This window comes from Peromyscus eremicus, chromosome 20, assembly GCF_949786415.1.
Source record: "Peromyscus eremicus chromosome 20, PerEre_H2_v1, whole genome shotgun sequence".
NCBI classification, from domain to species: domain Eukaryota; kingdom Metazoa; phylum Chordata; class Mammalia; order Rodentia; family Cricetidae; genus Peromyscus; species Peromyscus eremicus.
In genome coordinates this window covers 6,665,813-6,737,901 of record NC_081436.1, presented here as the reverse complement: position 1 = coordinate 6,737,901, position 72,089 = coordinate 6,665,813, and the positions used below count along the sequence as shown (strand labels likewise).

The following is a 72,089-nucleotide window of genomic DNA, read 5'->3' as shown; positions in this document are numbered from 1 at the left end:
AAGAAAAAAAAAAGAGCCAAAAGAAAAACATAAAAACACTTACAGACGCTGACACACACACATTTGCATACACACACACATTTGCACACACAGAAAACCCATAAAACAAAACCAGAAACAATGATGTATAAGCAAAAGAAAAAAAAATATTCAGACAAAGCATACCTCATTCCATCTTCTTATCCTGAGGCGATGTCTATCCTTGATGTTGAGGTGTGTTTCTTGGATGCTGCAGGATGGAAGCTGATTTTGCATCATTCTGTTAGTCTGCGTCTTTTTATTGGGGAATTGAGACCACTGGTGTTGAGAGACATCCATGAGCAGTGTTTGCTGATTCCTGTTATTTTGTTGTTATGTTGTGAGTTTCCTCTATTCTTTTGATTTGCTGGTCTGGGGTTATTTATTTCCTGTGTATTTCTTGGGTATGATAAAGCACTTCGATTGAAGTTCTTCAGTGCTTTCTGTAGAGCTGGATTTGTAGATAGATACTGCTTAGATTTGGTTTTATTGTGGGATTTTTTTCTTTCTCCATCTATTGTGACTGAGAGTTTTTCTGGGTGTAATGGGCTGGGCTGGCATCTGTGGTCTCTAGAGTTTGTAGAGTTATCCACCCAGGCCCTTCTGGTTTTCATCGTCTCCACTGAGAAGTCAGGTGTTACTCTAACGGGTCTACCTGTAATTGTTACTTCGTTTTTTTTTCCCCTGAAGCTTTTAAAATCCTTTATTTGTTCTGTACATTTATTGTTTTGATTATTATTTGATGGGGGGGGAGCTTTCTTTCCTGGTCCAGTCTATTTGGTGTTCTGTCTGCTTCTTGTACTTTGATGTACAAAGTGCCTCCTTCTTTGGGTTAGAGAATTTTCTTTCTATGATTTTGTTGAAAATACTTTCTGTGCCTTTGACCTGGATTTCTTCTCCTTCCTCTATTCCTAAGTATTCATAGATCTGATCTTTTCATAGAGTCCCAGATTTCCTGCATGTTTTGTGTCTGAAGTCTTTTTTTTTTTTTAGTTTTAACGTTTTCTTTGACTGAGGTATCATTTCTTCTATCTTGTCATCCTCTTACATATTTTGTATTCTTCTGGTGAGGCTTTCCTCTGAGTTTTTTTGTTTGTTTGTTTTTGGGGTTTTTTTTTGTTGTTGTTGTTTGTTTTTTTGTTTTGTTTTGGTTTTGGTTTTGTTCCTAAATTTCTCACTCCCAGTTTTACCTCAGTTTGGGTTTCCTTTGTGATCCTATTTTTTGCTTTCATGTCTTGTTTCTTTCATTTCATTCCAGTATTTCTTTGTGTCTTCATAAATGGGTTTACTCCTATTCTTTCTAAGGACCTGGAGCATATTCATAATAGTTTTTTTTTAAAGTTCTTGTCTTGTGCTTCAGTTCTATTACGTTTCTCGGGTAGTAGGGTTGCTGGGTTCTGGTGGAGACATATTATCCTGGCTATTCTTGATTGTGTTTTTATGCTGGCGTCTAGGCATCTGAGTTTGGGATGACTGTAATTCTGGGTGTTGATAGTCTTATCTTTGCCAAGTAGGTGTTCTATTCTTTGGTTGCCCTCTCTGGATCTTGGGAGAATGTGATTGGTGTGGGTTGCCCGGTAGGGAGTGCTTCTGAATCCTTGCCAGGTGTGGGTATTGGGGAGCTGAGGTAGAACATGTTTCTGGGGGCTGACATGAAGGAATAGAGATGGGCTAGAAGGGGGAGGGGTCACTGGAAGGATCCACAGGAAGCAGGAAAGCTGGTTCTGTCAGGAGGATCTGCTGATTCCCCAGGGAGTGGAGTCAGAGAGGGAAGCCGGGCCCATGCAGGTGGTCTGCTACAGGGCTGGGGGATGAGACTGGGGAATTTGCAAAGGGAGACAGGAAAGAGAGTGAGGATACCTACCAGATTCCCAGGCCAGTGTGGCCAGTGGAGTCGCAGGTAGAGGGATGCCCTCTGATATTGGCAGCTGACACAAAGGGATGGGGTGAGGGAGGAAGGCTGGGCCTCAAAGGTCTGCAGTGTCCCCACGGAATAGTGGTGGCTTTGATACGATGTTAGACCGCCAGAGAGGCTTGATCTTATAGAACTGCATGAACACTGTGTCCCCCCCTTTTGTGAAAGCATGACATATAACAAGCACGTGAAATATACAGCGTATCATATGCAAAATGGTAACTATTGTGTGTGATTCAATGCCATTTGTTGTATAGACTCTATTTAATCCATACGTTTACAGTCTCACTCATACTGTATGGCCTATGTGGCTATCCTGTAAGAATTTTTCTGCAGGGCTGAAGTTAAAGGTGCTTACCACTCCTGCGGAGGACCCAGGTTCAGTTCTCAGCATCCGCACGGTAGCTTACAACCATTAGTAACTTTAGTTCCGGGGGATCTGATGACCTCTTCCAACCTTCTCAGATACCAAGCATGCAAGTAGTACACAGACATACACACAGACAAAACACATATACACTCTAAATAGATAGATAGATAGATAGATAGATAGATAGATGGATGGATGGATGGATGGATGGATGGATGGATAGATAGATAGATAGATAGATGGATAGATAGATAGATGGATAGATAGATAGATGGATAGATAGATGGATAGATAGATAACTTAAAGGGTGGTTCGAAGAGTTAAAACCAGACCCTGCCTTTACAAAGTTAGAGAAATAGATCCAATATTGCGTATGTTGTTTCTACCTCCTCTTAGGGTGAGTTGAAGATATTTTATTGGTTTGCTCCCGTGAAGGTGGCTGGAATCTTCTGTCTCAGTAGTCATGGATACGAACATGGAGGTGCCACTGTGTTAGAGTGGAAGCCAATCTGGTCACATGGGGATGGTTTACTGAGAGCTAGTGTGAGTAGCTGATGGAACAAGAAACCAAAACAGGAAACTGATCAGTGAGACCCTAAAACTTATGACATCTTCCGTGACAGCTTGAGAAAGTGAGTATGACACAGATGATAACTTAGGGTGTCACGGAGGCACCTGAACCCTTAGCTCAGCTCCTTGTCCAGTTATGGTGGCACCAATGTTGAGTGGTAAACTAGCAAGAGACCTGCAGGCATTTGGGCCAGATGAGCACTTTGGTAGTCCTGCTCCGGTCCTTTCCAATCCACTCTTAAGTGCTTAGGAATACTTGGATGATTACTCACCTCTTCTCTGTTCCTTAGGAAATAGAAGGAAATAGGAAATGCTATTTATTATTATTTTTTTTTCTGTCAGGTTTTCTCTGTATGGTAGATTATTTAAATGAACAAAATTTTTTCCTCTCTCTTTCTATCCTCATTCTTTAAATTTTTTTTTTATAAATTTATTTATTTATTTGTTTGTTTATTTTACATCCTGGCCTCAGTTTCCCCTCCTTCTTCTCCTCCCAGTCCTTCCCCTCCCCTCCATTTGTTCCCAACCCCCAATCCACTCCTCATTCATTTCTGTTTAGAAAAGGACAGGTCTCCTATGAGTATCAACAAAACATGGCATATCAAGTTACAGTAAGACTAAGCACCTCCCCATGTATTAAGGCTGGGCAAGGCAACCCAGTATGGGGAGTAGGGTCCCAAAAGTGTCAGAGACAGTCCCTGTTCCCACTGTTAGCATGCCTACAAGAGGACCAATCTACATAACTATAACGTATATGCAGAGTGCGTAGGTCAGTCCCATGCAGGCTCCCTGGTTGTTGATTCAATTTCTGTGAGCCCCTATGAGTCCAGATTAGTTGATTCTGTGAGTTTTCTTGTGGTGTCCTCAACCCCTCTGGCTCCTACAATCCTTTCTCCCTCTCTTCTTCAGTATTCCCTGAATTCTACCTAATGTTTGGCTGTGGGTCTGCATCTGTTTCCATCAGTTGCTGGAAGAAGCCTCTCTGATGACAATTGGGCTAGGCACTAATTTAATCACAGGAGATGGCCAGTTCAAGCTAAATATCCACTATTCCTAGGAGTCTTAGCTGGGGTTATCCTTGTAGATTCCTGGGAAATTCCCTTGTGCCAGGATTTTACCTGACCCTGAAATGCCCACTCCTTTATTCTTGTGTGTGTGTTTGTTTTTTGAGACAGGATTTCTCTGTGTAGCCCTGGCTGGCCTCGAACTCAGAGATCCACTCGCCTCTGCCTCCTCATTCTTACAATGTGACGTTGCAGATCCCCCCTTCAATGGGGGCTAGCCTGTATCCCTACACTCTGAATACGTGTTGGGTATGTAACTCACTTTGGCCAGAAGGACATTAGCAAACTGGATATAACAAGAAGCTTGAAAAGGATCTACATATTGGTGCTCACTTTCTTGCTGAGTTGGGAGCCCCAAGACACACCCTAGGAGAGCAACCCAAGTTAAGTTGTTGAAGCTGTCAGATGACTGGGGAGAGGTGGTGACCAGCCACTGAGTACTAGCCATTAGATGTGGATAGGGCCACGCAGAACCATGAAGTCACCATCAAAATCACTAGCTTACCGCAGAGCCCTGAAGAGTTCAGGAAGGATCAGATAAAACTTGCCCATGCCAAAACAATAATCCAACTGACTCATAGAACTGTAAACTGTCGTGAGGATTAAAATGCAGGTCCTCCCACTGTACTGCTCATCTATCACTGAGTAATAATCACCCCTCCCAAGTTTATGGCTTACAACAACCAGCACTGTTTCCCCCTTTTGGCTTATAGGAATCTAAGCACAGGGGTGCGTTAGGCTCAAGGTCCCGTAAGGCTGAAGTCAAGGTGGCTGACATTACAGTCATCTCCACACTTCGGGCAGACCTCAGGTCCCCACTGTCTGTCTGTCTGTTGGAGGTGTCATTTTTCTTGCCACATACCTCTCTCCAGAAGTGTCTTATAATGTGGTGGCATGCTTCCCAGAGCAAAAGCGACCAGGGGCATTCCTGTAGTCAGAAGTTGCCATCTTTTTATAACTGACTTAGAAGCGTCACCTCCTTGTTTCCCCGAAGCTGTTAAAAGTGGGTCAGGGAACCCAGCCCCTGAGCAGGGGACGGGGTGGGGGGAGCACACAGGACCATGGCAACGGAAGGCAGGGATCCATCTCCGAGGCTGACTACACACACCTAGAAAAACACTGGCTTTCTCTAGAGGTAGCAGGAAGTTCCCCCAAGACCAGCTTGTAATTCTGAGGTTTGTCATGTGCTGCTCAACACCAGCTCGTCAGGAAACCCTATCAAGGAAGAAAGCGGCAAGGAATAGTCTGAGAATTGTAATTCTTTTTCATCAAACCTGCCATGTTTAGCATACATGTAGCTTTAAAAGAGAATATGTAGGATGTAGAAATAGCTAGTACTGAGGTTAAAATGGGAGGAAAAAATCAAGACCTAATGTTTTTAAAAAATATATCTATTTATTTTTATGTGTATGAGTGTTTTGCCTGCATGGGTTTGCCAGGTTCCTGAGGAGGCCAGAAGAGGGCACCAGATCCCCTAGAACTGGGGTTACAGGTGATTATGAGCTGCTGTGTGGGTGCTGGGAATGAAAGTTAATCCTCTTCAAGAGCAGCCAGTGCTCCTACCCACTGAGCCATTCCACTGGCCCCGAGATCTAGTCTTCAATACTGTAGTAAAGAATCTCAAGTTATGTTCAAAGAACACAGGTAGCTTTTGTACATGCTTAAATGCTGCGACGACACAATCAGTGTGTGTGTGTGTGTGTGTGTGTGTGTGTGTGTTTGTGGCGGGGGGGGGGGGGGTGTTCCTTCAGGCATCACAGCCAACAGTGAAATGATCTGAGAAGAGGTGAGAATGGAAACTCACCTGACTTAGCCTGGATCAAACTTCGGGAATCTGATGCCAGGCGATTTTTTTTTTTTTTTTTTTTTTTTTTTTTTTTTTTTTTGCCAGCATACTTAAACACAGGACAATTTGGGAAAAAAAAAAAAAAAAGTCTCCTGGTGCACAAGGAGACATAATTACATCGAAACACAACTCAAAGTACATGTCATTTCCTCCAAGAAGACGGCTTCTAGAGCTAGGCTGGTCTCCACCATATAGATAGTGTCAAGGTCAATTGGGCTATGAGCCACCTCTGGTGCTGGTTGTGGGAGCTTGGGGGAGCCTCTGGCTATACAGATAATATAAGGGTCATTTAGACTTTAGGGAGCCCCTGGTGGCCATACAGATAATATAAGGATCGTTTAGATTCCCAGCCTCTGGTCCTGGTTGTGAGAGCTTGATATGGCCTAACAGATAACACAGATCTCAGGCTGTTAGTGACTTCCAATTCCCAGCCTTCTGTGTGGAAGAATAGGTTTTACGTCCTTTGAGAAGACAGTCCAGTGTGCTTAACATCACTGGTTTCCCTAGAGAGATGTGGGTAAGGACCTTCATGTTCCCAACACATCAGAGCCGTGGCTTAGGAGCATCATCAACATGGTGTATGTGTAGGGTGGATAGGATGGGGGAGAACAGATGGGAGAAGCTTATGCTGGAGTTACAGGTCACGGGCTTGTGTTGTGGCACTGCCTCTTGCTAAACCAGGTGACCTTAAAAGCAACTAGCAACTGTGCCCCAGTCTCTTTATCTAAAAAAACAAACAGAAAAAAAAAATAGTGAGTTTGAGCTGTATGATTCCCAAGACGCTTCGTAGAATCTTAGAAACAGAACTGTTTAACTCTCTGGGTTTCTATGAAATAAGATGAAAATATTTAAGAGTTTGGGCCATTGGAGGAGCAGAAGCAGCCTTGGTGGGTGTTAGTCAAGGGCAAACCCTCTGTCTATTCCACCATCTCGCAGTGCAGAAATCCCACCTGCAAAATAGTTGACAAGTGTCCTCCAGTCCCTGCTTCAGTATCTCCACTGATAGCCCAGTCTTTCGGATGGTAGCTTACATTCCATTCCTGGCCAGTTCTAATACTGTTTGCATTGACTTTTCTGTTAAGGTAGTTTTCTCCTTATCAAATCTGCATTCTCTAGAATTATACATGGATGGTCATTAAACACCAGCCTGGTTCCGTTATGCCAAACCTTCTGAAGGGCCACAGAGTGTGATTTTTGTGCCGTCACCATCTTGAGCATCCAGAGGGAAATGGCTGAGGTTTCTGTGAATCGTCAGAAACTTGTGTGGCAGTCTTGGCTCCTCTTTGTCGTCTACACTTCTTTTGGTTGTTGGAGTAGGAGCAGAGCTCACACACAATCTCGTTCAAGATCAGAATACGTGGTTCTCCACTGTGAAAGCCCCAAAGAAGAAGCTCATGGATGGAATGGTCCTGGAGGAATCTGTGCATTAGCAAGTTGGCTGGGATTCAAACAGCTTCTGACCATCAGCCGAAGAACAGGAAGTTGAAGGGTACAGGCCACCTCTCTCCATCTTTTGCTAAGAAACCACAGACTAGGACACTCAGCTGAATAATTTGGTCTGTTTCTCAGACCTGGAAGACCCATTTACCTTATTGTGGTTTGGGTATCTTCATCTAAAATGTTCTAGAATTTGCATAGCTTGGATTCTGGCATATTTGCATATCCACTATGAAACATTTTTAGGGATGCAACCAAACCAAACATGAAATTCATGTAGGTATCATATACCTTTACAGAGATAACTTTACAAAATTTAAAAATAATTCTGTGCATAAACAAAGTTCCCTGCTATGGAATTTTCCACTGAGGACACTGTGTCAATGTGCACACATTTTTGGAGCGTTCTGAATCTCAAGCGTTTGCTCAACCTGTGAAGGCAGGCTTAGTTTCCTGTGTTTGGGACATTCGTGACACGCCCTCTGGCCATGGCCCTTCATGATGAATAGTTCGGCAGACTAAATAGAGCCAGTTAGTGTTTATTAGGTGTTCACCGTGTACCAGGCACAGTTCTACTTGCTTCATAAAAGCTAAAACCTTTGAGCCTGCAGGGAGGGACTATGGCCACGGCTCTCTCTCAGCCCTCTCTGATAATGAGGCATCTCAGTGTAGACTCAACACCAGCATTACTTTATGGTGGAAATGGTTTGGACCCAAGAGACATGGCTCCAGATCCCAGGCTTACTGACCCATTCTGCCCCTTCAGACACCACATCCCTTTGGGGTGGCCCCAGCACACCCTTCTTCCTTGCCCATCTCTTTTCTTCCCTACCATAAATTTTGACTATTAGCTCTTTTCTGAGAAAAACGTTTTTCCCATCCATGTGCCTTCTTGAGCTCTCCCTGCCCAAAGCATCTACACCCACTGTCCGTCCATTCTCTGTCTCAGTATCCTCTACCTTTGGGGGCCAACCCAAAGCTATCGCCAAAGTCAGAGAAACTAATGTTTGCCAAGCCCATGTTGCCTGCCGGGGACTGCACCCAGGAAACTCACACTGAACGTTTGATGTACTCCTCAGCCTAACTCTTTGACATGGGATGGCAGATCGATCTGCCCATTTTTCCAGCTGAGAACCAGCTTCAGGCTGAGTGCCCTGCTCATCCAAAGGACACTTTGGTGCAGGTGCTCTGTCTGCAGCATGTGCACAGGTGTGCCACCTTATCTTCCAGCAGCAGCCGGAGTGTTCTTGTCCAAGACACGCCCACTTAGCACTTCAAGCATCCTTCGCGATACTTCACGGTACTTTGTATTGTAGGCATTTGTGTAATATATCTCCTTACTACTGCTTCTGATAGCAGGAATTAGGTCCTTCCCTAGGGCATCCTGTCTGGTCCTTTACACCTGCGTCAAATGATGACTATTTGTACGGTTAAATGAAGCTGAATCAAGGACCAGGGAGACAGCTTTTGTGAAGGAGACAGGCTCATTCTTGCCAACTCTGACACGTCCAAGTTCTTGAAAAAACGAGTTGTCAGTTTCTTTGACGCACTAAGCCTTTGGGGAAGGAAGAAATGAACGGAAACAAGCAGCTACGTGCCTTGAGCCCCAGAAAAGGAAGCTCCTGCTTCCAGACATGACAAGCCCATCAAGTATGTTGTGTTAACTCCAAGAGCATGCATCTAGCACAGTCTGCTACTGCACAGGCGTGTGCAAACAGGCTTGTAAGCAAAGAGACATCCTTACCTAAAGGTGCCAGAATGCATTAAAAAAAAAAATTAACTTGAATTTGACATGGTTCCTGCAGAAGAAAGTAATTTGCTTAGTAACTTTCTCTTATCGTATGCCATGTTTTCCTTGAATGTGTCTGTTAATTAGCCTGGTTTACACTGCACCTACTGGATAAGTACTTCGATAAAGAGCACATGGGGCATGGTAACACATGCCTAGTATCCCAGCATTCCAGACGCTCACACAGGAGGAACAGAAGTTCGAGGTCATCCTTGGCTATAGTGCAAGTTCAAGACCAGTCTGCGAGACATGAAATCCTGACTCTCCTTCCCCGCAAAAGGAACAGGATCCATTCCTTGCCCAGTCATCATCAGAGAGGCTTCCTCTTGCAGCAGATGGACACACGTATAGCCAGTCAGTGTGCAGGGAGTGAGAGACCTTGGAACACTCAGCCTATGCAGGAGGTCTCTATCAAATACCTCCCCGTCAGTACTCAGGGGATTGTGGGGAAGAGGAAGAAGAAAGAGTGTAAGAGCCAGGAGGGATGGAGGACACCAAAGAGTCACCTTCTTGACACACCAGGGCTGGTGCACGTATGATGACTATGATGACCAACACAAATGAGCTCTACGGCATCTTTGGAAGTTCTTTGCCTCATAAGGTTAAGTTAGTTGTTCGTTTTTGTTTTTAATCTTACAGGTCCTTTGCATATAGATTATGGCTTCTGGGCTTGGGGGTCTTCACGGCATTCCTGTGTGTGCAAAGTGTGTGTCTGTGTGCTTCTTGTGCTTTTTCTTCGGCTCTTTTTCTTGTTTGGCTGTTGTGTCATATTCCGACTGCTTTGTTTTTATTAATCTTACTGTATTTCATTATTCCTTAGAAGCTCGTTGGTTTTCCATGCAAGACATAAAGGGTTGTATCCAGATGGGAAGGGTCTGGGAGGATAGGGGGAGGGGAAACCATAATCAGAAGAGATTGTGTGAGAGAAATTTATTTTCGGGGCTGGAGAGATGGTTCAGTGGTTAAGAGCGTAGTTAAGAGCATTGACTGCTCTTCCAGAGGACCTGGGTTCAAGTCCAAGCACCCACATGGCAGCTCACAACTGTCTGTAATTCCAAGATCTGACACCCTCACACAGACATATGTGCAGCAAAACATCAGTGCAAATAAAATAAAAATAAATAAATTATATATAAAAAATTATTTTCAACAGAAAGAAGGAAGGAAGGAAGGAAGGAAGGAAGGAAGGAAGGAAGGAAGGAAGAAAGGCCTGGGCTCCATTCTATCATTGCTGGATCCAGAAAATGGAGGCAGAGCCAGGCAGATCTCTGTGAGTTCAAGGCCAGCCCGGTCTACAGAGCAAGATCCAGCACAGGCACCAAAACAACACAGAGAAACTCTGTCTCTAAAAACCAAGGGGGAAAAAAAAGAAGTAGGTGCTGCTGGACCTTGGTGGTGCACGCCTTAATCCCAGCACTGGGAGGCAGAGGCAGGCAGATCTTTGTGAGTTCAAGGCCAATCTGGTCTACAGAGCGAGTTCCAGGACAGGCTCTAAAACAACACAGAGAAATCCTCTCAGAAAAACAAAACAAACAAACAAAGTAGGTGCTTTCTTCACATGACTCTAGGTAGCAGTTATTCTGATGCTACCTGTTTTGAGTTATAAATGTTCTATTCAATAATGGTGGTTGGGTCTCCACCGTCCTCCATCCCGGCAAGTTTTGATAACCAGTCCGGCAAGGCAGCACGATGCAGATTCAGTAGCAGGAGCAGCAGCCTTCAGGCCATCTTGGTAGAGAGTTGGATGGTCTCGAGAACGGAGCACTCAGCAGCAGTGGAGGCTGAAGATGCAGCTGAGCTGAGCTTGCAGGAAAAGCCACTGAAGCGTGCTGGACAACGAACAGGTCCTCTGACACAAGGGAGCTTGTGTCTCGGGAACAGGCAGTACCACATCTGCTGCTGGTGTTGAGCTCCTCCTTCCCAGCCTCTGCCGTGATGCTGGCCAGGGAAGCCGTGCCCTGCCCCTCTCCACACCCACAGAGGCTAGCATGGTCCTAAGTGACCAGCTTCTCCCAGAGCCGATACACAAACACCTCCGTGACACTACGTTCTATGGAAACAGCTTTTTACCTCACTCCTTTCAACCTTCCAAATCACACCTGCACATGCCCATTTGGCCCAAGCTTTGTGACTATGTGAAGTACATGGAAAAGGGAACATAGTCTTCATCTGTTTCCCATCTATTTCCTGACTGCGCAAAGTCTGCCTGGGGCTCAGCAGCATGGGTGTCATTTGTAAGGGACTAGAGTCCAGCAAGGGTTATTATTATTATTATTATTATTATTATTATTTTGTGGCACATGGCTGAAATATGTTTAGTGTAAGGCAACATGGGTGAAAGAGGCAATGCTCAATCCACGTTGGTTATTATTTCATCGTTGCTAGCCAGCACTGCTCGTCAGTGGGTAAAAGCAGGCCCTGGGCAGCCATGGTCCACTCTCATCTTCTCGTGAGCTGGGGAAGGTCATCGGACATGCTCCCCAGGGTGCCGGTGCTGAGAGGGCTTGGCTTCCGATGGGTGGCTTCCTGCTCCCCCTCCTGAGCCACACTTTCCCTGAATGCCTCATTCTGCTCTGCAACTTTGTTTCTTTCTCTCAGCTCTCTGGTGGATGCCCCACCCCCAGCCCCAGCCCCTTCTTTTCCTTGGCTTTCTTTCCTGTCTTAAGAGTAGGAATTTCTAGAAACATTTGATGTTACTGTCTTTGACTTCACTATGAGTTAAATTTGCAAAGCATGCTAAGTATTTCCAGACACAATCTGAGCATTGTCTGAAGCTTCTCTTGTGTAGACTTCTTTCCAATTGACATACTTCAGCCACACTCTGGGCCCTTCTTGCCCTGTAGTGATTTTCTTTTAGCATTTCGGGGATTAAACTACCTTGGATGTTATCCAAGAAGGACTTATTTCTTCTCCATCTTGCCCCTGAGTGAAAAACACTGCAGGAGATCTTGGCTTTAGGACAGAGAGTCTAAATCCTATTATTGTAGTAGATAATGTATTACGAGAAAACCAATCCGTGTGGAGTATTGGGTCTAATTTCATGTAATTAAATGTAAACATTGTAAATAAAAACACTCCATTCTTCTAAAGGTTTCCTTTTGCACTGGCTTAAATATCTCGTTTTATACTTGCCTGAGCTTCTGCTTAACAAGAGTGGGTCTGGATTCACGAGAAAACACCAAGAATATATTGAAACTGAACTCACAACTATTCATCACCCATGCATTTTTACTTGTACGTTTTAAAACAGAGTATAAACACAAGGTGTTTTTTAGACCTTGAAGAGTGCCTTCTGGTTAATCTTTATTGTCAGCCTGATGGGATTTAGAGTCAATTAGGAAACTGGTGACATGTGTCTGTGGGGACATTTATAAGCAGGTGTAACTGAGAAGGAATAGGATTACCCTGAAAGTGAGTGGCACCTCCCATGGGACAGAATCAAAAGAGTAAGAAAAGGAAGGCAGCTAGAGGTTGGCATCCCCCACCCCCACCTCTGCTGCTTGACCCCCCCATGCTGTGAACCAATCTGCTTAACCATGCCTTCCCCACGACGACGACAGGCTGAACCTTCTGGAACCATGAGCCGAAATCAGTATTCCCTCTCTTGAGTTGTTTCTGTCGAGCAAGTTAGTTGTAGCTGTACGAAAGCAGCTAACACAGATAAGAGGAGAGCACAGGGCATGGTGGCCGAGATAAGTACCAGCAGCTCTGACCAGAGCCTGCCTGTTCATGCTCGGGGAAGCTCACCCACAAAGCTGTCCTTGGACATTTGGAGTGTGCAGGCCCAGGATTCTGAGCAGGAACCCCTGAATCTGATTTGTCTGTGGTCTTCATAGATATCAGCTACTGTCTTTTCCTGCACTTCAAGTAAGTTGGTTTAATAGGCTGTTTTGTGGTCTTTCTGTCTGTACAGGAATCACCATCTTTCCCTCTGCTGGGACTGGCCCATGTGATGGACGCAGTGTACAGAACTCTCAGACTCTGAGACCGCAATGTTATCTTTGCTCAGAATTCCAGTTACAGTCCATCACTGCAGAGAAGTTGAGGCAAAGCTTGATGATGCCAGCTAGTCACATTCACAGTTAAGAGTCGAGAGAGAAAGCCAAGTGCTGTGGCACACGCCTTTCATCCCAACACTCGGAGAGACAGAGCAGGTTGATCTCTGTGAGTTAGAGGCCAGCCTGGTCTACGTAGTGAGTTCTAGGACAGCTAGAGCTACATAGTGAAACCCTATCTCAAAAAAGCCAAACCAACCAATCATCACCCCCCACCTCCCCCACCCTTCCTACCCCCCCCCCAAAAAAAAAAACCCACAGAGAGAATGAAGGTAACATGCTTACTTCTCAGCTTTTCTTTACTCTTTCAGGCCAGGGCCCCAAACCAGGGGATGACGCTGCCCTTAATGGGAAGGTCTTCTTATCTCAATTAAAGTTTAAGTCAGTCCCCCACAGGCCAACCTGAACTACAACCCATCACTAAAAGTATCTTCCCTGGTGATTCTAGAGAGCGCCAAGTTGACATTAAAACTCATCATCACACTGGCTGTCAAATTTGTCTTCTAACTCTAGACATGGTTGAGTGAATGGGTCTACTAACAGGATACAGGTACAGCTGATGCACAAACTGGGCTGTACTAGAAAGTGGGGACGTATGGTCTGCTGCCCATAAGGCAACAAGCTGAGGCTCACGCAGGTACTAGATGGAGTCCATAAAGCAGCCAGCTGAGGCTCACACAGGTACTAGATGAAGTTCTGTTGGGTCCGACAATGGCTGAATCCTTGACCGACCACAGATCACTTATGGGCTTTCATCCCCATCACGGAAGCACTTAGGTACAGTGAGTGTGATAGATGCTTTTCCGTGAGGACATTGCAAACATCAGGATGTGGTAGGTGAGAATGTGCAATCACCTTCAGAGATCTGAGCCTCCTTCCCCATCCTGCCTCCAGATCATGCAATTGCTGAAAGTGAGGACTTTCAGGAGGTGATGGGCACCATGCTGACTACCTGATATACACGGACTCACAGTACTTTGAATATGGAGGTGAGAGGGTTGAGGCACAGACAAGTCAGGGAAGTTTTCTAAGCTCATAAAGGCAAGAGGTGTTTGAACCCGGGCAGCTTCTGTCTGTCCTCATGCTCAACCACGCTTCTCATCTAGACAATCTGATTTGCTCATTGGAACAATCGCTTTATGGGATTCTCTCTCTCTCCCCATCTCTCCCGCCCTCCCTCTCTGTCCCTCAATCCTTTTTCTTCCCTTCCCTCCTCCGGCTTCCCCTTTCCTTCTCTCTCCACTGCTCTCCCTTCCCAAGCGTTTACCCTTCCTAGCCAAGCCGTACCCTTCCCTACATTCTGAACATCACTCAGGATTTCCTTTCCCAGGAAGCTACCTCCGCCCAGAGTGGGTGACTCAGCACTTCTGCGCATGTGTGCAGCCTGGGTTGATGCGGTGATGTCCCTTATTACCGTTAAGTAATTATCTGCCTGTTTTATAGCTCCCAAGTTGATCTTAATCTCTTCCGAGGAAGCCTCTGTGTTCTCATTTATTTCAAATCCCTTCTTGGGTGTAATTGGGATCATGACTGACTTTGCCCACTCAAAGCATTCAATTATATGCTTGCTGAAGGATTGCAGAAGATCATGTGGTTATTCCCACTCAAGCTCAGAAGGCAGAAGTCCACAGAACTGCAGCGAAAGCATCTGCTCCATGTAAGAATTCTATAGGACAGAAATGACATTCCCAAACCAGAGAAAACTTCTAATTACCTAGAAAGAAGACAATTTCCTCTTAGCAGCACATTCAGAAATAAATTACTGGTAAGTATCTAAGTATTTTAGATATACTTAAAAGTTTAAAACACAATGCTTTGATGTCCTTGGGTTTGGAGGAGAAAAAAAGGATATGACAGACTAGGTCAAAGCAAAGTGCTGTTATGTGAAAAAGACATTACAAGAAAAGTTACAAAAAACAGGAAAGGCTTAAAGAAAATGTCCATAATATACAGACAATTACTGTCAGACATATTAAAATTTATGAATATATAAGAACCAAGTTGCTGCGGATGTAAAATGGCATAGCCACCATGGAAGGTGGGATGGAGACTGCTCAAAAAATGAAAATGGAATCTGCCATGTGACCCAGGAGACCCACTTCTAGGCATGTAGACAAGAGATGGAAAGGAGGTTCTTAGACATCTGATGCTGAGAACCACGGTAACTGGGGCATTATCCCCACGAGGTAGAGAAGGTCTGTTGTCCACTGAAGGAAGAATGGATAAGAAAAACACAATGTGCCCAGGCGGAATGTCATTCAGCCTTAAGAAGGAAGGAAATGTAAGCGCAGGCTAATTTCACACATAAATACACTATAATTACATGGTTCTACCCCCCAATTCCTGCCACGACCCTGACCACCCTCTCTCACATTGATCTCTCTTCTATATTTATTTTCATTTTTATATTCATATATCTGGATCTATCTATCTATCTATCTATCTATCTATCTATCTATCTATCTATCTATCTCATCTATCATCTATCAATATATATATTGCAAGTGTCGAAGGCTGATCACTTAAGAATGTAGAAGTCCCACCCCTGGGGGGAAAAGCTGCCTCTTTCTCCATCACTATCCATTGTTCATCTAGGGATGACCTTGTTAAATTTTCCTCCATCTGTGTTGGCATGTCACCTGTGGGTCTTGTGCAGGCAGCCATATTGTTGAGAATTCATGGGTGCAGCATCCCTGCCTTGTTAAATGACATTATCACCAAGCAGTCATCCTAATCCCCAGGATCTTACTGTCCTTCTGGCCCCTCTTCTAGGAAGTTTCCTGAGCCTTAGGTTTTGTTATAGTTGTCCCATTTGGAGCTGTGAGATACCCAGCCTCAAAAGAGACATCTCCTCCAGAGCCTCCGACCTCTCTAGCCAAGGGTTCTTGGCTAAGGTTTTAGTACCAGGTATTGAGTGGGTTTTAGGTTCAACCAGAGAGCTGTTGGTTACCGCCAAGATATGAGTGCCACTGTTGCGCCATGGGGGATAGCTTGCCAGGCCCATTTTAAATTGTGTGTCTGTGCACGTGCCAATAGAGATCAGAGGCATCAGATACCCTGGAGTTGTGAGCTGAAACAGCAAAATATGCTCTTAACCACTGAGGCATCTTTCCAGCCTCTTATTCCTGATTTTACAAGCTTCTCCTCAGTGGCCCTGCGTTCTGCCTTCAGAGATGCTGCCCTAAACTTGGCCCTGAGCTCTGATGAGCTGTTCACTGCTGTGTGGAACAGAAGTCACCTGTAATACATTCCCATGGTTTTATGGGTCAGAAGAGATTGGCTGTCTCTGATACCAAACAGGAGAGAGGCCACTAGAAATCATCTGGTCACCCATCAGAAGTGTGTATTGCAGCCACTGTAGCCTAGTGCTATGCTAGTGGCTGGGTGTGCCAATAATGAGCAAGACAGGCAGAGTGTGCCCTCACCAGCTTACAGCCTGGAGGGGTATGTGGATAAGGAATGAGCCAGCATGGTCTGTGTTAAGTAGAAAGAAAAAGAAACCACAAGGTGTTCTGGGAATATTAACAGTGGTATACTAATTGTGACCACCTGGCATTTATGTAGATGTTGAGATCTGAACTTGGGTCCTTATCCTTGAACAGTAAATATTTAACCCGTTAGGCCATCTTCCCAGCCCCTCTGATGACTTTGTCTAGTGGTTCTCTCAGCTTCTGAGAGGTGGTTGGAGAAGTCCTCAGTTATAATTGTGGAATTATTTGTATCTTTTCATGTCTATCAATTTTTGCTTGAAGGGTCTTCAGTTCTGTTGTTGGAGTGTGGTAGGACATGCTAGGATGTGTTAGGATGGCCCTAACACATCTCTCTCTGCCGAGGTGATCTTTTTATTATTATGCACATGATAGGGGCAAAATGATACTCCTTGACTCTTCTATCATCTAATTAATACAGACATTCCTTTCTCTATCATTGATTTTTATGTTTATCTCTTTTTTAATCTTTTTTCTTCCTATCTACCCAGGTCATTGAATTTGAAGTCAATTTCTTACAAACAGCACATAATTATTAGGTTGTAGATTTATGTGTTCTTCCAATCACTATTGATTGGAATATTTAGATCACACTTGTCAATAAAGTAGTTATTAATATGTCAATGCCTAAGTCTGCTATTTTATTATTCATTCTCTTTGGTTTATTTTTTCCCTTCTACTTTCTTGGATTCTAGTGAGTTATCTAAACGTATTTTTGTAATCCCCTAAATTTATTTATTTATTTACGTTGTTGACTATGTCTTTTGTTTGTTTGTTTGTTTGTTTGTTTTGTTTTGTTTTTTTTCGAGACAGAGTTTCTCCGTGTAGTTTTGGTGCCTGTCCTGGATCTCGCTCTGTAGACCAGGCTGGCCTCGAACTCACAGAGATACACCTGGCTCTGCCTCCCAAGTGCTGAGATTAAAGGCATATGCTACCTGGCCTGACTATGTCTTTGTATTGTTGTTTTAAAGTAATGGTTCTCTCTGTGTCACGTTTATATGTATTTTTATGTCTATGTATGTGATTTAATACAATCTACTGGTATCAATATCATCCAAATTGAATGTAATAGGGACCACCATTTCTATTTCAAACCATTACCTTCCCTATTAAAAATTTTGCTTTGGGACCAGATGATGATTCACTTTTAATAAAAATGTATTTATGGTCAGGTGTGCTCATGCACACCTTTAATCCCAGAACTGGGGAGGCAGAGGCAGGTGGATCTCTGTGAGTCTGAAGCCACCCTGGTCTACATGGTAAGGTCCAGGGCAGCTAGGGCCACATAGTGAGACCTTGTCTCAAAAAATGTATTTATGAAGTTCACAGAGAAAAAGATACTCTATTTTAATTACCTGTATTTCTTGTTCTTCCTTTGTTTCTTCTTTCCTGTGTTCCAGCATTTGTTTTTTTTTTATCATTGACTTTCTGATTGAAGAACTTGTTTTTTAAATTTTTTTTAACATTTTATTATTATCATAGTTAATGATTTCAGAAGGTTTATAACACACTCTTTTCATTTCTCTTTTTGGAGGAACATAGCTATTTTACTTTGCTGCCTGAGAGATACTTTTGCTGGGTATAAAAGTTGCAGTGCCAATTCTCTTTCTTTCCTTGAAGATGCTAGCGTACTTCTTTCTGATCTCCATAAGGAATCCTTAGACTTTTCTTTTTTTAACTAGTGTTCTCCTGTAGTTAGTGTGTTATTTTGTCTCAAAATATTTTCAAGATTTCCTTGACATTAGTTTTTGGAAGCTAGACTACTAATTTACCACCAATTTTGGGACATTTATGCTACTTGGGATTTACTCAGCATTTTGAATATGCAGATTTCAGCTTTGAGCTCCTTCTGCAAATCTAATAACAGAAATGTTGACTTGGTTTTTGTATTTTGTCCCACAGCAGCAACACAGCCTTATTGTGCTTTGGGGGATTTATCCTTTGTTTTCACCTTCTCTCTCCTCCTGCTGTTCAGATACTAATTCACTCGAGTTCATTGACATGATTTTCCTTTGTGTAGCTGGAGAGTTTCTCTCCAGCTCCTGCCAAACCCCAACAGTCCTGCAGCCCACTTATAAAATAAACACACAGACTCTTACATTATTTAAACTGTTTGGCCTAATGGCTCAGGCTTCTAGCTGTCTAGTTCTTACATCTTAAATTAACCCATTTCTATAAATCTATACCTTGCCACATGACTTGTGGCTTACCAATATCTTACATGTTGGTACTCATGGCGGTGGCTGGCAGCGTCTCCTGACTCAGCTTTCCTGTTCCCAGAATTCTCTTCTCTGCTTGTCCTGCCTATACTTCCTGCCTGGCTACTGGCCAATCAGCATTTTATTTATACAGAGCGATATCCACAGCACCTTTGTCTCCACCTACCACTGGTACATTCAACAAGATACACTTTCTGCTGCTGTATTTTTCAATGCTACATTTTATATTTGTCTGGTTCTTAAAAATCATTTTCCTTGTTGGAACATGTTAGTTTTTCAAAAAGAACTTATGGTTCACTGTTGAGTTTTTAGGGTGAGTGCCTTCAAAATCCTTGTCATCTGATTCATTTTTGTATTAGTATTAGATAGGTCTCCTTTTTTATTTAAATTGTAGTTTTACTGGTTCTTGATGTGAAAGGTGATTTTCAGTTATAGACTGGACAGTCTATGTCATGTGTCTATTTCAATCCTTCATTGGAGCACACAGTTTTTGACCTCTCTTGTGACATTAGTACTAATTGCAATTTAATTTTAAGAATCTTTGTTATATTATTTGCTTTGCTTGGTTTTCATGATTCTGTTCTGTCCATGGATTCTTGCTAATAATGCTTGGGACACAGAAATGCTTTCCACAAGCCAGGTTGTAGGTGTCTCTGCTGGTGAAGGGTGTCTCCAGCTTGAAGAAAGAAATACAAAGATTTTGCTTTCTGGGATCTCAGTGTGACAGGTTCCTTCATCAAGTAGACCCCAGATATCTTAATGTCTCTGAGTAGAGAGAGGAGTCCCAGGGACTAAGTTTCTGAGCAGTTCATAGTGGCCAAATCCCTTCTGTCCCAGAGGCTTAGTGGAAGAGGCTCCAGCCCATAGGAGCTAGTTTCTCTGGTTGCTTGTGGGAAAAGAGAGACATCTTCCCACACCAGGCTGCAATGTTCTTTGAATTTGGAATTAAAAAAAAAAATCTAAATACTGAAAAGAGGATTTTTACAACTTGAGACAGAAGTTTTAATTTAAAACTCCTGTATACATGTAAAGGAAAATATAACATAACATTGCTCATATGTAAAAGAAAAATATAACATATAACATAAAATAGAACATATATTTTATAACATAAAACATAACATTGTCCATATGTTATATGAAAATATAATTGTAACTATTAAAGTATTCTCATTTTTTATATGTAAACTATAAATCTTATGGGTCAATGTTTAATTTCTGCTTAAGAATCATAGATGTTTATATTTTTCACAGAATTATCTTTCTGCTATAAGTGCTTCTTGATGCAGAAGAAAGGCCACTGCTCTTACTGGGATGTCCCTTTACGCTCTTCTATATATTGGACTCACATTTGGAGAACTCTAGGAGTATAGGCAAGCACCTCTTCCTGAAAGGGCCTACAAGATGCCTCTGAGCTTCCAAGATGTACGAGGCACTTAGAATCATATATATCATGACATTAGTCAGCCTACATCCCATCCTCTGTTTAATCTTCCTTTAATAATTTTTTTTTTAAAAAGATGACTCGCCGGGCGGTGGTGGTGCACGCCTTTAATTCCAGCACTCGGGAGGCAGAGGCAGGTGGATCTCTGTGAGTTTGAGGCCAGCCTGGTCTCCAAAGTGAGTTCCAGGAAAGGCGCAAAGCTACACAGAGAAACCCTGTCTTGAAAAAACCAAAAAGAAAAAAAAAAAAAAAAAAGATGACTCAAATGTAAAGAAACAGACCAGAGAAATGTGTATCTACAAGACTCTTGACCAAAAGCACTTCTTTAGTTTAAGGCAGCATGAACTTGCCAATGGGAAGAGGGGATCTTGCTGTTCTCAGTGGCACTCAACAGGCCTACAGTTTCTTCTTTTTCTTAGCTCCCTCCCATTCCACTCTCCAGCCAGTGGCTAGGACCATCTTTCTAAAATACATCTTTCACCTCCTTTTATATACTTCAGAGATATCTGCACATATCAGGCACACAAGTAAACGCAAGCATTGTCCGTGGTATAGGCTGGCAGATGTGTGTGGTAGAAAGAATGACCTGCCCCTGCCCCTCCCCCCAAATGGTCATGTCTTAGTCCTTGCAGCTTAGGCAAGGGGACTTCATGGATGTGATTAGGGATCTTTACAAAGGGATATTATATATATTATCTGGATGGACCAACATTGCAGTCACAAGAATCCTTAAAGCGAATGAGAGAGAGAGAGAGAGAGAGAGAGAGAGAGAGAGAGGGATCTGAATTGGAAAACCATGCATTGTGAAGAAGTGAGGAGCCAAGGAATCAAGGTGGCTTCTAGAAGTTGGAAAAGGCAAGGGAATAGATTAGATCCAACCCTAGAACTCCAGAGAGAGGCAGAGCCAACCCCGCACCTAATTTTAGGACAGCTGACTTCTACAATAAAATAATGTTATTGATATCCTCTGACGTCTTTGAGATCGCACCTTACTGTGTAGCCCAGGGTGGCCTCAAATTGACAGTTCTCCTGCTTCTGCTTCCCAGTGCTTGATGACAGGCACGCGACCTCACACCTGGCTTTAAATTTTCTGTATGTGTTCACACCACTAAACGTGTGCTAATCTGTCACAACAGCAATAGTGTGTGTACATGTGTGAGATGAGGGCATCAGTGTGTTTTGTATCTTCAGAGGATGAGGCACTTGTACCTTCTGCCTATGCATAATGAATGTGCACCAGTTTGAGATGGGCGGTATTTAGACTTTCAATTTCGTTTCACATACAAATAATAACCCTCAGCCCTTCTTTATTGAGAAGAAAATAATCACAGCCGGGTCATTTGAAAAGTTCATTTATTATATACCAATATACAGTCTCTGTAATAAAAAAAAATCTTCCCAGTACATCAAACCACCTTACAAACGATATAAGAAAATAAAATTTGTATCTGTTTACAAATGGGTTCAATTTGCCAGAACAAGGTACTCCGCAAACCAGTCCTGCAGCTTGTGCAAACCCTAACCCTGAAGATGGCCACGCGAAAGAGCCGTGCTGTATGTAGTCTTTGGCGCTGTCATATTGCTCTTGAATAGTTATATAATTACAATGTGGATGCTTTCAAGTTAGTCATTCTCAATGTAAAATACTCAAAATATATACAGATTTTACAGTTTTCCAATATGTTTGGATTAACCTTTTATATTTACATTTAAATATGTTCGGACTAAACATATTTAATATTTGCAACATACCTTTTCCACTTCCTATCTTGGTTTATTTGTTGGGTGAGTGAAAATGGAAAGACATCTTAAAGATGCTATTGGTGATTTTTTTTTTATCTCTTTCCCAAATCATGATAACTTAAAAGTTATGATAGTTTCTAGTAATGCTCAATTTCTATTACAAAACACACACATATTTTATAGTATTATAACTACGGAAAATGATACATAAAACAAATATATATTTTTTAGGCACGCTGCAGAAAAACTGTTTTAGTATGACAGTATGATCATTATCTGTATGATACGTGTATTTCAAACTTGGTTTTACTGAAATGTAAAGTCTATAACAAATAATTGAAACAAAAATAGTAGTGAATGTCCCCAATTCTAGGCAGTGAATAGCAACTGAACTCTATCCCGTGAAAGCATCTACGGTCTGCCGGGCGGTGGTGGCTTACGCCTTTAATCCCAGCACTCAGGAGGCAGAGCCAGGCGGATCTCTGTGAGTTCAAGGCCAGCCTGGGCTACCAAGTGAGTTCCAGGAAAGGCACAAAGCTACACAGAGAAACCCTGTCTCAAAAAACAAAACAAAACAAAACAAAACAACAAAAAAACAAAAAAAAGAAAGAAAAAAAAAGAAAAAGAATGGTGGTCTGTGTTTTCATGTCATGTTAGGGCATTTGTTTCTAACCACTTAACATTATATTAATGACAGATGAATGTCAGCAAATTCCCATGAGAGCTAAGAGGAGCAGAGTCCTATTCTAGACATGCTAAACTCAAAGACCAATGCTAGTACCAGAAATTATTTACAAACGAGGAGTTCCTTTCTCTGCTAAGTTCCCATAGGTGATGATAGTGTTGTAAACAATGAAGAGCATTACTGAACTACGTACAACTTTGGTTTTAATTTTTATATGTCTCCAATGGACAGATACATACCCATGGATTTTTGAGACCACTAGCTTAATTCCCTGCCCCAACCCGATAATATAAATGTTTTGACTGTGAAGAAAGAAAACTACACATGTTAAAAAATAAAAATCCAATGTACCATATGTCAACATTCTGATAACTACAGAATGAGATTATATATACACAAATATGTAGCAAAATCACAGTTTCCTGCACTGAATGTTTATCAAATACAAATGTATCAAACAATACTGGGTAGTGTGTCTCCACATGAATTATGGTCTTCTGAAAATTATGCCTGAGAATGGAAGACAAGAGGGCAAGCCTTGTTCAAAGACAAAAGTGTGACAAAAATACCAGGAGCAACGTGGAAAAGCAGATGCTGTCTTACTAAGCAGTTTAGCTGAAAGCATTATTTTGTTGTTGTTATTTCTTGATAATTAAATACCCCCCCCAATTTAATGAGATGTTTTAACGTTTACCATAAAAAACCCATTGACACTAATTCAGTGTAATAAGCAGGTTGGGCAAACTACTCTTTTAGTATTGAAACTCTAGACTGGTATCCATCATTCACGGACCTCACAGGAACAGTTCCCAAGATACACACCTGCCTCAGTCAGGCAACAGACCCTTAGTGGTGGTGCAGGATGGGAGATGGCCCTAAGTGATCACAGCTTTGCACTAGGGCATTTTTGTTTGATGTTCTGTGAATACAATTATTTGTTATCTGGGGTGGTGAAGTGTGGGGAGTGAGCAATGGGGGGTGGGGGGTAGGGGGGCACGGTATTGTCTGCTGACCAAGACACGCAGCCACCTGGATTCTGCTTGCACAATTGTAGAACACACTTTGGGCGTCACACACTGCACTAGCAGGCCTGGGTTGAAATGTGTGCCACGGATCTTTAATGCATTCGCCATCCCGAACAAACCCATAATTTCCTCTTCCACGGGTGTCAGGCAATGGAACTAGAAACTGTCTTTAGAATCTTCTCATTATTTCCCCTGGATAACATCCCAATCAAGGCAACTAAAATGTCCTTTGGAGCATAATTTCAGCCATTTCCAATAGAAAAGCTTTTCCCCAGGACTAGTGATGCTTGGTATTTGGAGGGTTGTAAATCCAGTCGATTATAATGAGCGCCATGCTTCCCATCATGAAGATAATTCCAGTCACAAGGAAGACCAAAGCCTGCAATTCAGAGGGAGCACATTAGGGAGCAGAGACAGGGGACCACACAGTTTGCTTTAGGACAGTGTCACAGGGTGGTGATGTACCTTGTCTATTCTTAGTGACAAACGTCAAGTCGATTTAAGAGCCTTGTTGGGAAAGGAGGGAAAACATACTGAAAACAAATAGCATGAGGGCTGAGAAGAGAGTAACAGCTGATTGATTTGGTACAGGAAAATATGGGGACTACTAAAAACTAAGCAATAGACGGAGACTCATGACCTCTTGGGTGGAAAAAGCCTGACGTAGTGAGAGGAGCATGTATGATACAACTCACAAGTCACATGAATAAATGAAAGGCCAGTGTATGTTGGCCATTTCTGAAAAAAGACAGAAGTACAGGTATCTTCGTAAGGAGGAATATTGAGAACATCTATACTTCAGAATTTTAACTGGAAGGGTTCTTAAATATTCCACATAGACCAGTCTTCTAATTCTACCCATTGGAGAGCAGCAGGGGAAGGCCTAGGGGATGAGTTTACCCACTTTCTGTCTGGCCAAGATGAGTTTTTTCCTCAGGGTACACTGCTACAGACACCCAAGCCAGAGGGAACACACAGAGTGCAAATTTGGGGGGAAGATGACAGGAGGGCTTTTCTACCAGGCTGCCCTTACATCCCTGGGCACCCCAAGAGGTAAATGACTTCAAACTTGGATTTAGAAACATTCTTTCCAAGCCTTACTAGAAGACCCTTTTAACTGGTCACCAATACTTACTATGGGTAAAATATCTTTTGGGATGTATGTTTCTATAGTGTGTATTGTGGAAAGGAAATATGCACACCATAGTTTAATAAGACGATATTTTATACCTGAAAAGACTGATTGAAAAATGATTGATTCTATTTTTTACAGAGCATACGGGGTTTGGTAGGAGGGAAACGAAAGCCATCTTTGCCCACGTGAATCTAGCAAACGGGACTAAATTGCCGCCATTGCCCACACTGGAAGAGAGCCCAGTACCCTCCTGTAATGTCCCATCCTACCCAGCCTGGCACGAGATGCCAGTGTGCATGTAACATGCATGCCCGTGGGGGAAAGAGACCAGGGCAGCACTTGGCCACCTAGAAGAACTCAGCACAATATTGAGATATTCACTACTTGAAATCCTAGAATCCTCTGAATGTCAGACATCCTCTCCTCCCCAACTGTTGTCCTGCCCATGTTCAGCTCTGGGGTCTTATTTTGGGATCTTGTTTGTTTCATTTTTCCGAAACCGCATGTGTTTTCTGACTTCCTCTACAGTAGGGGACATTCTAAGTCTTACTTACCCCAACCTTTTGGGGGGACCTAAGAGGTTCCTTCTTGACAAGCTTGAGATAAAAAGCAGCTGGAAGGATGAAGATCAGCATGGTAGCCGACGAAGCCCCTGAGGAGAGGGATGCAGGGCAGGTTAGTGTCTCACAGTGGCTACCCAGAAAAGCAGGGATCTATAAATAAGCACATGCTTCAGGACAAACAAATATAATGCTATTTTGTTTTTCTCGGCACTAAAAGCAACTTTAAGTCATAGTTCATCTTGATTATGTATTCTAGAATGTGTCTCCATAAAGAAAATTAAAATATGCCTCACATGATAGCTATATAAGTATAACTATAATAAGCAGTACAATACAAGTTGGCAAAGACTTAGAAATATAACTACACACTCAGGGGGGTGAACTCAACACTCAAGCTTCCTGTCCACATCTGATTCTCTTACAAGTCATCGTAGCCTAGCCAGGCAGTGGTGGCGCACACCTTTAATCCCAGCAACTGGGAGGAAGAGGCAGGCAGATCTCTGTGAGTTCGAGGCCATCCTGGTCTACAGAGTGAGTTCCAGGACAGCCAGGGCTACACAGAAACACCTTGTCTCAAAAAGGAAAAAAAAAAAGTAAAAAGTCATTCTACCCTGAAAATCTAGAAAACCCTTTGTCTGGACTAAGAAATTAAATGTACCAACAGACCATGTGGTTAAAGGAAATGAGATGTTTTGGGCTATCAGCCTCCAGTTCCCCTGAAAACATCCTGAACACCCCAGCTGGCACTCACAGACTCAAGTGAGCTTATGGTAGTCAACCCTTACTTTTCCCTTGAAGACAGAGCTATGGCCTGTGCTCAAATCCTGTGTCCACCAAAAAGCATGTGATTTGATTTGAGGCTCAGCTTCTTTATCTCTTGAAAGGGCACTTGGACGAAATGGCTATAGGTGAATGCCAACGTCAGTTACGAGGCAGAGAACACACAGCCAGTGTGGTCACTGAGCCAAGCAGGGGCTCATGGGATTCTTATTATCCTGAGAGGGACACAGTGCTGTCTTCGTATTTGCCATTTAAGGAGGCATAAGTCCGAACTAATCAAACAAAGGCTTTTCTGAAACTTACCTATGAATCCAAAGATGTATTTGATGGTGGGCACAAGGATGACCAGGACGTTGTTGAGCGCAATGATTATTGCGGCAATCAGGAAATGCTTTACCCAGCTGAAGGGTCTTTGGGGGAACAGCAGTGTGATCACTGAGGTCCGAATCTGCAAGGAGGATGTTCAAAGACATGGTCACTTCTTTAACTTTTTTTTTGGAAACAATGTTTCTCTGTGTAGCCTTGGCTGTTCTAGAACTTATTCTGTAGATCAGGTTGGCCTGAAACTCACAGAGATCCACCTGCCTCTACCTCCCGAGTGCTAGGATTAAAGGCGTGTATCACCACCGCTGGAGTGCTTTTAATTTTTGCTATGATTGTAAGTATTCTAGTCTAAAACCTTTTGCTTTTATTTTAACCACTCCCAAACCCTGCGGCCAAAAAAAATATCTTGAGGCTTTTTTCTCACATTTTCACTGTGGAAACACACACGGAGTAGCATTTACCATAAGTTTATACAATTCAGCAGAATTCAGTCCCTTCGTGTTGTGTGCCAACGTCACACTGATCTGTGATGTCTGAGAGTGAGATCTTTCCTTGGTTGCATATCATGCGACCGCTTTCCTTGGATCTTAGAATTCTTTGTTCAAAAATAATCTTGGCCAGAAGAGACGAAATAGGGGCTCAGCCGGGCGGGGGTGGTGCACACCTTTAATCTCAGCACTTGGGAGGCAGAGGCAGGTGGATCTCTGTGAGTTCGAGGCCAGCCTGGTCTATAGAGTGAGTTCCAGGACAGCCAAGGCTACACAGAGAAACTCTGTCTTCAAAAACCAAAAACCAAACAACAATAACAAAAACAAAAACCCAGTTCCATACAGCTTGGAGGCAGGGAAGCCCTTGTGATAGCTAACCATGTCTTATGCTCATTAGACCCGCGTTGAACCTAGACACTGAGGACTTAACACAGACCGTGAAGCAGTTCCTGTAAAACCTGGCTTTTTCTTTATTTTCCATTTTATTTAAAAATTTTCCACTGGTATTTTGGGTGGGGGGGGAGTGATACTTTTTGTGTTTCCTGTTTTCTCGCGGGCCCCCCGCCCCCAACATTAATAGATTACAGATCCACAAAAGACAAACAGTGGGATTTAATAACCCCAACATTCCTCAGAGGTCCTGCTCAGTCATTTGCACTTAGCAGGCGCTCAGTAAATGCTGAATTAAACTGACAGCAGGAATCTTTTCACTCCCTTCGGGGTCCTCCACAGATTCCAGCCCCATTTCAGCAGCTGAAATATGGGGGCCAAGGCTCCAGAGAGGCTCCGCTTGCAGGGGAGCTCAAGTAACTCAAGCAGACAAAGAGGTCGCTGTGGGAGAGAGGCAGAGAGCCTTTGGGTTTGGACAGCCCGGCCCAGAAACGTGCTTATCTTTGGAATCTCTTCCGAGGAGGACACTCTTTTTGACTTAGTAGAATTACTCTATCAGCCTTTCAGTGAGCCAGCCCTTTGGTGAAGCTAGGGCTTCCTAAGTTCAGAAGTGATGGGATCGATTTTCACCTAAAAAGTTCAGTCTCGAAATCTCATGGTGCGGCGGGGACAGGAACTTGTTGCAGAGACAGCAAATGTGAGCTCCGTTGTGAAACATGTATGGACAACCCGAAAAAATGCAAGCTAACTCGACTGCAGTTTCTCCCGGGGCATTCCTTTCATACCAGTCACGGAAATGAAAGCCATCTGTGTGGGTCAAAAGGGAGTTTCATTTCTAGGATGGCAGACTGCACAGTCCCGCCAATGGATTAAGAGCGACTTTGTGAAAGATTTTAAAAACTGGATTAGTGAAAAATATGAAGCTCACTGTGAAAAGTACCTCAAGGAAGGGAAGGAGTCTGATGCCACTCTCCCTAGGAGCTGGGACGGACTACATTGTGACCTGTGATGAATGCCTGTCAGATATTGTGCACAGAGGTGGGGTTAGTGGACTTGGAGTAAGTTTTCTACAGTGGTGTGTGTTGCTCAAGGACATGTCTGACTGGGACACTTACAAAGAAAGCAAGCTGCATGCAGCTTCATGTTTCGTGAAGACGCCATACTTCTGTGTGTTTTTGTTTGTTTGTTTGTTTGTTTTTGTTGAAATGAAAGCATTCAACTTAAACCAAACAAACAAAAACAAAAAGCCAAGCCAAGGGCAATCCAGTATGTCCAGGGTCTCTGAGAATGAACACACTTTCCCAAGGTCATGTGGTAAAAGGTTTGGCCCTACTGAAATGAGAGGACAGAAAATGTACAGGGATAAATGATCATGGTTGGAGGGAACGGAGAAAGCTTTGTTCTTAAGGCAAGTGAGCTGAAGAGGATCTCTCACAGAACTGATGGGAACGTGGAGTATCAATACCCCCCAGAAGAGGGCAACAGCGCCAGGAAGGATAAGGCTGATCGTGGCCTTGGAGAGGGTTAGAAGAGGGTTGGAAGGAAACCAGTCATTATTCCACATTACAGCGCTGCCTTCGTGAGAAAGTGGATCCAAAAGGCTGGGGCAGCTGTTCACCCACACCAGGACAACAGCGGCAACTCAGCCTTATTACCCACAAAGCCCCTATGCCTTCCCCTTCCCCGTGTGCCCCTTTATCTACTGATGCGGACTGATGAGGGTATGAAAATGTGGGTCAGATGCTGCGAGGTGGGGAAGTCCCCAGCACCAGCCAGGGCTCCTGACACAGAATGACATTAGCAAGTTTCCATGCACTTCCTGGGTAGAATGTCAATTGTCCTACAGAGTGTCCTGTGCACAGTCTGTTGGGAGGCGCTATGGAAGTCAAGTAGAAAGGGACAGCCTTGACCTGACATTTGACAGACATTTGACAAACACAGATTCTCTTTGTTTTTTTGGAGCTGAGGATCGAACCCAGGGCCTTGCGCTTGCTAGGCAAGCACTCTACCACTGAGCTAAATCCCCAACCCCTAGATTCTCTTGTTGAGTAGAAAAGAAGCCTTCTTCACGTTACAGGATTGCTTGGGGATCAGATCTTGGGAACACTAACTCTACCACATTTCTATGTCTATGTCTGTGCACGCTTCAGAACAGGAGGCCTGGAAGCAGGGCATGCTAAAGGGATGATTGTTCTGTGAGCAGAAGAAACAGCGGGCGCTGGAAAGTCTGAGAGGTGATTCTGAACACGCCACAGGTAGCACACGAGCCTGTCCACTTAGGAGAAATCATAAAGGTTGCTTGCTTTTCTGTCCTTGGTGGTGACATGTGAGCCTTGCTGTATGAAAGGAAGCATGATTGCAAATGTCACTATCCATGCTCTGGAAGGAGGTGCATCCATCCCATAGTGGACTGCCTACCCACACCTAAGGAGAGCCCTGTGTCGCTGCTAATGGGAAGCTAGACTCAATTCATTCTACTTCCGCATCTGTCCGACAGACAGACAGATGGCTCCTTTACACTTGTGCTAAGAAGGAAAAAACCAACCACACCTGAGATGACAAAGAGGGTAAGAGAAAACTGAGCGAGCAACTCTTATCCTCTCATCTAAGCAAGAGCCTGGTTACCATGGGCTGCAAGAAGAAGAATACATAATAATAGCTAAGGTAGAATGGAACCCAGACTAAGTTTGCTTTGTTACCTGTCTGTGAGGATATTGTGGCTGATAAAGAAGTTTCTTGGGGGTCAAGTGTTTCTGAATGCAAAGAAAGCTGTTGGGGAGAACCATGTCTGCTGGGTGAGCCAGGCCCTCTAGGTAAGCCACACCATGCAGGAGAGGCATGCCCTGCGGGTGAGCCAGGCCCTCTGGGTGAGCCTGGCCCTCCAGGTGAGCCATGCCTGTGTTTGATTCACTGAAATACTTGACCCCAAGTTACAAGAAACGAATAAAAAACACTATCCATAATATCTACCTGTAACACGAATCTTAAAAGGTCTTATAAAGAGAAAACCCAGAGCCAGACATTGGGGTGAAAGCTGAAAGATCAGAAAAGCAGAGCAGCCAGCCACTAGTTCTTACCTCTACGAAATCCTCAGCCTTAAGAGCGTGAGTTCCTGTTTCCTCACACCTATATTCCTTCCTGTGTCCTGCCATATTACTTCCTGGGATTAAAAGTGTGTGTCTCCACTGCCTGGCTCTGTTTCTCTCATGTAGCCCAGTGTGGCCTTGAACTCACAGAGATCCCCTCTCAAGTGATAGGATTAAAGGTGTGTGCTACCACTGCCTGACCTCTATGTTTAATATAGTGGCTGGCTCTGTCCTCCAATCCCCCCAAGCAAGTTTATTAGAGTGCACAATATATCACCACATCTACCACTCTGTCAAAAACACATCAGAATTTGTTTTAGATCTACTACTTTTAGAACTTGACTAGGACACAGAGGTCATCATTCTTGGTCACCATCACATTCATGGCCATTTGATTTACTTGTCCAGATCCTCACTTCCATGGATTCATGGCACTAGAAAAAGGTGGTCCACACGTTTCAGGAAAGGCAAGATTCACCCAAAGACCATTTTTCATTTTCAACGCTGTTGGCTCACCCTCTCTGCTGGCCACCATTCTGTCTGTGACCACTGTTCACATTTCCCTATAACTGTGGCAGTGAAAGACCATGCCACGCCCAGGAAAGGGTAGACACTGTTTACTTCTCTGGATGTTGGGTCTTATGGCCAATTTTCATCCTTAATGGCCTCTAACACTGACCAACTACTGTAGTTCCTGATGATCAGATCAGCCCAGGGCGTTCGCTCTTACACAGGATGAGAATTTCTAAGAGAGGTTTGGGTTTTCAGTGGTGAGAGAGAATATTTGTCGAGGTTGCCTTCTACTTCCCATTCTGGCAGTGAGCCTTGCATTGGCTTAACAGTTATCCACACGCTGTGTGACCACCCCCACATCCATCCATCTCTCGAGACTATGGCTCAAAAACACCTTATCAAGGGCTGGCGAGGAAAACAAAGGCAGAGATTGTAACAGATCCCTTGCATAAAATAATCGATCAACAACGCAAGAGTTTCAGGTTCGCCAAACCCACAAGGACTCCAGATACGCTTTTCACAGAGCAACTAGAAATCTCAGCAACTAGAAATCTCATCCTGTAGAACATCTGGCTCAAGCCTGAGCTCATAGACTAATGTTCCATGTATGACATTCAGAATGCTCTCAGATATATTAGAGGCCAGGCGTTATTGAAGAGTAAAGTATTAGCCACGATAGAGACAAGGATTTGATTTCATGCGCTCATGAAAAAGGAATGTGACAAAATACGCTTCAGCATACAAGCTCTCCTTAAAGTGACCACAGCACACTATTTCAGTTGCTCTCTTAGGCCAAGTCTTGTGTGGAACATTTTGTACACGGCGAAGCTGGTTGCTGGGCTGCTCATTTTGGCACCCCTAAAATGGATAAGTAAACTGAGTGTTTACGGAAGGGACAGAGTTGGCAGGCAGCTGAACACCTGTGTTTGTCTCTAGGTGGTGTTTTAACTCTTGTAGCCCAGTCCTTACCCCGGTCCAGTGCTGTGAGCCCATGACAAACTGATACCCTGACTAGTGAGTGCCAGGGATCAAGACTCTCAAGTGACAGAAGGCAGGTGTCCATTTTGGTGGGAGCGATCAAAACCCCCCTTTGGGTATGTCATTTACTTAACGAGTCTCCTTCCCATTAGATGTCAGATTCAATAACCTGACCTTTAGATCTTACTACCTCAGCACAGCCAACCAAGGCACAAACTGAAATACCTTCCAAACCGTGGCAGGACGCAGCATGGCCTTCGTGGCTCTGGCTTTCACATTTCCACAGTCAGAAGAACTGCTCGTAATTTTATTAGTTTACAGGTGGCAGGCCATGCTCTGCTTGTTTTTAATTTGAATTTAAAAATAAAGTTCATGTTTCCTCTCACACTTTAAAAACACCGTCTAAAATGACCTGCTGTGTCTATATAAGAAGCGGTCAACTTTAAGTGGCTCCAGAATTCTGTGAGAAAATAATAATTGGCTGGGACGCACAACTGCAAATACACAGACACCCAAATCCACACTGAGTCAGAACAATGCAGTGATCCTCAGAACGCGGTGTACTTACGGGGAACAGGACAATGGGCACTGTTAGTGTCACCGCCACCAGGACTGCCAGGCGTACCATGAGCAGAGGGGTATCAAATGTGTAGACTTTGCTGTAAGCATGGAGTAACTCATCTTCAACTTCCCCTGCAAGAAGAAGAGGTGGGGGGTTGCTGAGTCGGCGCCGGCTACTTATAGGAACGCGTGACGATGATGGAGGAACAGGACCGTGGAAGAGGCCCAGGCCTGGGGATTCAGATAGTCCTGAAGCTTGTAAAGCTAGAGCATGAAGACCTGCGAAGCTTCTTGACATGATTTGTACCCTAATAATTCTATGTCTGCTACAAAGGGCATCTGAAACCAGGACGACATGTTCTGTTAAAAGGAAGGAAAAGCCTCAGCCCTACCAGCTTGTCCCGCCCACACCACCGCCATCCTCTGACCTGTCTGTCCACCGCCATCCTCTGACCTGTCTGTCCACCTCCATCCTCTGACCTGTCGTCTGTCCACCTCCATCCTCTGACCTGTCGTCTGTCCACCTCCATCCTCTGACCTATCTGTCCACCACTATCCTCTGACCTGTCTGTCTGTCCACCTCTATCTTCTGACCTGTCTGTAGCAGCTTCTTTGCTCCCAATGTGGAAACTCTAGGCCTGATAAACTCTGTGTGTGTGTGTGTGTGTGTGTGTGTGTGTGTTCGTGCGCGCCATGCATTCATTTATAGGGGGCAGAGGTCGATGTCGAGGTGTTTTCCTCCATCACTTCTTTGCCTTACTTTTTGAGACAGGGGCTCTCACTGAACCTGGAGCCTGCCATTCTGGCTAGACTGGCCAGCCAGCAAGGCCCTGGGATCTGCCTCTTTGGTCCTTAGCACTGGGGTTACCGACACATGCCTCCGTACCCAGCTTTTACACAGGTGCTGGAGATCCCAGCTCAGGAGCTCTTGAGGTTCTAAAGGGATGTTTGTCTTATGCCGTGCATTAGAAAAGCATGCAAGGATGAAAGCATGATTTTTACTGGACCTCCCTCCCAGTCACTTTATTCTAAGACTTCTCTGATGTCTTTGAAGACAGCCAGTCAGCATGCCAGACACAAATGCACAGAGATACATATGAAATCAAGACAGGAGTGGTACACAGAGATGCATGTGAAGTCATATGTGGCCCGGTTTCCCCTCTGTTCCTCTCAAGATGAGATGGGGGACGAGGGCTACAAATACACTCAGGGGTAATGATCTTGACTTTCACTAGCCTGTAACCAGTGAGAAGTTAATGCCAAACTGAGGGCAAGTGCTTGGTTAGTAGTCAAATATTAGTCAAACCGAAAAGACACCTACCTAAGCAAATGATGGCCTCCTCCTGAGACATTTCCTCCCAAATCTGTCATGCACTCCATTTAATTTGCCAACTCAGTAAAAAAAAAAAAGTTGAGGTTCCAAGAGGAGGAAGAACCACTTTGACTTACAACTTTGCATCAGTTTTTGAAATTCCATGTGTATGTATTATATGCACATTTCTTTTTCTATTTTAAAATAACTGAAATGTTTTCCAAAGTGTTGTATGTCTTGCAATAAACACTAACAGAACTCAAAAAAAAGTTGAAGGTGTTTATTAAAATGTCTATTTGCATTGACACCTTGACTAGTGTGAAAATATGATAACACACATATTTGATTGCAATAATTTCTCTATTGGGCTACACTTTCTGGAATGAGTAAATAATGCTAACCCCTTTGTGTACAGTTAAGATGCCGGACAGAATATTTAATGTGTACTGTGGCAATGACATTTATACATATATATGTATACACACACACACACATTCACACACACATAATTTCGAATACTCCCAGATTGAGGGAAATTCTTTCGTATCCTTTTTCTTAGGAATTTATTTCTCTAACAGGACTGAATACAACGAAGCAGACATTTTACTCAGTGTTCTAAGATGCCAGCTTTAACCGACTGGTAGAAAAGAAATCAGGTTCAAACTTGAGGACTATGAGTTTTTGCCATTTGCTTGGCAGCCACTTTTCCCTAAAAAGAGTTTTACTACGTGTAGTTGGATCCATTCTCATTGTTTCTAGCCTGAGCTGGACTGGGAAACCAGACAAAGAAATATCACTTAAGCTGGGCGGTGGTGGTGCACACCTTTAATTCCAGCACTCGGGAGGCAGAGCCAGGCGGATCTCTGTGAGTTCGAGACCAGCCTGGTCTACAGAGTGAGTTCCAGGACAGGCTCCAAAGCTATACAGAGAAACTCTTGTCTCGAAAAAACAAAAATCAAACAAACAAACAAAAAAAATCACTTATACGTAAAGGAAATTAACTTAATTTGAGGGATTTACAATGTGTGCATGTCCAGATATGTGTGTGAAGGTGAACATACATGTGCACACACATGTGTATGTAGATGTTAGAGGCTGGTGTTGGGTGTCTTCCTTAATTGCTTTCTACCTTATTTTCTGAGGCAAGGTCTCTCATGGACTCACAGCTCACAGATTTTGTTAGCTTAGCTAGCCTACAAGTCCCAGGGATTGTCCTGTCCCCACTTACCCAGTGCTGAGATTGCAATCATGTACTACCATGACTGGATTTGTATATGGGTGTGGGGGAATTCAAACTTGGGGTCTCATGCTTGGATGTCAAGCACTTTACCTACTCAGACATCATCCTAGCTGTAGTTTGAGAGAGTTAAAAAAAAAAATCACACATGACTTCACAAATTGCTGGAATCTATTAGCTGGGTGGATCCAGAGCCCATTTCCTTTGGAAAGTGGCAAGGCTAAATTAGAGCGCTAATCAAGAATGTACCATTTACATATAGACCATTCTACTCACAGAGGGAATGAAAAAGAATTTTATGCATCCAAGTGAATTATCAGTCTAACCACAAAGAGAATGACTGGGACACGGTGACCTACCATAGAAAGTTAGGTAGCCAAAGAGAGCGGCGAGCATGTACATGATGAGCATTCCTGTGATGGAAATGTTGGACACTGTTTGCATCTTTCTCCGGGACCTACTGCGAAGAAAAAGAACACCAAGCTTCATTGTAAAAAACCTCTTTAAATATAACTTAAAATAAAAATTATGAAACTGGGCTTTAGACACACAGCTTACAACTTATCTAAATTTGTCTCAGAGAGCTAAGGAAGATTTATTTTCATTTCTCTGAAACAGTGTTCCTTTAATCTAAGTTCCTTTAATGTCAAGGAAGCCTGTCCACAGAAAATTAATGTAATTAACGAATTTAGTTACATTAAATGGCCAGGATCAAACTGGTCCCATGGCAAAGCTTTCCTACTTCACACTGAGATGAATTCCATGAAGAAAATAACCTAAGGAATCAGCAAAACCTTGCTACCAAGAGCTCAGAGCCTGGAGAAAATTTTATATTGTCACATGGAAGTTTCTAGAAACCAGTATAGAGAGCACTCACCACCCAATCTCCAGGCTTATGGAGTTCATATTGTATGTGATTCACAAGGTAAATCTAAGACCCCAAATAGTTGAACGTGTTCCAGGAACTTTATGAGGTAAATCAGAACTTATAGGTCAAGGTGCCACCACTGTTCAGGTTTAGAAAGTTAAGAATCATTGTCCGACACCCCAGCTGTTAGAATGGGTTCAGACCAAATGAGATGTCAACAACCTCAAAAGAAATTATTAATGAATCACAGATCCATGCACTGGTAGGACCTAGCCAGTGTCCCCACTGCACACACAAGGCCATCTGTTCCGGTGAACACCTTTACGGCAAGGAACTGACCGTGAGTAGCATCAGTTGCTTGGCAAGGCTGCTCTAACTCTAAGTTTTGGTTATCTTGAGTATTGTCATTTCCAGTGTCAACAAAATCCACATTCAAACCCATACACCTGCCAAAATCAATGCACCCACTACCTCCTCCACCTGTGGGAAATCCTCCCCTGAACCATTATAGATGGACTGGAGAGGAAGCAGAGCCTGGCATGTGGGCTCCCTCAAACCTTGGTGAAACACATTACCAGTGGCTTGTTGTGGCACAAACCATCTCTGCTCAGAAAGACACAGGATGTGCCTCCTCATGAAGCATCTTTGAATTCGTGAACATATTTCCAAATCAAACGAGAGTGCTAAAATGATGGCTGCCTTACTCTTTAAGTTCACTGTAGATGGGAAGGACCTCGGGATGGCACACAAAAGCAAAGGCTAGGATTGGAATCGCATAGGCGGTCTGTAAAACAAACACCGTATGTTTAGAGGTCCAGCGTGGACGGCGACTCCAGAGCATCTCAGTTTACGACATAAAATTCAGAGACCACAGGGCTCGGCCCATGAGGGGTGTGGATCGGTCACTCACCCGGGAATTGAATACAAAGTATTTAGGTTGACACTTGTCACCGCTGTGAGCCTCGTATTCTACTCCGCTGCTGTGAAGTGGGCCTGTGGCCTGGTTCTCATCCAGCCCTGCTGGGTTCCGGTGAGTGTAATCCATCATGAAGTTCACATCAGTGCTGTCTGAGTTATTGGGTAACATAATCACGTGCATTGGAAGTGTGCTGTTGAACGTCAGATTTCCAACATTGTGATCCAGAACGGGCAGAGGGCAGGGTATTTGAAATTTTTTGTAAATCACCTACAGCCAGTCATTAAAAATTGAAACAACAAAAACAAAAGAAGTCAAGCTTTGAGGGGGAAACAATGAAATAAAAACCCATCTGTGTGGCTTAGGGGTACAGGTGAGGGAACTCAGTTGAGGGTTTCCTTAGTCTACTGGGCCGTGGAGACTCCTTGCCTCTGTCAAAGAAAAGAGCTGAACTATGATTGGCAGTACTACTTCCTAGTCAGTAGTACCAGGCTTTGGTGAGTCCACTCCAGGCCATTCTGGCTCTTCTATGACAAAGATAATTTCTTCATTACATCCAAGTATTCATGACACAAGTCATCAAAAATTCTTTCCTCTTCCTTTACCTCTTTGGGGGAAAAGATTTACAAATTTTACATCTATGATATTTCAAGAAATATCTCCTTTGCTTGAGTTGATTTCTTCTTTAATTCCGCTATGGTCAGCCTCCCTTAATGGGTAGAAATTGGGAGAGAGAATGGCTGATCCATATAGACATGGCCCCAGCCTCTTCACGGCTGCTGTTTCCCCTACCATGGTCCTTTGTCTAAATGTTCACCCAGAGAGCCTGGAACACACCATGCGCTATGACCTTGGCATTCTACTTCAACTATTTTTAAACTCATGACTGCCCCTTTCTCATTCCAAATTAGAATACAATAAAAATTGCTTGTGATGCAAGAACTGTTTCACGCCAGTGAGGTGCTTGGACAAAACTGGGGACACTAATGAAATATGACATGCTTGCCAGGCTACAAGGATGCTGTCAACAAAGCACTTACCACGCTGACAAAAAACACCATGCACGTCAGGGAAAATCCACTGGTGTAGCCAAGGTAACCTAGGAATTAGCAGAAATATTTCAGAAGGTGACTATAGTGTCAAAAAAAAAAAAAAAAGCCTGCCAATTAGAATATGAAGTAAAGATAAATATACTTTCAGTTAGTGAATTAATACCTAAGTTTTTAAGGAGAGAGAGTGGAAGGATAATCCCCACAGACACAAATATGACGAGGTAGTTGCCATTGAGGTACCATTCCCTAGAAGAGAAAGAGAGAGGGCGTTGGGAACAGAAAAGATAGCAGAATGAGCTGCTTGGTATCGCAGAGAGAATGTTAAGACATACCCAGTGTTTTCTTCAAGTCCCATGAATGCTCTGATTACTTCAGGTAGTTCGTATTTAATGATGAAGAGGTAGCTGGACATTGCTGAAATGGACAATGGGGTCAGCTTAGTGGTGGTGTGCACACTCATCCCATGCAAGCTGTAAGAAGTCAGAGCACTTGGGACAGCCATTCATTCTCCTTGGAAAGGTGAATATCTCATCCCTAAAACAGAATGCGAAGGCCCCCCTCACACTCCACAAGGCTTCCCTGCTCTCTTTCAAAGCAGACGTGTGTCCTTCCAGTGTGTACACAAGGGGCTGCCGCTAACAGTGTCTGTGTTGATTCTTGGTTGATCCAACTTGGGGAATCTAGGGGGCTTCAGGTCCCACATTTTCATTCTCACAGTTAGGGATCATCATGGCCTGTGTTGCATGAGTCTATGGGCCATTGTCTGATAAGAGAAGATGGAGGCCTAAACCCAGATAGCAGAATGGTAAGGCAGGTCTCTGGGCACTCCAGTCACTTCGGCTTTCTCCAAGTGACACCTGTCGGGTCCTCTGTGGTCTCCCAGAGCCACAGAGAGACTCCCAGAGCAATGACCACTGAAAGTCTTCTAGACTGGTAATAGACAGATAACAGCTTCTCCCCCATTTTGTCTGTTAAGGGTTTTGGTTTTTCCCTCTTATTCCAGTTTCCCATTGGTTAAGAAAAATTACAGAAAGGGTCACATTTCACCTGCACTATTTTGAAAACATCATAAAATCTATAAAACCTCTCCCTGTACACATGTCTGTACACATATGTAAAACACAACAGCTTTGCCTCCAATTGGAGGGATTTGTGCAACACTCCGGTCCCAAGTCCACCGTTTGGTGCAGTTTGATTTGAATTTGTTATTTGACACATGGTCAGGGGTGCAATTAAAAAAGTAAAACTGACAGGGCTGAGGCTGTAGTTCAGGGGGTAGAATGATCGCCTAGCGTGCACAGGGATCTGGGTTCTAGTCCCCACACTACCACAACAGGGAAAGGCCAGTTTTACAGACACTCTAAGTGTGCGCCCCACCCTTCCGGTGTGGCTGTCCGAACAGGATCTATGTTGTACACTGAACTCTGACTAGTTTCAAATTAGTCCCTAAGCTTGCGTGGAGGTAAGCATGGAATCGATCACTTCCGACACTGTTGAGTTCTGTGGATTCCATCATTTGGTTGTCTGAAAAGTCTTGCAGAGAACAGGTGTATGTCATACTCTATCCTGCAGTTTAGGACATCAGGACTGTGAGGAGTTCAATGACACATCCAAGATCAGATTCTTGCAAAGGGCAGACTTTGAAAAAACACAAGCTCCCCTGACTCTGGGTCACCGGCTCTTCTCTATTGTCAGAGCAGGATGGTTTCTCCCACGGCTGCTGTGTCGCCCGTCCACGTGGCTTGGTTAATCTTTACAATGCCCATGGCCACAGCAGAATCCTACAGAGCGTAAACAGGAGGTGTTTCTGATGAGCTGGCTCGCTGAGGGACGGTTCGATTTGAGAGCTCTTAACTACTGACTCTTGGTGATGTCACCACCGTTAATGTGTTTGGCCTTTGAAAACTCAGGGTGCTACAGGCCTGTTCGGGTAATGTCAACATCATCCCCGCTAATGTTAAAACATCGGCGGTGAATGCCAAGTTTTTAGGGGGTTGAAAAATTGAAGTGTTCTAAATGTGGAGCTGCTAATTTAAGAAGTGTAAGTGGTTTCCCTTATGCCAGATCGCTAATCACATGAAATAGCCAAAGTGAGAGCATTTTCTGGGGTGGGAGTGTGCAGCTCGATCTCTCTTAAAGCCACACTTGCTGCCTGTGTTTGGCCTGACCCAGAGCCTGCTTTGATCCACCCCTGGAAGCTAGCCGTGGCTATACTGACACTTTGAACAGCCATGGTACCATCGCTCAGCTTGGGGAGTTGAGGACTCAACACACCCAGGCCTTTTGATTTCAGTTGTCACAAACTGGAGCAAGCAGGAGGCGATCTCATGAAATGCATGATGGTTGAAATCTCCATAAAGCCGAAGATTTTAACTAAATGTAGAGCGGGTTCTTTAACCGGCTCAGATGTTTATGGCCCCAATCCAATAAAAGCAAAACAAAACAAAGCACAAACAACAAAAAGCAAACAACAACCAAACAAAGACAATCCCAGTGATTCTGGAGATGTCTACACAAGACTCGGATCTTAAAACATAAAGAAAGACACACTGGGAGCTTCGGGTGGGGCTCAGTGTGAGAGCTCACGCATATTCAAGACCCCAGTGGGTTCGGCGGTACTGCTGGGCTTTGGTGAGATTTAAAACCTAGGATACAGTTGTTTGTTTGTTGGCAGAAGTTCTGTTGTTATTTATTTTATCGAGCATCCTACAGAAAGCTCAAGTGGTCCATTGCAAGCTGCCCCTTACCTCCAATATTCTGCATGGTAATAGAGATGAAGGCTCCAATTTTCCCAGGCCATCCAAATGCCTTTTCCCCCAATTTTTCATAAATTAAAGATCCTATAAGGGAAGATAAAATTGCTGTGTTAGAGGAGTGTTCTCATGCCTCTAGCGCTTCTTTACATAACTCTACACTAGACTATTAAGCATGTAACTAAATAGTATAGAGGCACGATAGAACCAAAGGACAAGACCTCAGAAACCAACAAGCAATGTCAACGCTCTCCAAACAGAAGCAATGGCTCTGTCCACCTGAGCTGTGTGTCACTAGTAACGGCAGCCCACCGACCATTTGCCAAAAATCTTTCCTTCCCCCTATTTGGCTTAAACTTGGGCCAATCGGCTTTCATTCTTGATCCTCACTTGCACAATTAACTAAAAACCTCGAGAAAACATATTGCTGGGGTCAGAAAAAAAAAAAAAAAAAAAGGAACCATGAACCTGACTAACCTCCTCCTTAGCTTATAATAACCCCTGTGAGTGGGAGGTTCTTTCTTTGATGAGAGTCAAACCAGGAAGACAGCCTCTTGGCTGAAGGTGTGGACTCAAAGGGAACGTACCTCCTTCTTTGGCTGTCTTTAACAGAAGGTGAACCGAATAGAGAGACAGTGTCGCCACAGTAAGCAGCATAATTCTGTAACGGGACAGAAAGGACACAAGTTTTATAATGGGCGAGACATCGTTCTGCTAAACATTGCAATAACCTACAGCAATAATTCTGCTAAACATTGCAACAATCTACAGCAATAATTCTGCCTCTTCAACCGTCAACTTTACAAAAGTGGATGGATTTGGAGGATTCTGGGAAATTCTTGATTGCCACCCAACGAGGACTTTCTATATTTCTACATTGTACAGCTTCAGCTACTACCTGAAGCTTCCTACAGCGTGGTGAAAGGTATCTCAGCCTAGATGCTAACAGGCATAAAACTAACACATCCCATTGACTCACTCAGCACCCAGGTGTGTGTGTATGGTGCATGTACATCAACAGGTAGCAGTAAAAGGCTGTTTGAGAACCTGACTAAACCTAGGCTTAGACACGCTAAGTGTTTTTGATTACGTAAGAAAGGAGACTCTGCTTTGGAAAGGAGACTCTGCTTTTGTTCCCACAGAAAGCCAGAGGCTATGGATTTGTTCAAGATTAAGATACATCAGGTTTGACCAGCTAAGACCCCCTGAAGGTCTCCGATGACACCATGGCCCAGATGATCCAACATCCAGAATGGTTTGAAGGCATCTGGCTCAGACGATACAGCCTCATGGACTATTCCATAATTCTAAAATTTTCTTTGTTTCCCCGTAAGATACAGTGCCCCCCTCCAGCAGGAAGTAGTAAGAGAAGCTACGCCCAAATTCCCAAATTATATGTAATTTTACTTTGTTAAGGTTAAAACCTTCCTTTTTGAAAAAAAAAAGGGGGGGAAGTGCTGTGGGATGTATGGCAAATGTGTTGCTAATTAGTCGATAAATAAAACACTGATTGGCCGTTGGCTAGGCAGGAAGTATAGGCGGGGCAAGGAGGAGAATAAAGCTGGGAAATGGAAGGCTGAGTCAGAGAGACACTGCCAGCCGCCACGATGAGAAACAGCATGTGAAGATGCCGGTAAGCCACGAGTCACATGGCAAGGTATAGATTAATAGAAATGGGTTAATTCGTGATAGAAGAAGTAGATAGCAAGAAGCCCGCCATGGCCATACAGTTTGAAACCAATATAAGTCTCTGTGTTTACTTGGTCGGGTTCTGAGAGGCTGTGGGACTGGCAGGTGAGAGAGATTTGTCCTGACTGTGGGCCAGGCAGGAAAACTCTAGCAACAAAGGTGCTTTGCTAACTGGAGAGTCAGGTGCAATATAGAAAGCATAGGAGGGTGAGCGCAGACGGCAGGACCATTCCTTGCTTATATTCAAAGGGAATCACATTGATATCAGGACCCTCTACACGACCAAGTGGATGAATGGCTTCTATATGTTAGTACTGATCAACATTTCTCCAAGACCAAGAATCAGGGCGTAAAAAGAAGAGCATGGGTAGAGCCAGGCATGGTGGCACACACCTGTAATCCCAACACTTGGGAAGCTGAGGCAGAAGGATCTTAGTACAAGGTCATCCTGGGCTACATAATGACACCTTACCTCAGACAAACTAAAAAAAAAAAAAGAATGTGAATAGCATCGTCTAGATAATGAACGGACAGTACTAACATTTGAAATTTGAAAAAGCAATCTTTCCCTTCATTTACCCGAGAGCACATATCTTCCCACAGCTTGTCTGATAATCCCAGGGAGATCACTGCTGCATGTGTGCATTCAGACCACGGGTTACATACTTACAGCTACTCTAGCCATATGTGTCCCGATTTCCCAGAAACCAAGTCTTCCTGAACCGTCTAATTAATGGCTTACTCACCCTATGCCGCATGAGTGGACCTGCTTTTAAAGAACTATGCAGCTCAGATTATGTAGTTTTGTTCCATGGAAAAATAATGAGCATTCCTCCATCTTAAATCCGTGCTCACTGTGAGACAAATTCTAAGAGTGAACTCAGTGGAATACTACGTCACTCACAGCAAACTAAGAGAGACACCCGAATGTTTCTCAGACACACGGAACACACTCTATGGTGTCTGGAGATGTGATGACTCAGGTCAAGTTAACCTGCTTGAAATGAAATGAAGCCTCCCTTTTCAATGTGGAACACAATGCTCTCCAGAAAGTGATCTATGGCTCCATGGTTGGGGAAAGTGTTCTCTGTTTCTGCTCATCAATGATCTGTGATAATTTCTTAATTATTTTTAATGGCATGAATGATTAATGAGTAGGCAGTCTTTTTGTCTCAAAGGTTGTATTCATTACAGAAGCATATAGATATGCAAATATAGTGTGAGCCCACTATTCAGATGGTAAGCAGCTAATTGATTTCAAACAATTTACTGAAGTTGGTAGAAAAACCCGTTCAGCTAAAGACTATGATACATAAAATAGTTCATTTGACACAAGATAAATATTTATAGTTCTGATCCTCAGTCCTTAAATAGCTATGTGATTAGCAAATCATATGGGATGGCAGAACCCAAACAGCATATTTAAAGCGTAAGTGTTGCATTCTTAGACAGTTAGCTCTCTAGCTTTGTGTTTGGGACCAGGCTCCATGCTCATATGACTTCCAATGTGCAACTTCATGCTTGTGCAGATACTGATAAGCGTGTCTTGGAAAACACCAAACTGTGTGTCACCATGCCAACGTCTGTGGTTGTCCATCACAGGCGAGGCCCCTATGCAGCCATCCTTTGGGTCAGCTGTGGAACACTGCTGCTCTCAGGCAGCCTTGGACCAAGTGTGGAGAAAGCACAGAGGTTTAGAAATAAGCTTCAGGCACCCACACGTATCCTCCATGCCAGGCACTGCGTCAGGGTTTAGGAAAGGGTGTGTGGGAAGACATGGGGCCAGTTCTCTGGGTCTTATAGTCTAGCGAAGGAGCTAGACACTAAGGAAGTCAGACACAAGCGTGTGACAGTGGAGGCACATGTATGAGACACTGGCCCCTGTCCCAGAGGTCACGGAAGGCAGCACCGAGGTTAAGCTGACCAGAGGCAGAAGTGAACTAAATGAAGAAGAAAGGAAAGGCAGCTCTGTGGCCGTATGCAAAGGCCGGTGCACTGGTGTCTGGTGCCCAGAGGCACAAGAGTGCCCAGAGGCACAAGGGTGCCCAGAGGCACAAGGGTGCCCAGAGGCACCAGGTACAGGACTGGGATGTGCAGAGCTCTTAGATGACATGACGTTTTCTTCCCTAAGATTATTCAAGAATTTGATTTGCTTTGGGGAGGAATATTTCTGATTACTGAACACTACGTTACGTTATTTTGAGCATCAAGGGATGAGCTATTCTGGGAAGCGGTTTCTTCTTCCTGTGGATGGATGGGCTGCACTAACATCTTGGTGGCTGGATACATAAACACTCTGCCACTTGATTAAAGATGGTCGAATGAGCAAGCGCCACGATTAGACCCCACCGGCTATAATCCCTCGGGTGGCAGAGCTAGATAAAGGCAAGGGCGATTTACTAGTACTACTTTCTCGGATTACTCTCATTCACAGCTTGCATCAGGTTGTCGGGTTATGTCCAGGCTCGGCACTCGACACAGACACGTGTGTTCACTTACATGAAAAGGACGATCCCTGTGTTGGCCATGGCATAGGACAAGCCCAAGATCCCACTGCCCATGATGGCATTACTCAGGTTGAAGGAGGACATTCCGAAGGAAGTGGTTCCGGGGTGCTTGAAGAAAAGAAGTGTAGTATGAGCAAACGTTTGCTAAAGGACCAATCTTTCCTTGGTTATTCTTCTCACACTATGTCTCCTGGAAGAGACTGTATTCCCCAAACGGAAGAGTAAGATAGCATCGTAGTGAGAAAAAGCCATTAATGACTCAGAGAGTCAGAAAGAACATTTAATTTTGAATGGAATGCAAGTCTTGGCTTCAGCATAGGTCGCAGGAAAAATTAAAAATACAGATGAGCAATAAAAAAGAAGGGAAAACAGCGTATGGCTGCAGATTACATTTAGGGTAGAATGATTTCTCGAAAAAAAAAAAAACAAATAAATTTCATAAATGATTCATGCAGCCATATGGCAAACGGGGAAAAAACAAGCCTTTATTCCAGTAAGGGCCTGAATAAACAGAGAATGTGCTGATGAAGACTTGGAAAATTTCAATCACACTGTTTTCCCACCGACACCGCTCTAGATCAGACACCTTTCTGCCTATTTACCTCCCGAAAGCAGCCATCACTTACGTGTTCATCCCCGTAATCGGCCAGCTTCTTCTTCCCCAAAAATCCATTTGTCAGGAACTTCTGACTTTCAGCATCTTCGTTAGCAAACTGACTGGAGGAACAGAGGAAAGGAAAGCCGGAAAAAAAAAATCTCAGTAAATGCTCTGACTTGTGTTTGAGTGCAGGGTGGTCTAACGAATCGTATCAGGGAAGACAACGTCCAAAGTGCTCTTTCGATCTTCCCTCCCATGAGCGTTCCCTCTAGACCAACCACTGAACTCACGATGAACAGTTTTGGGGAAGCAGACTGTGTTATAAGGAAGGAAATGTAATATGTTCAGCTGAAAACCATGTATACTAACTCCGTTTTCCCCCCACACTGACATGCAAGAAAGAGACAGACTGAGCTTAGTTTTGCCCCCTTATGAGCCCTTCCATGGAGAGGGTGCAGAGCCACAGCCCTGAGTTTTTAAAAAACTACTGTCATGCCATGATGAGATGATGCTCTTACTATTGTTTATTGATTTTTTTTTTTTTAGTTGTGAGCCTAGCCTTTAACGGCTGAGCCATCTTTCCAGCCCTGATTTTTTTTTTTTTAGTGGTGCTAGAGATGAACCCTCTGTGAGGCCAGGGCTCTATATAGCCACACCCTGCTCTAATTTCACGGATGTAACAAATACGCTCAGACACTCCTCTCATCTGATGCCCCAGATATCCCTGTGGGAGGAGCTTTCACGGTCCTTCTTAAAGGCAAGGTGGCTGTAGTCAGGAAAGGGAAGGAGCATGTCCACCTGCCAGACTCCACCTGTGGCCCTTCTGGGCACCACACAGTCCCAGCAGGACTCTGAAGCTGCTTCCTCCTTTTCAGTGGCATCTGCCTACGCCTGTAATTGCATATCGGAAAATAGGTGCATAGTAACTCTGGCTGTATTTGGTTACGTGTGTGTGTGTGTGTGTGTGTGTGTGTGTGTGTGTGTGTGTGTGCATGTGTGCGCGCATTACTCTGAAAATGTATTTTGGTTATTACTGGATAACAGGTAAAACTGAGAAAGTTATTAATGAAACCCAGTGAAGTGGCAGAAAAGTTGAAAGAGAAAGTAGACTTTAAAGAGGCAGGAACTGCTGGGCAGTGATGGCGCATGCCTTTGATCCCAGCACTTAGGAGGCAGAGGCAGGTGGATCTCTGAGTTCTAAGCTAGCCTGGTCTACAGAGTGAGTTCCAGGACAGTCAGAGCTACACAGAGAAACCTTGTCTTGAATAACTAACTAAGTGACTGACTGACTGACTGACTGACTGACTGACTGACTAAGGCGTGATCCATAAGACTCATTGTGCTTACAGTCTGCCTGGGCACAGGCTGGAGGCTGCACAAGCTCACTAATACCACTCCCTTCCTGTGCTGGTCAGCTCCAGCAGCCACATGCCAGGAGCTGTGACACTATGGCCAGGGGGCCAGTCTCACTTCCAAGAGGCCTGACCAGCAAGGCCAGGTCTACCACTATAGTTTTACCTATAAAAAGACAACACAAGCCTTTGTGGCTATATTACATACTCAATTCTGCCTGTTTCTGGAAAGGCCTTCCTAGCTGGTACTTTGTGGTTTTGAAGGCATTTCTCACATTCCAGAGTCAAACCAAACAGTTGGAGAATGGTTTAGGAAGATAGCTCTTAGAAATAAAATGAAAACTGAATTGCTCCAGGAGAGCCTTACAAATTGACTTTTATTTTTTTGAGATTTATTTATTTATTATGTATACAGTATTCTGCCTCCATGTATGCATGCAGGAAGAGGGCACCAGATCTTATTACAGATGGTTGTGAGCCACCATGTGGGTGCTGGGAATTGAACTCAGGACCTCTGGAAGAGCAGTCGGTGCTCTTAACCTCTGAGTCATCTCTCCAGTCCCCAAAATGCCTTTTATAATAGGAGCTAATCCTGAAAATATGCTGACAGGGAAGAGGTACAGCAAATGATCTGGGGGAAGAGACACTGTAAGGTGACTCTCAAACACTAGAGTACAATACAAGTACATCTCCAATACAACAGACACACCCACACAACACAACAGACACACACACATGGTGTCAATACAAGTACATCTCCAATACAATAGACACACCCACACGGTGTCTATACAAGTACATCTCCAACACAACAGACACACCCACATGGTGTCAATACAAGTACATCTCCAATACAACAGACACACCCACACGGTGTCTATACAAGTACATCTCCAATACAACAGCACACTCCCAAAGCTTTCCATGTGTTTCTAGGAACCACAGAGTAATAGTTCTGAGTGTACACGTTCTGCCCCATGTTTCTCACATGGAACACGGTACCCTTGGCTGTGGCTTTCTTCGGTGTTCATGTCCTCCGACTACCTTTCTGTGGTTTAACAGTCCGTGTTTAATACACTAGCTATGTAGGGAGCTGGGACACGATGCTCACAGTTGGAACCTGAGATGATAGGGTAAAATAGGACAAAGGACAATAAAAACAAGTGTTTCGCCAGGCGGTGGTGGCACACATCTTTAATCCCAGCACTCGGGAGGCAGAGCCAGGTGGATCTCTGTGAGTTCAAGGCCAGCCTGGGCTACAGAGTGAGTTCTAGGAAAGGCTCCAAAGCTACATAGAGAAACCCTGTCTCAAAACAAAACAAAACAAAACAAAAACAAAAAAACAAGTGTTTCTTCCAGTACAATCTAAACTGAAGTGTGTCCAACATGCTAATTTTATTTTCCTTAGCAAATTAAAATCTCCATTGCATGAGTGGTTTTTAAAACCTAGAATTTGAAAGTAAGTATATGACTTATTTCTGAGGCATTTGCAATGCTCTTGTTTTGGCATGAGATGAGATGCAGGCATAGAACAGACTGAGATTGTACAAAATATGTGAGAAACGCCCTCAGCATGTAAAATATTTTAACATCAGATGCAACATCTACTGAAAACATAAGGAGAATGACCTCAAGCAAAGGCTACAGTATGTTGAATTAAAAAAAACCAAAAAAACAAAAACAACTACAGATTCATTCTAAACCAAACACAAACAAAACCCATCCATTAAAATGACATCTTATGCATGAGCTCACAGTTAGAAAGTATGTCACTGTGAGTAGCTCAGACAATGTGAAGCTGAGCAGCAGCATCCACTGTGGACTCTAGGGCTGTTCTTGGGACTGGATCCCCTTCAGCTCATCCACCCCCAACAGCACTCACACCTGTGCATGTTCCCTTCAGAATTAAAAGCGCCTCAGATTTGGGCCAGCATACTAAGAGCCACAATGTAGATAAAAAGAACACAGAATTGCGGAATATCGGAATATCGCCCTACATCTGGAACAGTTACTTATACCCTGGAAAAGCAGGTGTTAGTTCACTGGTCCACACTTTGATGGGAGCGCAAACGAAGATTAAACTCCCCCTAAACTGAGCAACCACTCTGCAGACGCCAGGGCCCCGTGTTCTACCACATTCAGGAGCCACTGAGTTTAGTAGAATCTGCCTCGATTTACCCCTTCCTCGTCCAATAATCCTAAAACTCACTGCACCATCGGAAGAGCATTGACTCCTGACTGCCCTTCCCCGACACTGGACACTGGGAAGGAGCTGACAATGACGTCCTCATTAGAAATGAGGCGGGTGAGCTGCACAGGTTAGTGCAGTTGGTAGATGAACAGAATGACCTGAAACTCAGATGGAAGGTTTAAGAGGCTGAGAATACGCCATATGTTTAATGTGTGACCCCATGATAGTTTGTGAATGGTATTACTCAGGATATGCTTTTGGAGGAAAAAAAAATCCCAAAGCCAACCAAACAACAACAACAAAACCCTCTGGAGTCACACAACATCGAACGTTATAGTCGAAGGAAGAAGAATCTGTGGGAGGGTCCCCCCAAAAGGGAAACAGAACAACAGGCTAATGTCGGTGAAATATGGGTTACATTAGCCACGGAGACAAGGACATTGCATCTTCATTTTCCAATCAGTCACACGAAGGACCAGAGAGCTGATGTGTTAACATCAACATTGTTATCTCACATTTATCCATGATCTATCCAACCATTCCGCCAAGACCCTGGCTCTCCCGGCCCGTGGCCCGTCTCGTCTGTGCACAGAGCCGGGCCGTTTTGCATCCCTACCTGTTCATGGCTGCCTTTTCAGAGCTTCCCATCCTCGTGAAGCTGTCTTGCATACTTTCTCCACTGCTGCTCTCCCCGTCGTCAGGCTCGATGTTGACGTTGCTCAGCTCCATGGGGTCCATGTGACCTGTCAGCGCTTTCCTGTCCACACAAGAGCTTCTTCAGTGTAAATAATACACAGCACCTTCAGCTTAAGGCTCTTCCACTTCGAGGTGACGTTCAGAACACCCTGTTCTGGAAACAGAGCACAAAACACACCATTATAATTTGCTTTGAATTGGATCGATGAATCTGAATCCCCTTTGTGGGCGCTTCCGTAAAACACAGAAAGGAATGAAGTTTTTAGAAACCTCATGAAAAATATGCCCTGTTTCCCTCACCTAATACAAAAAGAAAAGGAAGAAAAGAAACAAAGAATGAAAGAAAGAAGGGAGGGAGGGAGAGAGGAAGGGAGGGAGGGAGGGAAGAAGGAAAAGAAAAGAACATGGTGGGTATTTTGTAATTCACCATGGGAATAAATTTTTAAAAAAATCCCACAATGTGGCAGACAGTCATCAGGAAGATTTAGGTCTCTGTAAGCAGACTGCATGCTTTTTAAAAACAGAGGGGAGGGGGAAAAGTAAATTATTGACAAAGGAAAATCTGCCAAGTAACTCACGGGCTGTAACTAGAAAGAACATTGATGCCTTCATTTAACTGAGCATGAAGGAGTTCAAGCCACCAAAGCACTTGATAAGATGTAGCCCTGGGCAGGACTGAGCCTAGAAAGCCACATTCTAGGCACCTGGAATGCAGGCCACAGTGGAAGCTACTAACAAAATAAACACACGGGTTTACCTTTGAATCGGTGTTAGACATCATTTATATCAAATTCAAATGTATATTGATTACAAAGAGATGCGTCTTTTATACTGTGCTCTGTCTTTAAGTCATTGGGTCCAAGCCCAACTTGTTTGGACTTTGTTCTCCTCAACTCTGAAGTGATGAGGAGGGACTGGCTGGATGTGCCTTTTCTAAAAATACCACAAATCATCCTATGTTATTGATGGAAATTTTCTGAAAAGCTCACAGTTAGATGCATCCAGTTGCTGTTGAGCCCTTATACTAACACAAATACGACTGTGCTCAAAGGGAGTGATTCTAATACCAGAGTTGCCCACCTGCTAAGCACATACTGAGCAGACATATAACCATGAAAATTGTTCCAGAACTCAAAAAGCCACAAATTCTGAGAAACATGAAGCCTACCCAGGATCATGCCCCCACCAATCCCAGAAGCATATCTGTGGAAGGCAGCTCACACACTTGAGCTTAAGACCTCCAAATTATGAAGTTCAAAACACACGTGGAAACGCACTGATAGGAATGTCGGTAAGGCACAAGAAAGGACGAGATCCCCAAGTCACGGAGCAATATAAAATAGGCTTTTTTTTTTTTTTAAAGATTTATTTATTTATTATGTATACAGTGTTCTGCCTGCATGTATGCCTGCAGGTCAGAAGAGGGCACCAGATCTCATTACAGGTGGTTGTGAGCAACACCATGTGGTTGCTGGGAATTGAACTCAGGTCCTCTGGGAGAGCAGCCAGTGCTCTTAACCTCTAAGCCATCTCTCCAACCCTAAAATAGCCTTTTAAAGTGACATAATAATAAAAAAAAAATCCAAATGAGAAAATGGCATCTATTTAAGTATGTTGTAAAACAAGGGAAGTTTATTTTATGCAAAAGCAAATCCTAAAATTAAAAAAAATACAGTCATTGAAACAGGACAGTGGGAGATAGAGCTGTAGAAATCACTCGAATTATAACACAGAGATAAAGAAACAAAAAAAGATCCACACAGGTGGTCTCACGTGGCAGAATTGCAAGAGCGGAGAGACAGACTGCAAAGAGAAACTTGACAAAGAACTGGTTCAGGACTAAGGAAAAACAGCAAGTCCCAGGATTTCAAAGAGGACCTGCATTTCAAGTCAGAGGGACGAAATGAATCCTTTATTAATACAAGACAGAGTAAGTGCGTCAGACAAAGTCAAGAGAAGACACATGCGGGCCACAGAAAGGAGAAATGTAGATGCTTAGATAGAAACAGACAGACAGAAACTGCGCATGGTGGGTCCCTTCGCCCGTCACAACTGCCCAGTCTCACTTCCAGACCGGAGCTACTCAGCGGTTTCTGCTTCCGTTCCTCAGAGCGGCCATTCCAAACTTCGGTCAACCGTGCATGGGTGGCGATGATGAGATACCCACACTCTCAGCTGCCTCAGTTAAAGAAACATGGTTACCACGTAGAGACCTGCTTCATCCTGCTCTACAAAACTAAATCTGTCCCGATTTATCTGGAGATCGCCTCCACACAGGACCAATCGTCGCCATGGACCGCCTTTCCCGCTGTGTAGATGGCATGCCTGAGAAACCCAAGTGGTGCGTTTGACTACATGACCCTACATTACCAGGATTTTGAAAGCAAGGTTCCCGCCCTTTCTTCCTTTATGAACGGCCTCATCCTCCGAACTCAGCTTCCCCCTTCATCAATTCAGGCTGCATTGTGCTGAAGTACCGCCTGGAGTTGCTGTTCCCATGCGGTGTGCCTTCATTCATAACAGGACTTCTGAGCTGTTTTTCATGCTGGAAAACAACTTCGTTTTGCTTTCACGCGTCCTTGCCTGAATTCCAGGTTCAGACTCATTTTCCCTCTGGGTGTGGAAGACATTTCTCCCTCCAGCCCAGCCCTCTACTGGTTAGTTTCTTGAGTCTTTGTAGCTAACATTATTTGCTGATCGATTTAAAGGTTTTTCTTCCTACGCTGATCTGAATTTTCACCAGGGCCTGAGTTAGCTTCACACACCAGGGAGTAGGGACCTCGTATAAGGGATTGTCCCCCCCCATCCTCCCCCCCATCAGATTGGCCTATGGGCAAATCTGTGAGGGATTTTAATTGTTAACCTCTGAGGGGCGGGGGGGGGGGGGGCACTGTGGGTGGTGTAAACCCTAGGCAACTGAGCCTGGGTTGTATCAGTAAGGTAACTGAGCAAGCCAGTAACCAGGATTCCTCCATGTTTTCAGCTTAAGCTCCTGCCTCGGTTTCCCTCCATGATGGACTTTAACCTGCTAAAGTCAAATCTTTCCTCTCCACGTTAGTGCTTTATCACAGCAACGAAAACCAAACTAAAACAATCAGGGTGGAATTAGAGGTGGGCAGCTTTTAAAATCCCTGGTATTCAGCATACAGAGGGCCAGTTCAATCAAAAGACATGTAGCTTTCTTCAGGACAGAAACACATTTTTTTCTGCCATTATCTAAAGCTGTCTTATCTCCTCCCCTATGTTTATCCAAAGCCTGCATCGCAGGCCTCTTGGTCCAGATTGCTCAACTTCTCCCTTTCCAGACAGATCCTTGTTTATGAAGTTACAATGTTTCTGACTTGAAATGACACAATACCCACCTGCCCTCAGGAGAAAGTACACTTGGAAATTTGATCTTTTCTTGGGCTGTGTATCACTCCTTTGAGACACTAGGAGGCAGCAGTGAGCTCCAGGTCCCAGTCGGCCATCGAGGATGAGTGTGAAAACAGCCAATTCTCCAGTTTGCTGTGTGCATAATAAACTGTTGTGCTTGGACACTGTGGTCTTGAATGTCCCTGCAGGGCCCATGTGTTGAAGGCTTGGCTGTCAGTCTGTAACACTATTAGCGTGGGAACCTTCAGGTCACCGGAAGCTGGCTTTTGAAGGGCCCGCCCCTCCCGTGTTTCTGTTTGCTTTCCGCACACCAGAGATAAACAAGTCTCCTCTGCCATGTGTCGCGTGTACACGGCACTCCCACAGGTCCAGAATAAGAAGGCCATGCAATGAAGGCTCTGATCTCTGAGCCCAAACACCCGCTTTCCCCTTTAACCTCATTACCTCCAGTGTTCTGTCACAGTAACAGGAAGCTGGCTCGTATAGTAGGTGGGACGTACTAAATACATCTTCACCTGAAGATATTTTCAACTTCAAATTCGTGTATCAAGTTGTCGCTCCATTGTTAATCTATGTCTCCCATGTCTTTATCCTGCTGGTCCACACTCAGGTATAATTTCCTAAACAATGAACATGACTTTTATGTCTCTCTTTTATTTTCAGCCTAGCTAACAATTCAGTGTTTTCCTCAGGCATGTTCAGTCTCCTACGTTCTCTCTCTGCTCTGGACTCTTCCAGATGCCCCTGCACCCGATGTAGAAAGTGGGGGTTTCAGTCACAGACATATAAAGTGAGGACATGACCTCACAAGCTGTGGCTGAGGGGGAGGTTTTTATTGTAGATCTGAGGGAGAGAACAGCCAAGGGGCATGTGAAAGAGTCCAGAGCAGGGAGAGAAAGGAGACTAAACATGGCCATGGGGTGGGGGTGGGGGGGCGGGGGGGAAGAGTGAGAGAGGAAGAGAAACAGAGAAAGATAAGAGAGGACCAGGAGAGAGGGGGGCCAAGGGAGCACATGGCCCAAAATGGCAGGATTATATAGGAATGAGAAGCTGGGGGAAAGGAAGTCTATGAGCTGGAGAAGCGTAGGGTAGGAAAGGGGCAGGGTGAGAAGATTCAGGATGGCAGCCTGGCAACATGGCCTCTGTAACAGAAATTTGTGATGGTCAGAGAGCCCGGAGGCCAGCATGCACTTTGGTATGCTAATAGGCACCGCAGTTAACCGGGTGTCCCTAGTTTTTCTGGACCTGATGAGACATGCTTTTAATTTCCACTGATAATTTTCCCCCCTCTTCCTCATTCTTCAGGTCTTCTTTTTGTTGTTTGATTTTATGGACATAATATTTTCCAAACTCTTTTTAACGCCGTTGAATTGGCATCTTCAGGACTTGGTCAGGTAGCTGGTCTTCAGGTTTTCAGGCACTGTGTGGGCTTGCTTCAACGCCGCCTTTGCCTTTGCTGGCCTTTCTGAGTAGCAGCTCCTCTGCCGCGTGTATGTGATGGGGGGGCCCTGAGTGGGGAAGAAACACCCTGCAGGGTACAGCTGCCCCTGGGGCTGGGGCTTCTGTTCCTACTTGGTACACTCTTTCTCTGTTGTCAGGGGCCAAGCACTCAACAGAGAGTCCTTTGCAGGTCTTCCTTATGGACTAGATTACAGAATTAAGGTTAAAAAAAATGGCAGGCCACCATTTTCCTAAGCCAATATCATTTCTAACTATATTCTAGATCCTGATAAACACTCACAAGGGAAGTGCAGTTCTCAACCTTTATCAAACAAGCTTCTTTTTGCAGCAACGGAGGCTACTACAGAGATCCACCACTGGTCAAAATGTAGAGAATTAGTGACCACAGGATAAACAGTCCAAACCGGGGCATCTACAATGCAAACCCTAGATGCTAAGGTTCAAGGAATATCACCAAAGAAGGGGAGGAAAGACTGGAAGAGCCAGAGAGCCAGGACTCCTGTGTCTTCTAGACATACCAGGGAAAGTGCACCACGAAATCCCAACTGTAGCATTGCCTAAACAAGACCCACATAACGACCACACCAGCTGACATGCCAACTCAGATAGCAGAAATGTCACAAGGCCTATCCACAGAGGAAGAGCTACAGGCCATCGGTGGCTGCTGGGAGGGAGAATCAGTCTCCTCCAGGGACAAGCCCTAAACATATTATGTTCATACAAGCAACACTAAGTGGGCTCAGCAGGTTTATGTTTAAAAAATAAATGTTTGTATTTATATGTACCAGTTAGAACTATAGACGAGGTCGTGAACTTGAGAAGGAGAGGGTCACAGGAGAAGTTAGACCAGCGAGGGAGGGGGATGATATAATTATAGTACTCATATATGAAATTCTCCAAAAAAGGTACATTTTAAAAAATGGCGACCCAGACAGACATTAAAAATATGTCCCAAAGCAAAGTTCCTTGCTGAGTACTGTCCCTGGTCACCTGTGACCCAGGCTCCTCTTTGAAGACGTTGACATGACTTGGTGTTGCAGCAGAGCACTCTCTAGAAAAAACACTTACCCCGAGGCGCTCAGATTTCCCAAGTCTATCTCCTTCTGGGTTTCTTTGAGTTCTTCAAAGCTGCCATGGGTTGATGACATCACTAGCTACCACTTGTCATTCTGCCTATGGGCTTGCCTTTTATAATGTTTTCTCTTTTTTAATGTCTCACTGCTTGATTCTCTAGAGGCCATACCCCAAACCCCTTCTATCTATTTTTAAGGCTTTTAGCTGTGAAACTGATATAGCTAAGGGATAGCCAGAAAGCTGGTAAGACATTGTCCTTCAAAGAGAGTATCCACAAATATGATTCTGGGGAAAAAAATTAGTATTTGAATCAACAGAGCCAGTGTAGAAGGCATTCCGCTGTGCGGCCTGTGAGCCTGAACCCGTACACCGAGAATCTGAACAGAACAAAACGGTGTGGGGAGGGCAAACTCACTTCCCCTCCTTAACCTGGCCGCCCACCATGTTTCTAGTTCACAGGCCTTCACATCCAGGGGCTGCTGCAGACAGCTGCCTAGCTCTGAGGCCTGCAGCCTCAGAGTCCATTATTCAACTAGGCTCCCTAGTTCTTTCCTTTACAGATGACGGAGTGTGGAACCTGTGAAGTCCTCATTATCACATGAGCCAATTCCCATAACATACTGTGACCACATCTATCAACTATCTAGTTTGAGGAATACACTGTACTCTCTGTTACCCAGGCCAGCTGCACCTGCCAGTCACAGGGTCCAAAATGGCCTTTTCCTCCTCGGCCCCATCTTTTGCTCAGCTTTCCCATCTACAGAATGACAAGAAGTTCTATCGCACGGTCCAACTTGGTCTGAGAATCAGGGAAGGCTGCTCTGTGGAAGCTCATGGCTGAGACCTTTGGCCACAGTCCAGGAGTCTCAGCTAAAGTTCATTTCACCTTATAACATCATTCACCTAAAACCATGCTAATTTTGAGATCAATACCAGAAGATACCAAACCTCACGCAGCACCTACTGTGTGTGTACAGCAAGCGGGGTCCATTTTAAGGCGCTGTAGACATCACCCCAGGTGATCCTCACAGCAGCCCTCTGAGGTGGGTACCACTCTTGCTCTATTTGCATACAGATGAGGAATGGACATACATGTTGAGTGGCCTTCATGCTCTTGCTCTGTCTGCCACAGAGAACTAAAGCCTGGATGAGGAACAGGAACTCCAGCTTTGGTAGCAAATAGAACCAGGTATAAATCTTGGCCAAATTACCTGACTGAAGACTTCTAACCAATGACTTCCCATTTCTGGAAAAATGGGAGTCATATCATTTACCACAAAACCAGCATCATCAGAGTTTAAGTATGATAATGTAGGTCAAAGGTTAGCGTGTAGGAGGTCCTCAATAAACTTGAATCCCTTTCCTTCTTCCAATAATCAGCTTCCCATCACTGTCTTTGTCTGCATTTGAACATACATACTAACATGTATACTTTACCTTAGACACCCTGAAAGAGGGCCTTATGTTCTCAGAACTCTTGCAAGCCTTGTAAGCAAGGTGGGAAAAGAACTTTTTGTTTATAGTGCTTTTACTATGTATAAAACACCTTTTAATTCTCTTTGCAGAGTGATATACCCCACATAATAGTTTGAGTCCTCAGCTTCCGATCCTGATTTTGGCCATCACCAAGGAGCATTCACAAAATGTGTAGCCCATTTTCATCTCTAAATACCTGATTACTGATCTAGTTTAAAGGTCTAGCAGTGACCAAGCACAATTCCAACAGCATCAGAACACTATGGCACACGGAATACTTCAAATCAATTGCTTGGAGCACAAAGTAAGCATCTAGAAGGATCCTGGTCACATCATCACTGCCAAAGTGTAACCTCATATTAAGTCACATAAATAGACTTCAGCATGAAAGTGTTTCATAGTGGCATTCATTCATTCATTCATTCATTCAATAAATGTGGAGAATGAACTACACACCAGAAACTTTGGAAGTCACAGAGACTGACTTAGACAGAGCCCTGAACTCAAGGCACACAGTCTACTGAAGAAAAGAGATTGGAAACAGAAAACTTGGACATGTAGCACAGTGACCATCATGGCTATTTTTCTCTGACTAAATATTTACTGACCTAATCAGCAAACTGGGGCATGAGTAAGACAGAAAAGAACAGTGCTGGCAAACAGCAGGCTGAGAAGGTCCCTTTCTGTGGGTCTAAATGTGTGCCCTGACTCAGCACACAGCAACTCTGTTTACTGGGTGCTCACTGGATGAAGCTGGTCTTCAACCTTGACACCTCCAGTTGCTGCTCTTTATCCCCCATGACCAAGTCCTATCCGTCCTTCTTTTAACATAGAGCACATCCACCTCTGTGGTCGCTCTAGATTATTAACCTCAAGTGATGTCCCCAGAACTTTCTAGACCCCATACTCTTTAGCACCAATGTGGGATCACAGTGGACATTCACGGAGTCACTGGGCATCCTGCAGCTCCCATCGCCACCTCTGAACCTCTTCACACATTGTTTCCTCTGCATGGAAATCTTTTCCCTGTACTCCTGAGGAGGCATCTCCAGAGCTCAACTAGAGCAACTTAAGAAGCCCTGTGTCTGGAACGCCCCTTCAAGACACACATCTGAACTAGACCTCACGTGCTCTCACAGTACGCTCTCTTCCCCTGCAGGGCTCGTCTCGTCCTGTGCATGTATGTGGTTATCTGACTAATGGCCGTCTGTCCAACTAGGGAGGAAGCCTCATGGGAATGGAGCGGGTACCAGGTCTGCACACCAAGACTCCTAGCATCTGGCATGGTGCCCGCTGTTGTCATATTCTGCAAACACCAAAGCAACTTGACATTGTAGTCATTATAGACATGGGTACACACGCTTGCTAGTTTTAGGGGGCGGTGTGTGGCTAATATTTCAAAATTAAGCAGCAAGTTTATCTGATTACCAAGAGAAAGAACAGCTTCATTGCCCCAAAAATGCTTCTGAACACTTCTCAAAGTCAGACTTTAGACAGAATTTTCTCTCCTTAAGCCTTCCTTTCCACTGTAGCTCAGTCTCTCTGTGACATGAAGAAGTCTTACAGAAACAGGCGAGATCATCCAACACAGCGCTTAGCAGCTCGGGTACCAATCCTCTACCCTTGGAGATGCAAAGTCAAAACTTAAGAGTGGTATTGGGGGCTGGAGAGATGGCTCAGAGGTTGAGAGCACTGGCTGTTCTTCCAGAGATCCCGAGTTCAATTCCCAGCAGCCACATGATGGTTTACAGCCATCTGTAATGAGATCTGGTGCCCTCTTCCGGCCTGCAGGGATGCAGGCAGAACACTGTATGTATAATAAATCAAATTAAAAAAAAAAAAGAGTGGTATTGGGACTGTCATGTTAGCAGACTTTCAGTTTAGCACATTTGTTAGCAGGTGTATCAAGTAGCAAATCCCTCAGATCCAAACCCTGGTTAGCAACCGTGCTCGGGGTTTCTCCTTTGAATTACTAGTAAGAAGTTCATGGTGGAGGCTCCTCAAAACAAGAAATTTCTCAAATGTTGTGGCTCGTCACCAAACCAAGACATCGAAAATGGCAAACAAAACTGTCCTGAGTCGTATCAGAAGCTGGAGGGACGACCTTCTGTGGGGACTGCAAACATTTGTCCTACCTGATAAGGGACAGTGGAAGAGGGGCTAGTGACGTCAGGGTAGGCCTTCCGCCGCTGCCATTGGTCTGGTCCTTCAGACCATCTCAGTGTTGACGAGTCTACTCCAAAAGCCTGGCACCGGCAGCAGACGGCCAACGTGGCAGTGACCCCTGGGTTGGGCAAGTGAGTAGCAGCTGCCCACGCAACTTGAGGCCAAATTATCTTCCATCTGAGGAACTGATTTAAAGTCACATGTAAAGTGTACCTCAGATAAATGAACAGAGTGTTTGCCCGAAAACCAATCTAATATTACCTGCATGTTAAAGCGCCTCAATTTTCCCAGTGATTCCTACTCACACTTAGATAGCAAGACAAACTCATTGTCTAACTCACTGTTTCTCACAGGAATTGCCCTCCATGGAAACATTTCGAGGGGCTAGGGAGATGAGTCTGTTCATAAAGCGCTTGTTGCACAAACCTAAGGACCTGAGTTTGATCCCCAAATAAAAAAGCCAGACATGGCAGTGAGTGTCTACAATCCAGCACCAAGAAAGACAAGACAAGAAGGCTCCCGGGACTTACCGGCCAGCCTGTCTAGATAAATCCTTGAGCTGTGGGGTCAGTGAGTAATCTTACTAAAAAATAAGGTGGAGAGTGGATGAAGAAGACATCCATTGTTGACCTGTGGCCACCACGTGTGTCCACTCCACACACACACACACACACACACACACACACAGAGTCAGGGGGGCTCTCAGAAAAGAACCCTCCCATCTCCCATATTTACTTCAGTATTTTAGTATTCTTTCTTTGTCCCATACTTAGACACAGCATAGAAATAGCATCTAGGAAGAACCAGAAAATGTCCCAATCAACAGCCCCTGTGCTGAGGCTCTGTCCTCCACAGAGATCCCATGCTTAGCCAAGTGAGGGAAGGCACGTGACTGTAAACCCAAGAGAAGGATTGCTTTGAGTGAGAGGCCAGCTGAGGCTACAGAGTGCATTCTAGGCCAGTGTGGGCTGCTGTGTGAAGTCCCGTCTCAAAATAAAAATACGATATGCTTGCTAACAGCAGGACTAGAAGACCATTCATAAAATCGGAATATGCTTTCTTCCTTATAGGTTTTTTTTTCAGGTGAAGACATGGTCATCTTAAGCAGAAACCCAGAGCTACACTTTAGTCCCCATTTTCCTCGTACCACAGCCATCTTATGGAACACACAGGGAGGAACATACACACATACGATCTTGTCAGAGGAAGCTCTTGGTGCCATGTGATTAAATGAGTGCTATCTAAGAACCCGCCATGACTGTGAATACAGTACATTCCCAACCGTCTACATCCCAGAAGAGATTCAAGGCCACCTCTGGAGAGACTGTTTTCTTTTTCTCCCCAAAATACATTATTTCACTCCCATTAAAACAACATATATATTAAGAATAACAATCTCAACAACTTTTGGCACATACTGTAAGACACAGTTAAAGAAACCATTCAAGTCTGACCATCACAGCCCTAAATGCTGACATTGTACTTTTTAGGAGGCTAAATACTATGAAGAGAATTCTAGAAATAATTAAAGTATAACTTTAGACCAGAAGCTCTTGGGTTTTAAAAGAATTGTAATCTTTTTTAGAAAACACACCTAACTTCATTAACTTGTCAAGAGGTTCATTGTAAACCACTGTCCAGGGCTATGACATATTTCGAGTCTGGAATGTTTCCACTGGGTTACAAAACCCCCTTTGCTTTAGTCTTTTTCATGGAAACCATCTCCAGCTCCTCTATCGGATGCTTAATGCATGGCTGTGAAAAGCCCCTGCCCCCTTGGTAGTTTTGAGAACAGCTGTTTCTACATCACCGATTCTAGTCCTTCAAAACCTAAAGTTCTATTTATATTTACTCTATCCCACAGGCTCTTCTGATGACTTTACTCTTTAAAACAAACAAACAAACAAACAAAAAAAGTTCTTTGGGAAATGGTCAAGTTAAAAATAAGGGAAGACATGAGTCTTTTCCTCCTCCTCCTCCTCCTCCTCCTCTTCCTCCTCCTCCTCTTCTTCTTCTTCTTCTTCTTCTTCCTCTCCTCCTCCTCCTCTTCCTCCTCCTCCTCCTCTTCTTCTTCTTCTCTTCTTTCTCTCCTCCTCCTCCTCCTCTTCCTCCTCCTCCTCCTCCTCCTCCTCCTCCTCCTCCTCCTCCTCCTCCTCCTTTAGTGGATAGGGCAAACATCCATTCCCACCTCCACTCACGGGACATTCTTTGATTACATTCTGTAGGTTTTTTTTTTTTTTTTTTTTTTTTTTTTTTTTTTTTTTTTTTTTTTTTTTGGTTTTTCGAGACAGGGTTTCTCTGTGTAGCTTTGCGCCTTTCCTGGAACTCACTTGGTAGCCCAGGCTGGCCTCGAACTCACAGAGATCCGCCTGCCTCTGCCTCCCGAGTGCTGGGATTAAAGGCGTGCGCCACCACCGCCCGGCCATTCTGTAGGTTTTGTTGAATGGTGTCACATGAAGACAGAACTTCTCCAGCTGTCTCTCTTCATAACTTTTATTACAGTCTGTGATCTGCTGGAAGCCACAAGTCGTGAAACTGCCTGCTGGTTTTGCCGTGTTTCCTTTTCCTGTTAACCACTGTCCAGTTTTCTGATCAGACCAACCATTTGCAAAAGGAAATTGCAATTGGGATCTGGATAAATAATTTCAATGTCTGATAATATATCAAACTGACCTTTTAAAGGTTCTCCATGTAGCACTTTCAAACATTTTAATTTGTAATGACTAAGCAATCAACACAATATAAAGAAGAAAGCAAACACTACCGTCACTCCGTGAACATGTATGTAAAACCAACTGTACCTTAATTATTTATCCAGTCCTGTGCAGTCTTTCATGAATTGTTTGGGATGGCAGACCCTTGTCACAGAGATGACTTATCTGAACTTTTGGGAAGCAAGACAATGATTTAAAGGCCAGTGGGAGTGAACGACACAAGCCAATCAACACCCACACCTTCTTGCCCCAACACCTCCCTCAGTTCCAGCTTGCGTCAGCTTAAAAGAGAGATGTGAACTCGGTTTGCTGTTGTGCACTTGGCTGAAACGTGGGTCACACCAAGCTCTATTTGCTTTTAGAATTCTGGCTTTTATACAACAAAGTGACTATTGAAAGTTTTACTTCAGTGTCACGCTGCACTCAAAACTCTATTGTGTGGACAGCGGATAGATGAAGAGGCATTCATTTCTCACGTCTCATGAATGGACAGACAACATAAAGCAAAACACAACAGCCATTAAACAGTCACACTGTAGAATGTCACAGAATGTCCAGATGTCACTGCTTACACAGGAGCATTACTTCCCTTTGCATTGTTGACCTGCTCAGAGGAAATTTTACAGAATGACAGGCAGAGCCTCCACCAGTACTGAGGTACTCAAGGTGCCAGGAGGTGGAGACAGCAGCCCATTGTCAACCACTGCTGCCTCGCCAGAGCAAACGAGCTCAAAGAATTTCTAAATGCATAGATTTCCTCCTTAAAAGAAACACACCTCCGTAGCCCTCCACACACCAGAGGAGGAGTTCAAATGTGTTGGCAAATAATTTATCTTCAACTGAAATTTATCAGCTAGACATTCTGAAAGGGAGATGAGAAGAAATGAAAACCAAGCCAGATTCAGGCTCTTTCCCTTTTAAATATTTATGACTTAAATAAACCTCCTAACCAATCAGAAGCAACGATCTGTCACGACAGTCAACTCCTGTTCCTATAAAAACCAAACATTGTCCTCTGGCTGGGAAATTCCCAAGTTGACGCAACACATGCAACGTTAGAGGCTCATGGGCCCGCTCACTCCTCTCTTCCTTTTCTGTCTGCCCATTTGGTTTAGGAACTCTACGATGATGACTTCTATTCTTACCTGTCACAGCGTGTTCTTGACTTCGGTTGTTTTTGGTTTTGTTCTCCGCCCCCACCCCCACCCCCAGGATAAGAGGTATTGTAATCCAGGGAGAAAAGAATACTACTCATGAATCTCCGGGAAATCTGAAAAAAAAAATTCTTTTCAAATGACGGTTTCCATTATTTAATTATTATCTTTCTAATTTAAAATTTCATCCTGTTTGCAAAGTTATCAAATGAAGGTGAGAATAAGCAAGCAAAGATTTGCGGTGATCGTTAGAAAATTAAATGCTTCTAGCAAAATTCCATTTCCCTATTGGCCAACTGAGCCAGCAAAGATGTATTTCCGATAGAACTTTACTGTATAGTGTCTTCGTAGTAAATAGGGAGCTGATAAGCACATATATACTTCAAACATTTTGCTTTCCTTAACATTTGATCATCATTGTTATTTTTAAGTGTAATGAGTAATTACAGCAATTAGTATGTTAGGTTAAAATTACAAACATACCTCCATGGGCTTTTTCATTCTAGCCTAGTCTACGTAGCTAAATCCTAATCACAAAGTTTCTAACACTGACTTAAAGTCAAACCCATGGACACTAGCTTAAATGGCCAAGGCCCTGGCTTGCGCTTAGACCATTTGTATTTTCATAGACCATTTTCACACACTGAAATGTGGCCAAATTAGTAAGGAAAGTGTGTGGTCTAGCCTTGACAAAAGGCAGAAAAACTGTCCTTCTGTAAGAAAACGGGACTTACAAGTGATAACCTAATGCCTTGATTATTTCTTACAATCATGCCATAGTGTAATTTCACATATATCTGGTGGTAGATTTATGCTGTTTTGATTTTTAAAACACAGTAAATACAATATGTTCAGTAATGTTCTAATGTGGTTGAAGTATCATTATAGAAGGAGGTAATGGATCACAAACTTGGTCTCTTAAAGGTGAAAATGGTCTCTTAAAGGTAGGCATGATGGCACACACCTTTATTCCCAGTATTTAAAAGGCAGAGAAAGGTGGATCTCTGAGTTCGAGGCCAGCCTGGTTTACACAGTATATTCCAGGACAGAGAACAGCCAGGGCTGCATAGAGAGACTTTTTCTTAAAATAAAATAAAATAAAATAAAAAAGTAAAAGTGATGTAGGTTATAAGGGTGGCTAGCGGGAAAAATCTGGATAATGAGGTGACACACACTTTAACTGATCCCCATTAAAAGAACTCACAAGTAAATGATTCCACAAATGGGGGCAGATGCTTTGGTCTACGTGGGCACGGGGTTGGGACTGAGGACACATGTTCACATGAAGACATCCTGGGCTTCCCAGGCTCTGGCACAGTTAATAGCAGATTCAACTGTACGGTGTCCTCTGGGACTTGTCAAATGAAGAATTGCTAGGGGCTGAGGTCATCCAGGAAGTTCTCAGGGAGCTTTGGGGCCCCTGGCTAAGAGGAAAGGCCATCTGAGATCCCAATGGGCAGAGAGAAGGCAAAAAGACATTCTGAGTGAAAAGCGACATGTGACAACGTGAGAACCCTTCAGGCCACAGAGGAGCCTTCTGACTGGACAGGAGAATGCAATGAAGCCATCCAGATGGAAGGCCCCTGAGTCTGGGAACTCAGATGGTTATGATGAGGGGCTTTGCCATCACCCGATGGACACAATAAAGCTGCAGAGGAGTGTGCAAAGAGGAGATGGGCGGAGCTGGAGGCGGGGACAAGGATGACTGACATGGTAGTTTGGGATTCATGTCATTGGCCTGTCTGAAAGGAAGGCAAACAGAATTCAAATTGAAGTCAACAGGAATTTGGCTATTTTTTCTTAAAACTTTTGTATCACTTTTTTCTAGCTCATGATTCAGGCTATGGATTCTGTGTTAGAGGAAACCAGAAAACTTGAAATCAAATCTTTCCCTCACACAGCGAAGGGCTTCCATTCATTTTTGGCTATTATTCTCAAACAGAGAAGGTACTAGAATGTGCACCCCAAGAGGATGTCATTAACTGTAAGCACAAAACTACTGAGTCAAAAGAGACTTAGAATACATCAGTGTGTGGAATCAGAATTTGCCTCGCCCATATTCAAAACCACTCAAGTATCCTGTTTGAAATTTCGGCTTCAACAGTGTCCTCAAAGGGACTTCAGAAAATCAATCAACAATGGAAAACAAAAACAAACAACAAAAAAACAAAAAACCAAAAAAACCCAGAGCAGCCTTTGCCTGATCATCTCGGCACTTTGCAACAATACAGAAGATAACCCCGGTCTCATCTTGACTGTATCCAAATTTCTAATTTTAGTCACAGACCAAAATACTTGGAAACGGATTCCGGTTACAGCCGAATTCGAGGAAGACACACAACCCCAGTGATGACTGAGAAACCAAGTCATCTATTTTTTTAATAATTTTGCATCATTCGCATCCATTCTTTTACTTACAAGTACACACTTGTTTTTCTTGCTCCCACTTAATTTCTCTTCATGTTATCCGACCTTTCTTCATTTTTTTCAACATTTTTATGCTATATGTGATGTATTTACTTATTTGCTTGTTTATAGAGAGAGAGTCTCTGTATGTTGTCTGGGGTAACCTTGAACTCGTGACTCCCCGGCCCCTACTTCTTAAGTGCGGGTACTATGGGCCTGTACCAGCATACCTGACTTACTTAACTTCTCTATACCATGCTGTATTCACGATGTGCAAATCTTCAAGAAGAGTAACTGTTTGTCGTTTCTAGCCCTCAGGATCATCAACTCAAACTCTAACGAAGTAAATGCCAAGCTTTCTGGTATGTTCTCACAGTGTTTGCATTAGTCCAAGTGTTTTCCTAGTGGTGCAGGTAAATGACTGACTACCCAATGTACCAGTGCACCTAAGCCTGTCCCCACACGTGGAAGCTCCCAACATTCAGCAGGAAACAACGTTCTGCGGCTTCTCTGCCATGTGCCTTTTGGTTTCCAGACTGAGTGTACTGAAGAGAATATTGATCTTTTGGGATGCCACAGCTCTGGTACTCCAGAGTCATCGTTTTATCACTTTGTGAAATATTGGCTCTTACAAAAAGGGGGGGAAATCCACAAAGAAATGCTACCAAAATGGTCCTACAAAACTCAAATGGCCGGGCTCCGTGTTGCCCATGTTACCACAAGAGTGAACCGAGCTCTTCCGCATGCGCCCTGCATTCTCCTCACCACTTGCCAGGTAGCGAAGGTGCACGTGTCCTGTGCGGACATCTTCCCACGGTTCTATATTCTTTGCCTCAACTTACATAATAAAAAAATAAGTAACGGAAGACAAAATTTAACATTACCGTAAAGAGCCACATGCATCACACTAACTGTAAACAGAAAAGGTCGTTTTTCTTTCTGTCTTTCTGTTTTTTTTTTTTTTCCTCTTTGCTTTTTGAGGCAAGGTCTCATTCCTAGGCTAGTCTCCCACTTGCTATAGAGCTGAGGATGACCTAGAACCTCTGACCCTTTTGCATCTTCCTCCTGAAGGCTGGCATTCCAAGAGTACACCATTATACTCAGTTTATTCAGTGCAGGGGCAGAACTCAGGGCTTCGTGCATGCCACGGAACCTCACTTCCAACTCCATCCCCAGCTCCCCTCCAGTGGAACACGTCAAGCTTCCATGGAATGTTGGCCTACTAGAATTTTTTTTTTTTGAAAGCAGGAAATCTAACAAAATCTGAAACAGAATTTCCAAACTGTAGTGCACTGCAGATGTTTCTATTTGTAGATTTAGAATTTCAGTACATTTTTTTCATTGTAACCACCGGTATGTTGCACAACTTTGTAAAAATTCTTCTACTGGTTCTTCCAGATTCCTGATGGATCTGCCCAGAAGAAGACTGCAAAGACATGGGGCCCATCCATCCATCCATCCTTTTTTTTTTTTTTTTTAATGTCAGCACACACACATTGTAAATTACTGCATGGACAGCTTCATTTGGTGAAGTCATCAAAAGTCCAAATTTATGATCCTCCCAAAAATGAGACCCCCAAAGGGCTTTTCAGCCTAGATCCCAGGATGGGAGAGGATGGTTTTCCATCCTAAATGCTCCAAGGGAACAGCTCCCACCCGATGGGACTTCTGGGGAAAACCGTGAACTTGATGGCATTCACCTCCTTTCAACCTGCCCCACGCCGCCTCTAGTTATACAATGGGCCATTTTAGAAATGTTGAATAACCAACAGCTACATTGCAAAATTAGCAAACAGGTTTGGTAAAGGTTGACAAATTTATTGACTTTGCCACCGACCTAAGTAGAAAATTGTCTTTAGCCTCAGCTGACAGAAATACCCATTAGAAAGTAGTATATACCCTTGTTATTTTCTCTTTCCCCTTTGAAACAGATCTTTCTTATACATCTCATTTCTCGATCTCACATTGAAATGACACAGAAAAAAGTGTCAGAAATTATTCTAGGCTTCCACTCAAGTACATATGGTGAATAAAAGCAATGGGGTCTTTGAAACTTGTGGGAGCTTAGACAATCTATGGAAATTCTAAATGTTAATATTAAATTGTACCCTTTTTTTCCTTTGGTTTTTTGAGACAGGGTTTTTCTGTAGCCCTGGCTGTCCGGAAACTCACTCTGTAGACCAGGCTCACCTCGAACTCACAGAGATCCACCTGCCTCTGCCTCCCAGTGCTGGGATTAAAGACGTGTACCACCACCTCCATCCCCCCACCCCCCAACTAAATCGTACTTCTTAAAAGCTTGCTTAAAAGCCGGGTGGTGGTGGCGCATGCCTTTAATCCCAGCACTCGGGAGGCAGAGGCAGGTGGATCTCTGTGAGTTCGAGGCCAGCCTGGGCTACCAAGTGAGTCCCAGGAAAGGCGCAAAGCTACACAGAGAAACCCTGTCTCGAAAAACCAAAAAAAAAAAAAAAAAAAAAAAAAAAAAAAAAAAAAAAAGCTTGCTTAAATGGTGATTCACAGCCTTTAAAATTCTTATTAACAGGATGTGGGGATACTCAGTGGGTAAGGTGCCTGCCACACAAGTGTGAGGACCTGACTTCACACCTCAGAAAGACGGGCACAGTCTGTGCTCCTGTAATTCTGATGTTCCTCTGGCAGATGGGAGGTAGAGGAAGGAGGATGTTCAGAAGTTCACAGGCCAGCTGGCCTGGCCTATGCAGCAACAAAGAAGAAGTCTCGGGTGAGGTAGAAGGTGAGACCTGACTGCTGCTTGCATGCACTTGAGTGTGTGCGCGCACACACATACACACAAGCGCTTCACACGCATACATTATATACACAAAAATGCCTACTAGATAAAACAGCACGGCTAAAGGATGCATAATTCGAGCAATATCTCCTGAACAACTAAGTCACCCTGTCCAGTGGTTCTTCGTACTGATAGAGCTGAGTTGAGTCGGCTGTCTTTCCTACCAATGATAGCTAGTGCTCAGAGAAAAAGAAAATCACATTCCCTCCAGGTTGTGGTACACTAGTTCCCGTTGCTTTCTTTCACATTCCCATTTGTAGTCCTGAATAAAAACAAATGCTCTAAAGGAGCAATTTTTTTTTTGTTTTGTTTTGTTGTTCGAGACGAGGTTTCTCTGTGTAGCTTTGTGCCTTTCCTGGATCTCACCCTGTAGACCAGGCTGGCCTCGAACTCACAAAGATCTGCCTGCCTCTGCCTCCCGAGTGCTGGGATTAAAGGCGTGCGCCACCACTGCCCGGCTAAAGGAGCAATTTAATTTTGCAATTCTGTTAGCTACTGAACCTGGTAAGCCTGGTATTATTTGGAGATCTCAGCAGTTCTCCAAACTGTGACCCAGTAGGCTGTTTGTTATTGAGTGAGTAGATTAGGAGCTCCAGGAGGAGCTCCTTTTAGAAGGGCCTGGGCCATCATCATACTCAGCGATAGTGTGGCTCTGCGCTGTAGAAGGCTCATCGTCCCTGCTGGCCAGACCGTTTTAGCATCCCAGCCAGAGTGCTGAAATAAGGAAGTCTCTGATGTTGTGATTTGGACATGAACCACTGAAGGCTCATGGATTGTGGCTGGGTCCCCAGTGCAGTGTTTAGAGGTATAGGGCTTTTGAAAAGTGACTAGATCATGAGGTTCTGACCTAATGAATGGATTAACCCCTTGATAGAGTAAATCAAGACTGAATGGATTACCTGGAGGTAGTAGAAACCGTTGAAGTTGGGGCCTAAGTGGAGGAAGTGGGTCACGGGGACTACGAAGGTGCGTCTTGCCTACAGCCTCCTCTTTTCTCCGACTCTCACTGTGCGGTGAACCACTTCTCTCTACCAAACGGTCCCCTGAATGATGCTCTGCCGCAGAGCCAAGGACCACAGACAGACACATCTCAAACCATGAGACAGAAGGAACGTTTTATACTTGAAGTTGGTTTTCTCAGGTACTCACTCATAGCAACGGAAAACTAACACACATGCCCACTAGACGGCACCATTCAAAGGAACCTGGGGGTGGGGGGCAGACATAGGGCTCTTGATGTTTATTCAACTCCTTATCAGTGAACTGGGAAGGATTTCTTGAAGTGAGTCTCTTCAATGGAGGAAGCACAGGTTTCTGATACAAAGATCATTTCCCCTGCGGGGTTCCAAGCAACTCCAGGGTGTGGTCACACTGCACTCAGGGCCCTGCACAGGGTTACCAACTGACATACTGTTGTCTTCTCAAGGAGTTGGGGTGTCCAGGCAGGCAACATAACTCAGCTTTTTGTGTTTTATGGGTTACTTTAGTTAAGAATTATAACCCTGGAGGGCTGGGTGTAAAATCAATAGAACTAATCTTCAAGAAAATGTCTTGACCTGTTCAGTGGGATAGCAGCAGATGGGAGTCACCCAGACAGACGGTATATTTAGGTGTGAGGATGGGTTTAAGTCTGTCTAGACAGCCAATTTAAATTAGCTATAAACAGCCTGCCTTGTTTACTTTGATTAATAATAGACTATGCCTGGCTATAGTTGGTACTGCATAAATGTTGAATGAATCTAAGTTTTTATTAAAGGCATTGGCTCAAGCTGTCCATCCAAACCTGTCTTTAGAACTTATTTATAAGGCTGCAATAAGACATACAATGACAATTCTAACTGATGGTTCCTGCCATACATTAAAATGCAGTAGCTCCCTAAGATCAGAGCCCCAGATGAAAGGCTGAAGTGAATGTTGAACCTATAGGAAGACTGGTGAGTGCCACAGGACGAAGCATATGTCTGCAACCATTCAGAGTGTATGTTCAGAAAAGGGGGAAATTATAACTGATAGAATGCAAGAATAAAAATCGAATAATCCCATGTTATATCCCTAACATTATTCCCAGCTGATTCACACTGAATGGCTCACAACCAACTTTAAGTCCAGCTCTGGGGGATCCAATGCCCTCTTCATGCCTCCTCTGGCACCCAAACACATCTGTGTGTACATACATACATACATATACATACACACATCATCATCATCATCATCATCATCATAAATTCTTTTTTTAAAAAAACTTATAAATGTAACAAAAATGTATACAAAGAAGAAAATGTCTGAAATTATGTATATCAAGTGGTTATTTCTAGTATATGGAAAGGTGGATTAATATTCATTTTGTCTCATCTATACCTTTGATCAACCTTTAGAAAATATGGGTTTCTTTTGTTTTTAGAAAACAATAAAGATAATTAGAAACAAAAATAATCCAAACCAAAGAGTTCCCTCTCTTAGATTTTTTTCTTCAAAAACTGCTGATTACTCCCAGGCATCATCCATGAAACCTCTATTTTTAATGAGAATATTTTAGGTACTGAGCTATCAAACTTTCTTTTCGAAAAATATTTACTTCTAAATGAACATCTGTCTTACTGTTACTTCTGTGGCTGTGATAAACAAGTGACTAAAAACAACCTGATAGAGGAGCTCCCAGCCCATTGCTGAGGAACCTGCAGGCAGGAATCTGCAGGCAGGAACTAAAGCAGAGACCACGGAGGAGTGCTGTTTACCAGCTTGCTCCCATGGTTTGTCCAGTCTACTTCTTTTTATACAACCTAGGACCACCTGCCCAGAGGTGGCACCACAGACATTGGATTAGACCCTTCCATATTAATCACCCAATAAGAAAATGCATCCCAGATGTGTCTACCAGCCAGTCTGATGGAGGCAATTCCTCAGGTGAGGTTCCTCCTATCCAGATGACTCTAGCTGACAAAGACCAACCAGCCAGCATCTCGGAGCAAATTCAGGTCTAGATCAAATTATACACCTTCAACTTTTTTCTGAAAGGCTAGATTTCCTGTCTGCAAGTGATACTCCAGCAGGCCTCAAAATACTGTCCAAAAAACGGAGATAACCTTTTTTGTGATACTGCACAATAATCAGTTTCTGTGGTTCAGAATAAGGAGTTATTCGTCTCCATTTACTCATTCAGCAACTAATACTGAACAAAACCAAAAGACCCAGTCTCTGTCCTCAAGATCTGTTCTCTTAAGAGAATCTGTTGCTGAAATAGGTCATGATGATGTAACACGGTATGGAAATACCCATTGGAGGGGAAGAAGTATGGCACCCAGCTTAACTTGAAAGGGACAGAATGAACATTCTAGAAGAGATGGCAGATGGGATGAAACTCAAGGAATCAACAAAGGTTGTCAGGAGAAATTGCATGGAGAGCAGGTTGCAAGCAGAAAACCAGCATTCACCTTCTAAGGAGGCAAGAGGTGCTACTGGCTGCCAGGAGTGTCTGCAGAAACGCAGATGGAGAAGTCACTGGAGGGATCACACAGGGCTTTGAACACCAGGACTTAGTGTTGTTATTCAACTCAAATCAGTACATACAGAAATCTAACCCACCTGCACCACCCAGAGCTCAAGAATTCAGATATGCCAAGAAAACGTGCTGCTGGCTGTACTGATACAAGTGATCGTGGACTAGGAACATCACCAGCACAGCACGAGTCTGCCTTACCTGCCTGCGCTGGAGTCTCTCCTGGGAAAGCAAGCCTGTGCTGGCTTGGGTCTTATTGGTGAAATTATTAAGGCAACTCCGCGTAGTTAAAAGGGAGGTT

The 72,089-nt window shown here is 43.9% G+C and overlaps 1 protein-coding gene and 1 long non-coding RNA gene across 2 annotated transcripts; one reads left to right on the top strand and one right to left on the bottom strand.

Moving 5' to 3' along the window:
• Window positions 1-22,526: 22,526 nt before the first annotated feature.
• On the bottom strand, window positions 22,527-49,876 carry Slc38a4 (solute carrier family 38 member 4). The gene is made up of 15 exons (XM_059247254.1): window positions 49,578-49,876; window positions 45,447-45,537; window positions 44,813-44,928; window positions 41,212-41,285; window positions 40,619-40,711; window positions 38,204-38,285; window positions 38,035-38,117; window positions 37,860-37,918; window positions 36,814-37,089; window positions 36,608-36,687; window positions 35,395-35,495; window positions 32,494-32,618; window positions 26,450-26,594; window positions 25,358-25,455; window positions 22,527-24,047 (listed from the first exon to the last, which is right to left on the bottom strand). The coding sequence occupies exons 1-15, from the start codon at window positions 49,697-49,699 to the stop codon at window positions 23,946-23,948; spliced, it is 1,647 nt and encodes a 548-aa protein (XP_059103237.1). The 5' UTR covers window positions 49,700-49,876; the 3' UTR covers window positions 22,527-23,945.
• A 1,866-nt stretch (window positions 49,877-51,742) lies between these two features.
• LOC131897084 (uncharacterized) lies at window positions 51,743-53,194 on the top strand. The gene is made up of 2 exons (XR_009375579.1): window positions 51,743-52,314; window positions 52,641-53,194. It is a non-coding gene; the product is annotated as an uncharacterized LOC131897084 (long non-coding RNA).
• The last annotated feature ends 18,895 nt before the right edge of the window (window positions 53,195-72,089 follow it).

Excerpts from the sequence above, each read along its gene's own strand:
- Slc38a4 (XM_059247254.1), bottom strand. The coding sequence starts at position 49,699 with ATGGACCCCATGGAGCTGAGCAACGTCAACATCGAGCCTGACGACGGG. Across the intron at positions 45,538-49,577 it reads GAAAAGGCAGCCATGAACAG|TCAGTTTGCTAACGAAGATG; the intron begins GTAGGGATGCAA and ends CTGTTCCTCCAG. Across the intron at positions 25,456-26,449 it reads ATACATCTTTGGATTCATAG|GGGCTTCGTCGGCTACCATG; the intron begins GTAAGTTTCAGA and ends CCCTCTCCTCAG.